Raw genomic sequence first — 56,113 nt, 5'->3', positions numbered from 1 at the left:
GAATGAAAACTCGGCTAATCACATGCTCACAACTCAGTAATAAATGTTTGTCGAAACCGTGATGCATGTAATGTGTTCGGAAGACAGAACGTCACGGTCAGTTAAGCTATGTAAATTACATGTCTATCAGGGAGAACTCGATAAAAGAGTATTTTCCTGCAAAATACGCCTCATTTCCGAAACTGGCCTTAGGAAAACTGTGAAATAAGCGTAAATGTTTCTAGGTTTTCATATACATTGTATGGTGGATGCAAGTTCGGTAATCCAAATCCTCTCAGCTCAGCAACGAATGTAGTCAAATCCGTGATGCGTGAAACGTGTTCAGAACATGGAATGTCATGTGGATTGATTCTATGTAAATTAAATGTCTAATGAGTCGAAATTACTCTAAGAGATTTTTTTCTGCGAAATCTACCACATTTTTGGATGTGGCATTAGGAAAAATCTGCGAAAAAAGAGTCTGTGCTTCTAGGTGTAAATATGCCTTCTCTCGTGGATGAAATGTCGGTAATAAACATGCTGAGTACTCAGTAATTAATATTTGTCGAATCCGTTATTCATGAAGCGTGTTTGGAACACAGAATATCACGGTGAGGAAACTCTGTAAATTACGTTTATTGGGTAGAATAAGCTCCACGAGGATATTTCTGTGAAAACTGCCTGATTTCTGAAGCTGGCATTAGGAAAATACAGCAAAATCAGAGTCACTATTTCTAAGAGCAAATATGCTTTGTATAGTGGATTAAAGTCTGTAATCCACATGCTCACATCGCAGTAATGAAATTTTTCGAATCTTTGATTCATGTAACGTGTTCGTAACACGGAATATCATGGTCAGTAAACTATGTAAATTACATGTCTAGTGGGTACAACACGCTCAAAGTGTATTTTACTGCGCATTGTGCCTCATTTTTAAACTGGCGTTAGAAAAAAGCTGAAAAATCAGAGTAAACTCTGAAGGTGAACATATGCCTTTAATGGTGAATGAAATTTCGGTATTCCACATGCTCACAACTCAGTAATAAAAGTTTTTCGAATCCGTGATGCATTTAACATGTTTGGAAGACAGAATGACACGGTCAGGTAAGCTATGCAAATTTCAGATCTATCGTGTAGAGCTCGCTTTAAGACCATTTTTCTGTGAAATATGCCTCATTTCCAAAACTGGCATTTTGGAAAGCTGCGAAGTCTCAGTAAATCCTTCTAGGTGACAATATGCCTTTTATGGTGAATGAAAGCTCTCTTATCCACATGCTCACAACTCATTAAGGAATGTTGGTTGAATCCGTCATGCATGTAGCGTGTTCGGAACCCAGAATATCATAGTGAGGGAAACTATGTAAATTAAAATTCTATTTGGTAGAACTCACACCAAGAGAATTTCTGTGCAAAAACTTCATGATTTTCGAAACTGGCGTCCCAAAAAACCTGCAAAAACTGAGTAAATAATTCTAGGTATAAATATGCCATGCATGGAAGATGAAGGTTTGTAATACAGATGCTCACATCTCAGCAATGAATTTTTGTCGAATCCGTGATGCAAGTAGTGTGTTCGGGTCATGGAATGTTACGGTCAGGGAAACTATGTAAATTACATGTCTAGTTGGTAGAACTCACTCAAAGAGGTTTTTTCTGCACAATCTTTCTCATTTTCAAAACTGGCATCAGGAAAATGCTGCAAATTCAAAGTAAATATTTCTCTGTGTAAGGATGCCTTGTATGGTGGATGAAAGTTCAGTAATCAACATGCTCACAGCTCAGTAACGAATGTTTGTCAAGTCCATAATGGATGTAGCATGTTTGGAACACAGAATGTCACGTTGAGGGAATCAATGTATATTATATGTCTATTGGGTAGAAATCTCTCCAAGACTATTTGTCAATGAAAACTGCCTGATTTTGGAATCTAGTGAGAGGGAAAATCTGCGCACGCAGACTAAATGTTTCTAGGTGTAAAATGCCTTGTATGGTGGATGAAAGTTCTCTAATCCACATTCTCACATCTCAGTAATGATTCTTTGTCGAACCCATGATACATAAATCCTGTTCGGAAAACGGAAAGTCATGGTGAGGGAAACTATATAATTTACATGTCAATTGGGTAGAAATCACTCCAAGAGTATTTTTCAGTGAAATCTACCTCATTTTTGGATGTGGCATTAGGAAAACCTGCGAAATCAGAATAAGTGATTTTATGGCTAAATATGCCCTCTATGGTGGATGAAAGTTCGGTAATCCACACGTTCACAACTCAGAAATAAATGTTTGATGAATCCGTCATGCAGGTAGCGTGTTCAGAACACGGTAAGTCACGGTGAGGGCAACTATGTAAATTCCATGTCTATTGTGTATACCTTGCACCACTAGGATATTTCGGTGAAAACTGCATGATATTTGATACTGGCGTTAGAAAAAAGTTGCGAACTCAGACTAAATATTTCTAGGTGTATATATGCCTTGAATGGTGATTGAAAGTTCGGTTATCTACATGCTCACAACTCAGTAATGAATGTTTTTCCAATTAGTGTTGTATTCAACGTGTTTGGAAGACGGAATGACACGATCATTTAAGCTATGTAATTTACATATCAATCGGGTAGAACTCGCTATAAGAGTATTTTTCTGCAAAATATTCCTCATTTCAAAAACTGGCGTTAGGAAAAGCTGCGAAATCTGAGTTAATACTTCTAGGTGACAATATGCCTTTTATGGTGGATGAAAGATCATTAATCCACATGCTCACAACTCATGAGGTAATCATTTTCGAATCCTTCATGCATGAATCGTGTTCGGATCACGGAATATCTTGATGAGGGAAACTATGTAAATTAGAATACTATTTGGTAGAACTCGCCCCAAGAGAATTTTTCTGCGAAAAATTCCTGATTTTTGAAACTGGCTTTAGAAAAAAACGGTGAAATCTGCTAAAAATTTCTAGGTATAAATATGCCTTCCAGGGTGGATGAAAGATCGTAATACACATGCTCATATCTCTGTAATGATTGTTTCTCGAATCCTTGGTGCTTGTAGAGTGTTCAGAACATGGAGTGTCACGGTGAGGGAAATTATGTAAATTACATTTCTATTGGCTAGAACTCGCTCCAAGGGCATTTTTCTGTGAAATCGCCCGCATTTTCAAAACTGTCATTAGGAAAAACCTGTGAAATCAGAGTAAATATTTCTTGGTGTAATTATGCCCTGTATTGTGTTGATAGTTTGGTAATCCACACGTTCTCACCTAAGTAATGAATGTTTTTCGTATCCGTGATGCATGTTATGTGTTTGGAACACGGAATTTCAAGCTGAGGAAACTATGTAAATTACATGTCGATTGGGTAGAACTCGCTCCAAGAGAATTTTTCTGTGAAATATACCTCATTTTCGAAACTGGTGTTAGGAAAAAGCTGGGAAATCAGAGTAAAATTTTTTAGCTGTAAATATGCCTTGTATGGTGATGAAAGATCAGTAATCCACATGCTCACAACTCAGTAATGAATGTTTTTAAATCCATGTTGCAGGCAGCGTGTTCGTAACATTGAATGTCACGGTGAAGGAAGAAGTGTAAATTACATGTCTATTGGGTAGAACTAGCTCCAAGAGGATTCTTTTGAGGAAACTGCCTGATTTTGTAATCTGGCATTATGAAAATCTGGCGAAATGAGAATAAATATATCTAGGTGTATATATGCCTTTTATGGTGGATGAAAGTTCGGTAATCCACATGCCCACAACTCATTAAAGAATGTTGGTCCAGTCTGTGATGCATGTAGCGTGTTCAGAACACGGAATGTCACCGTGAGTGAAACAATTTAAATAAAATGTCTAGTGGGTTCAACTCACTCATAGAGGATTTTTCTGTGCACTATGCCTCACTTTCTATACTGGAGTTATGAAACACATGCGAAATAAGAGTAAATGCTTCTAGGTGTAAATATGCCTTGTTTGGTGGATGAAAGTTCGGTAATCCAAAACCTCACAGCTCAGCAACGAATGTAGTCGAATCAGTGATGCGTGAATCGTGTTCAGAACACGGAATGTCATGGAATTGAAACTATGTAAATTACATGTCTATTGAGTCAAAATCACTCCAGGAGGATTTTTCTGCGTAATCTACCACATTTTCGGATGTGGCATTAGGAAAAAGCTGCGAAAAAAGAGTCAGTGCTTCTAGGTGTAAATATACCTTCTATCGTGGATGAAATGTCGGTAATACACATGCTGAGTGCTCGGTAATTAATGTTTGTCGAATCCATTATGCATGAAGCGTGTTTGGGACATGGAATGTCGCGGTGAGGAAACTGTGCAAATTACAAGTCTATAGGGTAGAACAAGCTCCACGAGGATATTTCTGTGAAAACTGCCTGATTTCTGAAACTTGCTTTAGGAAACTGCAGCAAAATCAGAGTAAATATTTCTAGGAAAATATATGCTTTTTATAGTGGATTAAAGTTTGTAATCCACATGCTCACATCTCAGTAATGAAATTTTTCGAATCTGTGATTTTTGTAATGTGTTCGGGACACGGAATATCGTGGTGAGGAAACTATGTAAATTACATGTCTAGTGGGTAAAACACGCTCAAAGAGTATTTTACTGAGCAATCTGCCTCATTTTTAAACTGGCATTAGAAAAACCTGCAAAATCAGAATAAATGGCGTAGGTGTACGAATGCCTTTAATGGTGAATGAAATTTCGTTAATCCACATGCTCACAACTCAGTAATGAATTTTTTTGAATCCGTGATGCATTTAACATGTTTGTAATACTGAATGACACAGTCAGTTAAACTATGTAAATTACATATCTGTCAGGTAGAACTCACTATAAGAATATTTTCCAGTGAAATATGCCTCATTTCAGAAACTGGCATTAGGAAAAGCTGTGAAATCTCAGTAAATGCTGCTACATGACTATTTGCCATTTATGGAGGAAGAAAGTTCGGTAATCCACATGCTCACAGCTCATTAAAGAATGTTTGTTGAATCTGTCATGCATGTAGCGTGTTCGGAACACAGAATATCATGGTGAGGTAAACTATGTAAATTAAATTTCTTTCTGGTAGAACTAGCACCAAAAGAATTTCTCTGCGAAAACTTCATGATATTCCAAACTGGCGTTCAGAAATCCTGCAAAATCAGAGTAAATATTTCTAGGTATAAATATACAAAGCGTGGTGGGTGAAAGTTCATAATACACATGCTCACATCTCACTAATGATTTTTGTCGAATCCATGATGCATATAGTCTGTTCGGAACACGGAATATCACGGTCAGTGAAACTATCTAAATTACATGTCTAGTGGGTAGAACTCGCTCAAAGAGGTTTTTTCTGCATAATCTTTCCCATTTTCTAAACTGGCATTAGGAAAAATCTGCAAAATCAATGTGAATATATCTGAGTGTAAGAATGCCTTGTATGGTGTATGAAAGTTCGGTAATCCATATGCTGTCAGCTCAGTAACGAATGTTTGTCGAATCCGTATTGCATGTAGCGTGTTCAGAACACGGAAAGTCACGTTGAGGGAATCAATGTATATTACATGTCTATTGGGTAGAAATCTCTCCAGAGTATTTGTCTATGAAAACTGCCTGATTTTGGAATCTGATGAGAGGGAAAATCTGCGCACACAGACTAAATGTTTCTAGGTGTGAAATGCCTTGTATGGTGGATGAATGTTATCTAATCCACATTTTTACAACTCAGTACTGACTATTTGTTGAATCCATGATACATAAATCCTGTTCGGAAAATGGAACATCATGCTGAGGGAAACTATGTAAACTTGATATCTATTGGGTAGAAATTGCTCCAAGAGTAATTTTTTGTGAAATTTCCTCATTATCGGATGTGGCGATAAGAAAAAGCTGCGAATTCAGAGTAAGTGATTTGATGGGAAATATGCCTTCCATGGTGGATGAAAGTTCAGTAATCCACACGTTCACATCTCAGAAATAAATGTTTGATGAATCCGTCATGCAGGTAGTGTGTTCAGAAGGCAGAAATTCACGGTGAGGACAACTATGTAAATTACATGTCTATTGTGTATACCTTGCACCACAAGGATATTTCTGTGAAAACTGCCTGATATTTGATACTGGCGTTAGAAAAAAGTTGCGAACTCAGACTAAATATTTCTAGGTGTATATATGCCTTGAATGGTGATTGAAAGTTCGGTTATCTACATGCTCACAACTCAGTAATGAATGTTTTTCCAATTAGTGTTGTATTCAACGTGTTTGGAAGACGGAATGACACGATCAGGTAAGCTATGTAAATTAGATACCTTTCAGGAAGTTCTCGCTATAAGAGTATTTTCCTGTGAAATATACCTCATTTCCTAAACTGGCGTTAGGAAAAGCTGCGAAATCTGAGTAAATGCTTCTAGGTGACAATATGCCTTTTATGGTGGATGAAGGATCGGTAATCCACATGTTCACAACACATTAAGTAATGTTTGTCGAATCCGTCATGCATATAGCGTGTTCGCAAAACTGAATATCATGGTGAGGGAAACTATGTAAATTAAAACACTATTTGGTAGAACTCGCCCCAAGAGTATTTTTCTGTGAAAACTTCATGATTTTCGAACCTGGCGTTAGGAAAAACCTGTGAAACCTGGTAAAAATTTATAGGTATAAATATGCCTTGCATGGTGGATGAAAGATCGTAATACACATGCTCATATCTCAGTACTGAATGTTTCTCGAATCCTTCGTGCTTGTAGAGTGTTTGGAAGACGGAATGTCACTGTGAGGGAAATTATGTAAATTACAATTCTATTGGCTAGAACTCACTCAAAGGGCAATTTTCTGTGACATTTCCCTCATTTTCCAAACTGTCCTTAGGAAAAATCTGTGAAATCAGAGTAAATGTTCCTTGGTGAAAATATGCCCTGCATGGTGTTGAAAGTTTGGTAATCCACATGTTCTCACCTAAGTAATGAATGTTTGCCTTATCCGTGATGCATGTAACATATACGGAACACGGAATATCACGCTGAGGAAACTATGTAAATTACAGGTCTATTGGGTAGAACTCGCTCCAAGAGAATTTTTCTGTGAAATCTAACTCATTTTCGAAACTGGTGTAGGGAAAAGCTGGGAAATCAGAGTAAAACTTTCTAGGTGTATATATGACCTGTATGGGGATGAAAGTACAGGAAGCCACATGCTCACATCTCAGTAATGAATGTTTTTTAGAATCTGTGTTGCATGTAGTGTGTTCGTACCACGGAATGTCACGGTGAAAGAAGAAGTGTAAATTACATGTCTATTGTGTAGAACTCGTTCCAAGAGGATTTTTTTGTTAAAACTGCCTGATTTAGGAATCTGGCATTATGAAAAACTTGCGAACTGAGAAAAAATATATCTAGGTGTATATATGCCTTGTATGGTGTATGGAAGTTCGGTAATCCACATGCCAACAACTCATTAAAGAAAGTTTGTCGAATCCGTGATGCACGTAGCGTGTTCGGAACATGGAATGACACGGTGAGGGAATCTATGTAAATTATATTTCTATTGGATAGAACTTGATGTAAGAGGAATTTCTGTGAAAACTGCCTGTTTTTTGAAACTGGCGTTAGAAAAAGCTGGGAATTCAGAGTAAAGAATTCAAAGTCTTATTATGCCTTGAATGGCGAATGAAAGTTCGGTAATCCACATGCTCACAACTCAGTAATAAATGTTTGTCGAAACCGTGATGCATGTAATGTGTTCGGAAGACAGAACGTCACGGTCAGTTAAGCTATGTAAATTACATGTCTATCAGGGAGAACTCGATAAAAGAGTATTTTCCTGCAAAATACGCCTCATTTCCGAAACTGGCCTTAGGAAAACTGTGAAATAAGCGTAAATGTTTCTAGGTTTTCATATACATTGTATGGTGGATGCAAGTTCGGTAATCCAAATCCTCTCAGCTCAGCAACGAATGTAGTCAAATCCGTGATGCGTGAAACGTGTTCAGAACATGGAATGTCATGTGGATTGATTCTATGTAAATTAAATGTCTAATGAGTCGAAATTACTCTAAGAGATTTTTTTCTGCGAAATCTACCACATTTTTGGATGTGGCATTAGGAAAAATCTGCGAAAAAAGAGTCTGTGCTTCTAGGTGTAAATATGCCTTCTCTCGTGGATGAAATGTCGGTAATAAACATGCTGAGTACTCAGTAATTAATATTTGTCGAATCCGTTATTCATGAAGCGTGTTTGGAACACAGAATATCACGGTGAGGAAACTCTGTAAATTACGTTTATTGGGTAGAATAAGCTCCACGAGGATATTTCTGTGAAAACTGCCTGATTTCTGAAGCTGGCATTAGGAAAATACAGCAAAATCAGAGTCACTATTTCTAAGAGCAAATATGCTTTGTATAGTGGATTAAAGTCTGTAATCCACATGCTCACATCGCAGTAATGAAATTTTTCGAATCTTTGATTCATGTAACGTGTTCGTAACACGGAATATCATGGTCAGTAAACTATGTAAATTACATGTCTAGTGGGTACAACACGCTCAAAGTGTATTTTACTGCGCATTGTGCCTCATTTTTAAACTGGCGTTAGAAAAAAGCTGAAAAATCAGAGTAAACTCTGAAGGTGAACATATGCCTTTAATGGTGAATGAAATTTCGGTATTCCACATGCTCACAACTCAGTAATAAAAGTTTTTCGAATCCGTGATGCATTTAACATGTTTGGAAGACAGAATGACACGGTCAGGTAAGCTATGCAAATTTCAGATCTATCGTGTAGAGCTCGCTTTAAGACCATTTTTCTGTGAAATATGCCTCATTTCCAAAACTGGCATTTTGGAAAGCTGCGAAGTCTCAGTAAATCCTTCTAGGTGACAATATGCCTTTTATGGTGAATGAAAGCTCTCTTATCCACATGCTCACAACTCATTAAGGAATGTTGGTTGAATCCGTCATGCATGTAGCGTGTTCGGAACCCAGAATATCATAGTGAGGGAAAATATGTAAATTAAATTCTATTTGGTAGAACTCACACCAAGAGAATTTCTGTGCAAAAACTTCATGATTTTCGAAACTGGCATCCCAAAAAACCTGCAAAAACTGAGTAAATATTTCTAGGTATAAATATGCCATGCATGGAAGATGAAGGTTTGTAATACAGATGCTCACATCTCAGCAATGAATTTTGTCGAATCCGTGATGCATGTAGTGTGTTCAAGTCATGGAATGTTACGGTCAGGGAAACTATGTAAATTACATATCTAGTTGGTAGAACTCACTCAAAGAGTTTTTTTCTGCACAATCTTTCTCATTTTCAAAACTGGCATCAGGAAAATGCTGCAAATTCAAAGTAAATATTTCTCTGTGTAAGGATGCCTTGTATGGTGGATGAAAGTTCAGTAATCAACATGCTCACGTCTCAGTAACGAATGTTTGTCAAGTCCATAATGGATGTAGCGTGTTTGGAACATGGAATGTCATGGTGAGGGAAACAATGTATAGTTCATGTCTATTGGGAAGAACTCTCTCCTAGAGTATTTTTCTAAGAAAACTGCCTGATTTCCAATCTGATGTAAGGCAAAATCTGCTGACACAGACATAATGTTTCTAGGTGTAAAATGCCTTGTGTGTTGGATGAAAGTTCTCTAATCCACATTCTCACAACTCAGTAATGATTCTTTGTCGAACCCATGATACATAAATCCTGTTCGGTAAACGGAATATCATGGTGAGGGAAACTATATAATTTACAAGTCTATTGGGTAGAAATCGCTCCAAGAGAATTTTTCAGTGAAATCTACCTCATTTTTGATGTGGCATTAGGAAAAGCTGCGAAATAGAGTTAGTGATTTTATGTGTAAATATGCCTCCTATGTAGGATGAAAGTTCGGTAATCCACATGTTCACATCTCAGAAAGTAGTGTTTGATGAATCCGTCATGCATGTATCGTGTTCAGAACATGGAAAGTCACGGTGAGGGCAAGTATGTAAATTCCATATCTATTGTGTATAACTTGCTCCACTTGGATATTTCTGTGAAAACTGCCTGATTTTTGATACTGGCATTAGAAAAAAGATGCGAACTCTGAGTAACTATTTCTAAGTGTATATATGCCTTGAATGGTGATTGAATGTTTTGTTATCCACATGCTCACATCTCAGTAATGAATGATTTTCCAATCCAAGTTGTATTTAACGTGTTCTGAAGACGGAATTACACGATCAGTTAAGCTATGTAAATTAGATATCTATCGGGTAGAACTCGCTATAAGAGAATTTTCCTGCGACATATGCCTCATTTCCGAAACTGGCTTTAGGAAAAATCTGCGAAATCTGGGAAAAATTTCTCGGTAAAATATGCCTTGCATTGTGGATGAAAAATCATGATACACATGCTCACATCTCAGTAATGAATGTTTGTCGAATCTGTGATTCATGTAACGTGTTCGAAACACGGAATATCATGAAGAGGAAACTATGTAAATTACATGTCTAGTGGGTACAACACGCTCAAAGAATATTTTAATGCACAATCTGCCTCATTTTTAAACTGGCATTAGAAAAAGCTGCAAAATCAGAGTAAATGCTGTAGGTGTACAAATGCCTTTAATGGTGAATGAAATTTCGGTATTCCACATGCTCTCAACTCAGTAATGAAAGTTTTTCAAATCCGTGATGCATTTAACGTTTTTGGAAGACGGAATGACACGGTCAGGTAAGCTATGTAAATTAAATATCTGTCGGATAGAACTCGCTATAAGACCATTTTTCTGTGAAATATGCCTCATTACCGAAACTGGCGTTAGGAAAAGCTGCGAAATCTCAGTAAATGCTTCTAGGTGACAGTATGCTTTTTATGGTGGATGAAATTTCGGTATTCCACATGCTCACTACTCATTAAAAAATGTTTTTTGAATCTGTCATACATGTAGCATGTTTGGAACACAGAATATCATGGTGAGGGAAACTATGTAAATTAAAGTTCTATTTGGTAGAATTTGCACCAAGAGAATTTCTCTGTGAAAACTTCACGATTTTTGAAACTGGCATTAGGAAAAATCTGCAAAATCTTTTAAATATTTCTAGGTATAAATATGCCTTGCATGGGGGATGAAAGATCGTAATACACATGCTCACATGTCAGTGATGAATGTTTGTCGAATCCTTGGTGCTTGTAGAGTGTTCGGAACACGGAATGGCACGGTGTGGGAAATTATGTAAATTATATTTCTATTGGGTAGAACTCGCTCCAAGAGTATTTTTCTGTGAAATCTCCCTCATTTACGAAGCTGTCATTAGGAAAAAACTGTGAAATCAGAGTAAATGTTTCTTGGTGTAAATATGCCCTGTATGGTGTTGAAAGTTTGGTAATCCACATGTACTCTCCTCAGGAATGAATGTTTTTCTTATCCGTGATGCATGTAATGTGTTCGGAACATGGAATATCATTGTGAGTGAAAGTATGTAAATTACATGTCTGGTGGTTAGAACTCGCTCAAAGAGGATTTTTCTGTGTAATCTGTCACATTTTTTAAACTGGCATTAGAAAAAGCTGCAAAATCACTGTAAATATCTCTCTGTGTAATTATGCCTTGTATGGTGGATGAAAGTCCTGTAATCCACATGCTCACAGCTCAGTAACGAATGTTTGTCGAATACATGATGTGTGTAGTGTGTTTGGAACACGGAATGTCACAGTGAGAGCAATAATATATATTACATGTTTATTGGGTAGAAATCGCTCCAAGAGTATTTTTCTATGAAAACTGCCTGATTTTTGAATCTGATGTTAGGAAAAATCTGCGCAATCAGTCTAAATGTTTCTAGGTGTAAAATGCCTTGTATTGTGGATGAAAGTTCTCTAATCCACATTCTCACAACTCAGTAATGATTGTTTGTTGAATCCGAGAAACATAAAGCCTGTTCGGTACACGGAATTTCGTGGTGAAGGAAAGTATGTAAATTATATGTCTAGTAGGTAGAAAGCATTCCAAGAGTATGTTTGTGCAATATCTACCTCATTTTCAGTTGTGGCGTTAAGAAAAATCTTCGAAATCAGAGTATGTTTTTCTAGGTGTAAATATGCCTTCTATGGTGTATGAAAGTTCAGTAATCTACATGCTCACAACTCAGTAATTAATGTTTTTCGAATCCATATGCATGTAGCATGTTAGGAACACAGAATGTCATGGTGAGGGAAAGTATGTAAATTACATGTCTATTGGGTAGGACTCACTCAAAGGGTATTTTTCTGTGCAATCTTTCTCATTTTCTAAACTAGCATTAGGAAAAATCTGCAAAATGAAAGTAAATATTTTTCGGTGTAAGTATGCTTTTTATGGTGGATGAAAGTTCGGCAATCCATAAGCTCACAGCTCAGTAACGAATTTTTTTCGATTCCATAATGCATGTTGCGTGTTTAGAAAATTGAATGTCACGGGGAGGGAAACCATGCATATTACATATTTATTGGTATATCTCGCTCCAAGAGAATTTTTCTCATGCCTTCTATACCAACAGGAACCAAGAAATACATATAACATACATGAAATAACCCCCAACTTAGGTTTCCATTGTGCATCTGGTGCCCTATGCTGCCAATGACACATATTGGCCAATGTTGGCATTTTAAGGGGAAACATTTCTCTCTAGGAAAACACAAGGAAACCCTAACAAAATATTTACACATAGGCTTGTTTCCAAAAGTACCTAGATGCATTATAGCTATGAGAAAACTGCTGCAGCTTTGAAAGGCTATTGAGAACCAGGTGATCTTCTATCAGCGATGAGAACGCTTAATCGTCCGATCATGTTGGTAAAGCAATTTAACCCTACCACGTCTGCCTCTCCATGATATACTGCACCCGTCGCTTAACTGAAGGGAAATTACGGTTCACAAAACATGTGTCTGTATAACTCTATGGCAAATTTAACAGTTTAGTTTTCTAACTGACATATAATAGTTACCTATACTGTCTTGAAAAACTGAGCCCTAATACATATTCAAGTTCAGTCAAAGATTCCCCTCACTTACCACACTCCCTTCACCCCAAAGAAAATATAACCCTGGCATTTGCTGAATCTAGGGGAAGTTCATCGTTTCTTCATCTGAGCTAATTATTCAATCCATATATACTTTCATTGAGACTATTTGACCTTCAAGGTTTTCACTGTTGTGCACAGAGTGTGAAGGAGGAGGAACTCTGATATTAGGAGGGGCTTGCTCTCCTCCTAATGGCTTCATTGCATCTCAGGTGCTGATTCTTTGGAATGGATGGCTGAGTGGAGTGTAGGGAAGAGGAAGTACTTGATAGCTAGGTCCAACCCTGGGAAAAAGGCTTACGAGGGCTTGCTGCATTGTGGTCTAAATGCTTTGTAAATGCCCCTTGGGACGTGTGGATTCTCATTTCTTCTTCCAAGAACATGAGCCCACTTATCACCTCTGCCTTCTCTTCTGTTTTAGATGTAAGGAATCTTGGGCCTGTTCTTGGAGCAGAGAATTGAGTACCTTACTCAAGTTCACGTTGACCCTCCACAGGTTTCTGCCAGTATAAGCGAGGCACAATATGTCTCATGAAAATCTTTTCAACCTAGTATTCTCTACAGAATTCTCCATGCCAGTATTCTCCATTGTTGTAGAACAACTATCATCAATCTGTTCGCATCTCTCCTCAATCTGTGCAGCCATCTTTTCTGCCAGCTTCTCTTCGTGTCTTAGATAAAGTCGACTTCTACAGGACTTGGCAAGGCTGAAAGTACCTCAGAGCCTCACCAGTAAGCTGATGACCGGCAGATCTCCCACTATCTGACCTTTCAGGTTCTGGGAACTGACCCATGAACTCAGGCTATTGGGGAGCTGCAGTATCTCAAACTTACACCGCATCCCGAACAAGAGACCTAAGCCAAGCTCCTCAGAGGATGGCAGCCCCTCCATGACACTGATCCACCCACAGAGCTCTGCCCAGTTACCTTGGATCCACCAGCCACAACAAGCCTCACGGAACACACCAACATTCCACCTGGAATCCAACCGGTAAATGCCATCCCCAATGGTTGCTGCATCTTGTCAGTGTTGGGGGAGGGACTGCATCACACGAGAGGTTCCTAGGGTAAATGTGAGTCTCTCCATTAGCATCCCATAGTCCTTCTTTTCTTCCCTCTTTCCTTTAGTACTGATCTCTATACAAAGTACAGAGGGATGTGTGTCCATGTTAATTTTATGGTTTCACATGACATTAACCTTTTTAACAGTTAAGAGTACACAAAGACACACTTTAGGATTCTTATGTTTGTGTAATAACCATTCACCCAGAATACATATCCTTCTGTTGATTTTCTGCTGAAACACCCACACTCTCAGAACATGGATCCATTTTTTTCCATGAGGGCTGAAATTCCTAGAAATGAAACCAATCTCAGTGTACACTTTACTACCTGTCTCTTTTGCTCTCAGTACAGTTTTTAAGACATAATTGTATTTGTCATAGGCGTATGCCATTATTCTCTACATAGATTTCAATATGCCATTCATTCATTCTGTTGGAAGACATGCAAGACTATATCAAGGACTATGAATCAGTTTTATTCAAAATAGGCATTCGGGTTAGGTCACGATGTGCTCTTATGAATCAAAATTTATGAATGTTAATGCACACATCTGTTTTCTGAATACAAGTGCGTTGAGTACATGCAAGCAGCGATACTGGGTTGATGCGTGCTGAATGTTCCTTGACATCAGTTGGAGTATTTTCTTTTGCATTATCATGGTTCCTTTCGATATATGTCAGCCAACCGTACTCCATTGGTGTTTGTTTGTTTGTTTGATTGTCTGTTTGCTTGTTCTTTGTTTTGCAAACACATTATGCCATGCATCTCTCCGTTTACTTCAGAGAGTCTTATAAGCTGATTCACTTATTATAGTGCTGAAAATCACCTATGGTTTCCTGCTTCCCTCTCCGATCTTTAGAGTTTCAATGTCCTCCTTGCCTACTTCTTGTTTATTCTTTGCAACTCATTGCTCTTCTTGATTTTCCAATAACTGTTTTCTTGTTTCCATTTCGTCTAGCTACTTTTCTATTCAGGGTAGAATTCTCATCTTTCTTTTTGGATAAGTTCCAAACTGCTGAATTCTTTTAAGTTTGGCCAGTCTGTGAAATTCTCTAGCTCTGCCGTTATTAGAAACGGTGGTCTTTTGGCATAGGCTTCCATAGATTGCAACTTTTTCTCATTCAGGATTTGGTCTATCTCCTGGCACTCCTTTCTGTCCTGTAATATATCTGTCGAGATATCAGCTGAAACTCCTCTGGAGGTTCTGTTGTGTCTAAGTTGCTTTCCCCTAGGTGCATTAAAAATCACTGAGTTGATCAGGAACTTTAATGATTTGAATGATAATACAGCTGCTTGTAGGTCTATTGGTATTCCAACTCCTTTGGACACTGTGTGCTTCCTAGTTTCGTATAGATGATTGTTTCTTGGCTTTCAGCAAAATTCAGTCTGATTTTTCTCCAAATAACTTTACAGACTTTTTTTTTTTAATATCTTGCTTTTCCATCAGCGACTCTTATGAAACCTAGATTTTCATGAGTGATCTTACACCAGGGTTCAACAGCAATGTTTGCAGTGATTTCCACTCGCTTTTCTATGTCATCTTCTGATCGAGAGATTTCTGTTCTCCTGTCTTCACAGTCATTCACAAGTTCATCTACATTATCTAGTCGGCTTATGTCTGACTTTTGCCCTTCTATTATCTCATCCATTGAGTTTTATTATTTTACTTTTCTCGAGTTTAGAATTTCTCTTCCCCTTTTCTGATATTCTGCATATTGTGATTCTGAGACACTGTTGTTCTTCAGTGTTTCTCTCACCTGGGTTTTCAATACTTGCTCTGGTAGTGTTTCGCAGTCTAGTTGTATGAAACCATTTTTTTAGGCCTTCAATCTCTTTGGAACTGAAAATGCTACTTCCTTTTTCGTTTATATATTCTTTATCTCTACTGGTCAATTAATATTGGGTATTTAATGTAGACTTGTGGGGCTTTGTTAAGTGAAAGTTTTAGCCTGTTGTGTTTATGCAAATCCGTGATATTACTGTGAGGACAATTTTTCCTAGACACTGATGCCATGTCATTTTCTTGTGTGTGTTGTCTGGTATATTTCAAATTGCTGGTGTTGAATTTGCCGTGATAAACACAACATAATCTTCTCTTTAGTTTAACCTCATATTTATTATGCTTATCTCACAGTTCTGAAAGTGGGCAGGACACTTCTTCTTGTGGAAATGGAGCTTCTAAAGGTTTTCAGCCCTGCAGGCTGCTGTATGTCATTTTGGAGTGTTTCGAAGACAGCATCAAGATTGTGCACTTGAACTTTCTTTTCCCATGAGAATGTCCCAACGTTACCAGTTCTCCCCAGAGCTTCTCTGTCTACAGAAACACCAGAGTAAACTTATCTAAGGATATCATGCATCAGGGCCTTCTACAATGATCCTGCATTCCCTCCTAGGTGTCCTCTGTGCCGTAAAATATCCGTGCCATCCAAAATGTAGCATCTGCATTTGGGAGATAATATTGTAGGAAATGCTTCATCTTCTCACGCTGTGGACCTAGACCACTGTTCTTTGTTCTCTCATTTTATGGCATGGGACCACGACTGCATCCACAGAGATTTCCCACATCCTCTACCTCAAACCAAACCCTAATTCCAGTCCAGGCTATGAATGTATCAGATCTTAAGTCTTTGGCTACTGATTTCAAACGCAAGGCCACCTGGATTCCTCAGACCAGATGCATGATGTCTCTGATTGAGCCCCACACATGCTCTATTGGCAAAATGCCAAATTAGTCCCTGGGCCTGCAGATGCAGTGGATGTGGCCATGGGACATTTCGATAAAGTCAACCTTGCACACCAGAGTGTGTGCTTTCTCATTGGTGTCCCAGGAGTGTCTGCTCTCTTGATAGGACAAGCCAGAATCCATAAACACCTCCAGATTCCTAAGCTCAGTGTGTGACATCATCCATAGCAGTATCCCACATTTTCCGCAGCCTCTGCTAGCTCAAATTTGGCAGCTCAGCTTTTGGTCTCATAATCAATTGTGGGGATATTTTGTGCTGATTTCTTTGAGTTCTGTCAGCCAAGCATCTGCTGTGCAGTCTTCTAACACTCAGCACATCACTTTCAGTCCCATGTGTCCTGTCCACTTGAGAGTGTGTGTCCAATTAAGCAGAGATTCACCTTGGCTGCTCCATCACTGGAGGTCAATTCCAGCAATGATTTCCATTCTCTACTTTGCCTTCTCCTCCTTCCAGGTTTTCTGAGGCCTCATTCTGTCTCTGGAAGTAAGAGACCACTCATCGATAAGTGTCCTGAGCCAAGAGCTGGGTGAGTGGTTGTTTATCTAGCTGTGTATATGGGAGAGAGTAAGCATAAGTGGCACTGGTACTCTGCCAACTGGGCATCGATATATCAACACATTCCAGATATAACTCACAGAAATGTGATTCTTCTTTAGCTCATTTTTCTATACAGCCATGGTTGGAGGGTTTGTCCGAAGACACCAGTTTTGACATTGTGTAGGTACCTCAGGTGCAGTCTTTCAAATTTTAATAGAATTGATAGACATATTTTGGGATTTATATGAAAATTAAGTTAGTTTTTGAAACATACTCAATCTACCTTCAAGCCTGACTTGTCAAATTCTGCTACCATATTGTCAGCTCTTAGGAAAAAATAGACAGTTAGAATGTAAAATAGCAGTCAAAAATGATGAAGGGGACAGGTCAAGTCTTTACTGTTAATGCCCCCAACACCAACAGGAACCATGAAATAACTTTTGGTGACATGAATTAACCCCTACCCTGGGTTTCACTTGTGCATGTAGGTGTCCTTTCCACCTAATGACACATACTGTCCAATGTTGGCATTTCAAGGGATACATTTCTGTCTTGGAAAACACAAGGAAACCCAAACAAAATATTTACATGTAGGCTTGGTTCCAAAAGCAACTAGAGGCATTAAAACTATGAGAAAACTGCTGCAACTTTGTAAGTCTATTGAGAAGTATGTTTTCTTATATCAATGATGAGAATTCTTAATAGTCTGATCATGTTAGGTAAAGAAATTTAACACAACAACGTCTGCACCCTCTGATATACTGAACACGGGACTTGCCAGAATGGAAAACATGGTACACAAATCATGTGTATGTATGACTATGGCTATTTTACAGTTTAGTTCTCTAACTGACTTATAATAGTTACCACTACTGCCTTGAAAAACTGAAGCCTTATACATATTCAAGTGCAGTCAAAGATTCCCCTCACTTACCACACTCCCTTCTCCCCAAAAATGATGTAACACTAGCATTTGCTGAATCTAGGGGAAGATCATCATTTCTTTGTGTTAGCTAAGTATTCAATACCTATCTACTTTCATCAAGACGATTTGACCATTGAGGATTTCACTGTTGTGCACAGAGTGTGAAGGTGGAGGAACTCTGATTCTAGGAGGGGCTTGCTCTCCTCCTACTGGCTTCATTGCAGCTCAGGTGCTCATCTTTTGGAATGAATGTTTGAGTAGAGAGGAGGGAAGAGCAAGTGCTTGATTGCTAGGCCCAACCCTGGGTAAATGCTAACCAGGGATGGGTGCATAGTGGTCTGAATGCTTTGTAAATGCCCCTTGGGAGGTTTGGATTCTCACGACCTCTTCAAAGAACTTGAGCCATTTTATCATCTCTGCCTTCTCTTCTGTTTTAGACGTCAGGAATCTTGGACCCATTCTAGTAGCAGTTAATTCAGTACTATCCTCAAGTGCACATTGAAACTCCCCAGGTTTCTGCCAGTATCAGCGAGGCTCAATATGTCTCATGAAAGTATTTTGAGCCTGGTATTCCAGTATAGAAGCCTCCATGCCAGTATTCTCCTTTGTAGCAGAACAACTGTCATCAATGTGTTCGCATCTCTCCTCAATCCGTGCAGCCAGCCTTTCTGTCAGCTTCTCTTCGTGTCTCCCATAAATTCGACTTCTACAGGACTTGGCAAGCCTGAAAGTACCTCGGAGCCTCACCAGTAAGCTGATGACCAGCATATCACCCACTGTCTGCCCTTTCAGGTTCTGGGAACTGACCCTTGAACTCAGGCCATTGGACAGTGGCAGTATTTCTAACTTACACAGTTTCCCAAACAAGACACCTAAACCATGCTCCACAGAGGGAGGCAGCCGCACCATAACACTGATCCACCCACAGAGCTCAGCCCAGTTATCTGGGATCCACCAGCCACAACAAGCCTCATGGAACACACCAACATTCCACCTGGAATCCAATTGGTAACTGACATTTCCAATGTTTGCTGCATCTTGTCAGTGTTGGAGGAAGGGCTGCATCACACGAGAGGTTCCTAAGGTTAATGTGATTCTCCCCATTAGCGTCCCATGGTCCTTTTTTTCCTTCCCTCTTTCCTTTAGCACTGATCTCTATACAAAGTATAAATGGAGGGATGTGTGTCCGAGTTAATTTTATGGTTTCACACGACTTAAAACTTTCTAAAAGTTAACAGTACACAAAGACCCACTATAGGAGTCTTACTTTTGTGTAATATCCGTTCACCCAGAATACATATCTGTCTGTTGATTTTCTGCTGAAACTCCCACACTCTCAGAACATGCATCCATTTGTTTCATGGGGGCTGAAATTCCTAGAAGTGAAACCAAACCCAGTGTACAATTTACTGCCTATCTCTTTTGCTCTTAGAACTGTTTTGTAGACATATTTGTCTTTGTCATAGGCGTATGCCATATATTCTCTACATAGATTTCATTATTCCTTTCATTCATCCTGTTGGAAGTCTTGCAAGACTATATCATGCAATATGAATCTGTTTTATTCAAAATAGGCATTCGGGTTAGGTCACGATGTGCTCTTATGAATCAATATTTGTGAATGTTAATGCATGCAACTGTTTTCTGAATACAAGTGTTTTGATTACATGCAAGCAGCGATATTGTGTTGATGCGTGTTTAATGTTCCTTGACATCAGTTGGAGTATTTTATTTTACATTATCATGGTTCCTTTGGATATATGTGAGCCAAGCGTACTCTTTGGTGTTTGTTTGTTTGTTTGATTGTCTGTTTGCTTGTTCTTTGTTTTGCAAACATATTATGCCATGCATCTCTCCATTTACTTCAAACAGAGAGTCATATTAGCTGATTCACTTTGTATAGTGCTGAAAATCACCTATGGTTTCCTGCTTCCCTCTCACATCTTTAGGGTTTCAATGTCCTCCTTCCCTATTTCTTGTTTATTCTTTCCAACTCATTGCTCTTCGTGCATTTCCAATAACTGTTTTCTTGTTTCCATTTCGTCTAGCTACTTTTCTATTCAGGGTAGAATTCTCAATCTTTCTTTAAGGATAAGTTTCAAACTGCTGAATTCTTTTAAGTTTTGCCAGTCTGTGAAATTCCCTAACTCTGCCATTATTAAATATGGCTGTCTTGTGGCATAGGCTACCCTAGATTGCACCATTTTCTCATTCAGGATTTTGTCTATGTTTTGGCACTCCTTCCTGTGCTGCAATATAAGTGTCGAGATATAAGCTGAAACCCCTATGGAGGTTCTGTTGTGTCTTAGTTGCTTTCTTCTAGGTGCATTAAAAATCACTGGGATGATCATGAATTTTGATGATTAGAATGATTATACAGCTGCTTGTATGTCTATTGGAATTCCACCTCCTTTGGACGCTGTGTGCTTCCTGGTTTCGTATAGGTGATTGTTTCTTGTATTTCAGAAAGTTTCAGTCTGATTTTTCTCCGAATAACTGTTCAGACTTTTTTTTTAATCTTGCTTTTCCATCTGTGACTCTTATGAATCTTAGATTTTCCTGCGTGATATTACCCCAGGGTTCAACAGCAATGTTTACATTGATTTCCACTATGTAATCTTCACACCGAGGGATTTCTGTTCCCCTGTCATCACAGTCATTCATGAGACCCTCGGCATAATCTAGTCTGCTTACATCTGACATTTGCCCTTCTGTTATCTCATCCATTGAGTTTTATGATTTTATTTTTCTCATCTTTAGAGTTTCTCTTCCCTTTTTCTGGTATTCTGCCTTTTGAGATTCTTAGACACTGTTGTTCTACAGTCATTCTCTCACCTGGGTTTTCAATACTTGCTCTAGTAGTGTTTCACAGCCTAGTTGTTTGAAATCTTTTTTTTTTTTTTTGGCCTTCAATGAATTTGGAATTGAAAATGTTACTTCCTGTTTCTTTTATATACTTCTTTATCTCTACTGGTCTATTACTATCGGGTATTTAATATAGAATTGTAGGGATTTGTTATGTGAAAGTTTTAGCCTGTTGGATTTATACAATTCCATGATATTATTGTGAGGATAATTTTTCCTAGACATTGATGCCATGTCATTTTCTTGTTTGTGTTATCTGGTATATCTCGAATTGCTGGTGTTGAATTTGTTGAGACAAACACACCATACTTTTCTCTTTTATTATAACCTCATATTTATTATGCTTATGTCACAGTTCTGAAAGTGCACAGGACCCTTCCTCTAGTTGAAATGAAGCTTCTAAAAGTTTTCAGCTCTGCAGGCTGCTGTATGTCATTTTGGAGAGTTTCCAAGACAGCATCGTGACAGTGCGCTTGTCCTTTCTATTCCCATGAGAATGTACCAATTTTTCCAGTTCTACCCAGAGCTTTTGTGTCTACAGAAATACTAGAGGAAACTTATCTATGGATATCATGCATCAGAGCCTGCTGTGATGATCCCGCAACCCAACCAAATGTCCTCATTGTTGTACTATGTCTGTGCCATCCAAAATGTAGCATATTCCTTTGGGAGATAATGCTGTAGGAAATGTTTCATCTTCTCACGCTGTGGAAATATACCACTGTTCTTTCTTCTCTAATTTTGTGGCATAGGACCACGACTGCAACCACAGAGCTGTCCTGAATCCTCTACATCAAACCAAAATCTGTTCCCAGTCCAGGCTATGAATGCAGCAGATCCTAAGGCTTTGGATACTGATTTAAACCCCAAGGCCACCTGGATCCCTCAGACCAGATGCATGATACCTCTGAGCAGCACACGTGCTCTATTGGCAAAATGCAAAATTGGTCCCTGGGCCTGCAGATGCATTGGATGGGGACATGGGATATTTCCATAAACTAAACCTCACACGCTGCAGTGTTTGCTTTCTCATTTGTGTCCCAGGATGATCTGCTCTCTTGATGGGACCAACCACAATCCATAACAACCTCTAGATTCCTGAGACTCAGCGTGTGCCATCATCCATAGCCTTATCCCTCATTTTCCACAGACTCTGTTAGGTCAAACTTGGCAGCTCGTCTTTTGGTCTCATAATCAATTGTGGGGATATTTTGTGCTGATTTCTTTGAGTTCTGTCAGCCAAGCATCTGCTGTGCACTCTTCTAACACTCAGCGCATCACTTTCAATCCCATGTGTCCTGTCTGCTTGAGAGTGTACATCCAGTTAAAACAGAGTTTCCCTTTGCTGCTCCATCACTGGAGGACACTTCCAGCACTGATTTCCATTCTCTACTTTGTTTCTCCTTCCAGGAGTTCTGAGGCCTCATTCTGTCTTTGGAAGTAAGAGACCACTCATCGGCAAGTGTCTTGAGCCAAGGGCTGGGTGAGTGGATGTTCATCTAGCTTTGTACATGGCAGCGAGTGAGCGTAGGTTGCACTGCTACTCTGCCAACTGGGCATCGCCATATCAACACTTTCCAGATATAACTCACAGAAATGTGATTCTTGTTTAGCTCATTTTTCTATACATCATTTATTGGATGTTTTGTCGGAAGACACCAGTTTTGACATTGTGTTGATACCTCAGGTGCAGTCTTTCAAATTTTAATAGAATTGATCTACATATTTTGGGATTTATATGAAAATGAAGTTAGTTTTTGAAACATACTCAATCTACATTCAAGTTAGGCTTGTCAAATTCTAGTACCATTTTGTCAGCTCTTAGGGAAAAATAGACAGTTAGAATGTAAAATAGCAGTCGAAAATGATGAAGGGGACAGGTCAAGTCTTTACTGTTGATGCCTCCAACACCAACAGGAACCATGAAATAACTATTGGAGACATGAATTAACCCCCACCCTGGGTTTCCCTTGTGCACGTGGTGCCCTTTCCTCCCAATGTCACATACTGAACAATGTTGGCTTTTCAAGGGAAACATTTCTCTCTAGGAAAACACAAGGAAACCCAAACAATATATTTACATGTAGGCTTGGTTCAAAAAGCACGTACAGGCATTATAGCTATGAGAAAACTGCTGCAGCTTTGTAAGACTATTGAGAACCAGGTTCTCTTCTATCAACGATGAGAACGCTTAATAGTCCGATCATGTTAGGTAAAGCAATTTAACCCAATGAAGTCTGCACCCCCATGATATACTGAATCCAGGGCTTGCCAGAATGGAAAATACGGTCCACAAGTCATGTGTCCATATATGTCTATGGCAACTTTTACAGTTTATTTCTCTAAATGACTGATAATGTTTACCTATACTGCCTTGAAAATTGGAAGTCTTATACATATTCAAGTTCAGTCAAAGATTCCCCTCACTTACCACACTCCCTTCACCCCAAGAAAGACGTAACCACAACATTTGCTGAATCTAGGGGAAGGTCATCATTTCTTCATATGAGCTAAGTATTCAATCCCTATCTACTTTTGTTGAGACTATTTGAGCATTAAGGATTTCACTGTTGTTCACAGTGTCTGAAAGTGGAGGAACTCTGATTCTAGGAGGGGCTTGCTCTCCTCCTACTGGCTTCATTGCAGCTCAGGTGCTGATCTTTTGGAATGGATCACTGAGTTGGGGGGAGGGTGGAGCAAGTGCTTGATAGCAAGGCCCAAACCTGGGAAAAGGCTTACCAGGGCTTGGTGCATTGTGGTCTGAATGCTTTGTAAATTCCCCTTGGGACATGTGGAGTCTCACGACCTCTTCCAGGAACATGAGCCCTTTTATCACCTCTGCCTTCTGTTCTGTTTTAAAAGTCAGGAATCTTGGAACCATTCTTGGAACAGGGAATTGAGTGCCTTCCTCAAGTTCACGTTCAGTCTCCACAGGTTTCTGCCAGTATCAGCGAGGCTAAATATGTCTCATGAGTCTTTTGAGCCTGGTATTCCGTATAGAAACCTCCATGTCAGTATTCTCCATTGTAGCAGAACAACTCTCATCAATGTGTTTGCATCTCTCCTCAATCTGTGCAGGCAGCTTTCTGCCAGCTTCTCTTCGTGTCTCCCATAAATTCGACTTCTACAGGACTTGGCAAGCCTGAAAGTACCTCGGAGCCTCACCAGTAAGCTGATGACCGGCAGATCTCCCACTGTCTGCCCTTTCAGGTTCTGGGAACTGACCCGTGAACTCAGGATATTGGGCAGCAGCAGTATCTTAAACTTACACAGCGTCCCGAACAAGAGACCTAAGCCAAGCTCCTCAGAGGATGGCAGCCCCTCCATGAAACTGAACCACCAACATAGCTCTGCCCAGTTACCTTGGATCCACCAGGTACAACAACTTCAAGGAAGACACCAACATTCCACCTGGAATCCAACCAGTAACTGCCATCCTCAATGTTTGCTGCATCTTGTCAGTGTTTGGGGAGGGGCTGCATCAGACGAGAGGTTACTAAGTTAAATATGATTCTCTCCATTAGCGACCCATGGTCCATTATTTCCTAACCTCTTTCCTTTAGTTCAGATTTCTAAAACAATTCAAATGGAGGGAACTGTGTACATGTTAAGTTTATGTTTCCACCCGTTTTTAACCTAACAGTTAACAGTATTAAAAGACCCACTATAGAAATCATATATTTGTGTAATATCCTTTGACAGAGACTACATATCCGTCTGTTGATTTTCTGCTGAAAGACCCACAATCTCAGAACATGGATCCATTTGTTTCATGGGGGCTGTTATTCCTAGAAATGAAGCCAATCCCAAAGTACACTTTACTGTCTGTCTTTCTTACTCTTAGTACAGTTTTGTAGAGCTACTTTTCTTTGTTATAGGCGTATGCCACTTAATCTCTACGTAGGGTTGAATATGCCATTCATTCTTTCTGTTGGAAGACTTGTAAGCCTATATCATGGACTATGAATCTATTTTATTCAAAATAGGCTTTTGGGTTAGGTCATGATATGCTCTTTTGAATCAAAATATATGAATATTTATGCACACATCTGTTTTCTGATTACACTGGTGTTGAATACATGCAAGCAGAGTTATTGTGTCGATGCATGCTGAATGATCCTTGACATCACTTTGAGTGTTTTCTTTTGAATTATCATGGTTCCTTTGGATATATGTCAGCCAACCATACTACTTTGGTGTTTGTTTGTTTGATTCTTTGTTTGTTTGCTTGTTCTTAGTTTTGCAAGCACATTAGACCATGTTTCTCTCCGTTTGCTTCAGAGAGTCATGTAAGCTGATTTACTTAGTATAGTGCTGAAAATCACCTATGATTTCCTGCTCCCCTCTCCCATCTTTAGGGTTTTGATTTCCTCATTGCCTTCTTGTTTATTCTTTGCAACTCATTGCTCTTCTTGCATTTCCAATGATGGTTTTCTTATTTCCATTTCGTCTTGCTTCTTTTCTATTCAGGGTAGAATTCTCAATCTTTCTTTAAGGATAAGTTTCTAACTGCTGAATTCTTTTAAGTTTTGCCGGTCTGTGAAATTATCTAGCTCTGCCTTTAATAGAAATGGCAGTCTTGTGGCATAGGCTACCCTAGATTGCAGCTTTTTCTCATTCAGGATTTGGTCTAAGTCCTGGCACTCCTTCCTATCCTGCTTTATTTCTGTCGAGATATCAGCTGAATCCTCTCTGGAGGTTCTGTTGTGACTTAGTAGCTTTCCTCTAGTTGCATGTTTTAACTTTTTTAATTGTTTTATTATCATTTTACAGTGTTGTGTCAAATTCCAGTGTTCAGCACAATGTTTCAGTCTTTCATGGATTTATACACACTCATTGTCTCATTATTTTCTCTGTGAGTTATGATAACATTTTGTGTATATTTCCCTATGCTATACGGTGTAATCTTGTTTATCTATTCTACAGTTTTGAAATCCCAGTCTATCCCTTCCCACCCTCCACCTCCCAGCAACCACAAGTTTTTATTCTCTGTCTTTGAGTCTATTTCTCTCCTGTATTTATGCTTTGTTGTTTTTTGTTTGTTTGTTTTACAAAGCTTCATTGTTTTACACGCTGCTGTCCAGTTTTCCCAATACCATTTGCTGAAGAGTCTGTCTTTATTCCATTGTATATTCTTGCCTCCTTCATTAAAGATTAGTTGACCAAAAGTTTGTGGGTTCATTTCTGGGCTCTCTTTTCTATTCCATTGGTCTATATGTCTGTTTCTGTACCAATACCATGCTGTCTTAATGACTGTAGCTCTATAGTATTATCTGAAGTCTGGGAGAGTTATTCCTCCAGCCTCTTTCTTTCCCTTCAGTAATGCTTTGGCAATTCTAGGTCTTTGATGGTTCCATATAAATTTTATTATGATATTTTCTAGTTCTGTGAAATATGTCCTGGGTAGTTTGTTAGGGATTGCATTAAATCTGTAGATTGCCTTGGGCAGTGTGACCATTTTAACAATATTGATTCTTCCAAACCAAGAGCATGGAATATCTTTCAATTTTTTAAAGTTTTCTTTAATTTCCTTCATCAACGGTTTGTAGTTTTCTGTGTATAATTCTTTCACCTCCTTGGTTAGATTTATTCCCAGATATTTTATTACTTTGGGTGCTATTTTAAAGGGGATTGTTTCTTTACTTTCTTTTTCTGTTGATTCATCATTAGTGTAAAGAAATGCAACTGATTTTTGAACGTTAATTTTGTAACCTGCTTACTTGCTGAATTCTTCAATCAGCTCTAGTAGCTTCTGTGTGGACCTTTTAGGGTTTTCTATATATAGTAACGTTGTCAGCATATAGTGACACTTTTACCTCTTCTTTTCCAATTTGGATCCCTTTTATTCTTTCTCTTGCCTGGCTGCTGTGGCTAGGAATTCCAGGACTATGTTGAATAGGAGTGGTGATACTGGGCAGCCTTGTTTTGTCCCAGATTTTAGTGGGAAGCTTTTGAGTTTTTCACCATTGAGTACTATGCTGGCTGTAGGTTTGTCATATATAGCTTTTACTATGTTGAGTTATGTTCCCTCTATACCCACTTTGGCGAGAGTTTTTATCATAAATGGGTGTTGAATTTTATCAAATGCTTTTTCTGCATCGATTGAGATGATCATGTGGTTTTTGTCCTTTCTCTTGTTGATGTGATGTATTACACTGATTGATTTGCGTATGTTGAACCAGCCTTGTGTCCCTGGGATGAACCCCACTTGGTCATGATGTATAATCTTTTTTATGTGTTGTTGGATTCTATTTGCTAAAATTTTGGTGAGGATTTTGGCGTCTATGTTCATCAGTGATATTGGCCTATAATTCTCTTTTTTTGTAGTGTCTTTGCCTGGTTTTGGTATCAGGGTGACTGTGGCTTCATAGAATGTGTTTGGGAGTATTCCCTCCTTTTCAATCGTCTGGAAGAGTTTGAGAAGGATTGGTATGAATTCTTCTTTGTATGTTTGGTAGAATTTCCTGGTGAAGCTGTCCTGTCCTGGACTTTTATTTGTAGGGAGGTTTTTAATTGCTATTTCTATTTCTTTTCAAGTGATCGGATTGTTCAAGTGTTCAGATTCTTCTTGATTCAGTCTTGGTGGACAGTATGTTTCCAGAAACTTGTCCATTTCCTCTAGGTTATCCAGTTTGTTTCCATATAGTTTTTCATAATATTCTCATATGATATACTGTATTTCTATTTTGTTTGTTGTAATTTATCCATTTTCCTTTCTTATTTTGCTAATTTGTTCTCTCTCTTTTTTATTCTTTGTGAGTTTGGCCAGTGGTTTGTTGATTTTATTTACTTTTTCAAAAAACCAGTTTTTGGTTTGGTTGATTTTTTCTATGGTCTTGTTAATCTCTATTGTATTTAATTCCTCTCTGATCTTTATTATTTCCTTCCTTCTGCTGCTTTTTGGGGATTTTTGTTCTTCTTTTTCTAATTCATTCAGGCGGTGGGTTAAATTGTTTATTTGAGATTGTTCTTGTTTTTTGAGGAAGGCCTGTATCGCTATAAACTTCCCTCTTAGCACTGCCTTTGCTGTGTCCCATAGGTTTTGAGTGGTTGTGCTTTAATTATCATTTGTCTTAAGGTATTTTTTAATTTCAGCTTTGATTTCCTCATTGACCCATTGTTTTTTCAATAACATATTGTTTAATCTCCATGCTTTCCTTTTTTTCTTCTTTGTTTCTCTGTTGTTGATTTCCAGTTTCATGGCATTTGGTCAGTAAAGATGCTTGAGATAATTTCTATCTTCTTAAAATTGTTGAGGTTTCTTTTGTGCCCAAGTACATGTTTGATCCTGGAAAATGTTCCATGTGCACTTGAAAAGAATGTATATCCTATTTTTGGGGGGTGTAATGCTCTGAAAATATCCACCAAATCTAGTTTTTCTATTGTATTATTTAATTTCTCTGTTGCCTTGTTTATTTTCTGTCTGGAAGATCTGTCTAGTGATGTTAATGCAGTGTTAAAATCTCCAACTATGATTGTATTCCCATCAATATCCCCCTTTATCTATGTTAGTAATTCTTGTATGAACTTAGGTGCTCCTATATTGGGTGCATATATATTAACAAGTGTAATATCCTCATCTTGTATCACTCCTTTAATCATTATAAAATGCCCTTCTTTATCTTTCTTTATGGCCTTTGTTTTAAGTCTATTTTGTTTGAAATCAGTACTGCAACACCTGCTTTTTTGGCTTTTCCATTTGCATGGAATATCCTTTTCCATCCTTTCACTCTCAATCAATATGTGTCCTTCTCCCTAAAGTGGGTCTCTTGTAAGCTGCATATTGAAGGTTCTTGCTTTATTATCCAGTCTGCCACTCTATGTCTTTTGACTGGAATATTTAGTCCATTAACATTTACACTGATTAACGATAGATGTGTGTTTATTGCCATTTTGGACTTAACTTTGCAGTTGAATTGTTATATCCTCTTTGTTCCTTTCTTCTTCCTTTTGTGGTTTGGTAATTTTCCTTTGTATTATCATGGATTTCATTTAATTTTTGTGACTCCCTTGTAAGTTTTTGGCTTGTGGTTACCTTTTTTGTAAATCTATTAGCCCATTACTATAACTGTTTTTATTAAACTGATATTAACATGATCTCAAACCCATCCTACTGTTAAAAAAATTTTAAAAAGAAAGAAAAAAATATATTCTATATTTCCCTGCCTCCCTCTCCACTCTCAGTAATTTGTATGTCTTCTTTTATAATTTCGTGTTTACTTTATTTGTAATTCATGAGTTATCACCTTTCCAGTTGTGAATTTCTCATTTCTGTAGCATCCTGCTGCTTTTCTATTTAGAATAGACCTTTCAATATTTCTTTTAGCATGGGTTTAGTGTTGCTAAACTCCTGCAGCTTTTTGTTTGTTTGTTTGTTTGTGAAACTCTTTATTTCTCCTTCAATCCTAAAGGATAGCCTTCCTGGATAAAGTATCCTAGGCTGCATCTTTTTAATTCAGGGCTTTGAACCACTACCTTCTGGCCTGTAGTGTTTGTGTAGAGAAATCAGCTGAGAGCCTTATGGGGGTTCCCTTGTAACTTACTCTTTGATTTTCTCTTGCTGCCTTTAGAATCATTTCTTTATCCTTGACTCTGGCCATCTTGATTATGATATATCTTGGTGTGGGTCTATTTGGGTTCTTCCTGTTTGGGACCCTGTGAGTTTTGTGTACTTGGATATCTGTTTCCTTCTTTAAGTTTGGGAAGTTTTCAGTCATGATTTCTTCAAAAACCTTTTCAATCCCCTTTGATCTTTCTTCCCCTTCTGGGACCCCTATTATGTGAAGATTGGGACACTTTATATTATTCCATAGGTCCCTTATGCTATTTTCATTATTTTTTATTTGCTTATCCTGTAGCTCTTCTGAATGGTTGCTTTCTATTGTCCTGTCTTCTAGATCACTAATTCATTCTTCTGCATTATCTAGTTGGCTTTGCACAGCTATTAGATCATTCCTCATCTCTGTCAATGAGTTTACCCATTCTACTTGGCTCTTCTTTATAGCTTCAATTTCATTTTTGACATATTTTATATCTCTAAACACTATCTCTTTTAATTCCTTCAGCAATTCGATCACTCCTTTTTTGAAATCTTGATCTAGTAGGCTATCGATGTCTATTTCGTTGATCTTTCTTTCGGGGGATTTCTCCTGTTCTTTTAATTGGGAAAGGTTTTTCTGCTTCTTCATCTTGCTCATACCTCTTTGGCACTGTGGTTTATGGAGTATCAGTTGTTTATTTTGGTCCTTAAGGATTTTATCTATCTGATGCCTATTTAGGAATAGAACTTAGGAAAAAAAGAAAAAAAAATAAGAGAAAGAGAGAAAGAATTTTAAAGGAAGGGAGAAAGAAGATTTGAAAACAGTGTATAATGAATAATAGAAGAGCAAGTTGAAGCAGAGTATTAATCGGGTTGAGACGTCCTTTTAAAATCTTTAAAAAAAAAAGGTGGGGGGAAAATGAATAGATGTATTTGAAACCTTTGTCTAATCAATAACAGGACATCAAGACCCACGAGAAATAGAAATGAATTAAGAAGTAAAAATTAAGAGGGTAATAGAAAATAGAACAGGTAAAAACAAATTTAAAAAAGGGGGGGTTTTCGGTGTTCTCCTTGAGTCCGTGTGCTTTTAATGTGAAGCCTTTCTGTCTTCGTCCTGTTTTTGAAGCTCAGCTTGCTGTTTTTAGAGGCCCTCCATTGGCGCCCTCTTCTCTGCTACTCCCAGTACCTGTCAGCAAGCAGATCGTGCCTCCTCCTAACACTGGGTCAGGTGCAGCTCTTCTCTGCTGTGGGCGGGCAGGTCACTACCCCTCCCGATGCCGCAGTCAGGTGTTGCAGACTGTACAGGTAGGAGAGCGTGTTGTGCCCCCTACCAGCACCTCGGTCAGAGGCTGTGTTCCCGCCCGAAAGGCAGGGAGGACTCTCTCCCTCTCCCTGTGCCTCTGGTAGCTCCCCTGCTCTGTGCTGCTGGTCAGTGCTCCACAGGTGGGCTTGGGGAAGACTGAGGAACAGCCTTGTCCCTGCTCCCAGCCAAAACCCAACTCCTTGTCTGTCTTTGTGGAGCAAGTGCTCTGAGGGACCAGGATGGAAGGATCCTATCTGCCATGGGCTGTAGGCAATCCTCAGTCTGGCCTTTGAGGCTGCTTAGCCCTTGGATGCAGATGCAGGTTTTGCCCCTGCCCCTGCCTGGGTGCTAAGCACCGGAGGATATGGCGGGTGTGCCTGAGCCCCACCTGTCTTCCCCTGAAAGCTTTCTGCAGGTTTACAGAGATGGGGTATGAACACTACCCCCCAGAGCATATCAACTTTGTTGTTTTATGGAGGGCCCAGATTGTTCTGCCCTGTACACCCACAGCCACAGCACGCAGCCCCTTGTAGTCCCCCGGGGCTGCCTCAGTGCAGCCACCCCCATCCTCTGCCCAGCTTGGGCAGACTGGCCCTGCCCACTGCTGCCAGCCCACATCTCAGGCTGGGTGTCGGGGGGACCCTCTGTGCCCTTTTAATGTATTTCTGTCAGTCAAGGGCTGCTCCATATAGATCCGAGTCTCGGAGGCTCCCCTACCATCCCGCTAGCCTCTCAGTTGGAGAGGGGAGACCCAGCAAATGAGTGCCAGTCCTCATTTGCTGCTCCCTCCCCACGGGACCTGTCCCGCTCTGTTTGCCCTTTGTTATTTCTTCTTTCCTTTTCTCCTACCAGATTTTTGGCATCTTTATCTTTTGAAGAGGGTGATGTTCTGTCGGAGTACCGTAGGTGTTCTGGTTGGCTGAGTGGGTCTGTGGATTTGGCCCTTGGTGGATTTGTGGGAGAGGGTGAGCTGTGGGTGCCCTTCTACTCTGCCATTTTCTGCTATAGGGTGAGCTGTGGGTGCCCTTCTACTCTGCCATATTCTGCTATTCTTCCTACTCTAAGTGCATTTAAAATCACTGGGTTGATCATGAATTTTGATGATTTGAATGATAATACAGCTGCTTGTAGGTCTATTGGGATTCCACCTCTTTGGACCCTGTGTACTTCCTGAAATCGTATAGATGATTCTTTCTTGGATTTCAGAAAGTTTCACTCTGATTTTTCTAAAAATAATTTTTCAGACTTTTTTTTTTTTATCTCTTGCATTCCCATCTGGGACTCTTTTGAACCATAAACTTTCATGCTTTGTCTTACCCCGGGATTCAACAGCAATGTTTGCATTGGTTTACACTTGCTTTTCTATGTCTTCCTCTGATCGGGGGATTTCAGTTCCCCTGTTTACACAATCATTCAAGAGTCCCTCTGCATTATCTAGTCTGCTTAGGACTGACTTTAGCCCTGTTATTATCACATCCATTGAGTTTACTGATAGTATTTGGCTTGTCTTTAGAGTTTCTCTTCACCTTTTCTGGCATTCTGTCTTATGTGATTCTGAGACACTGTTGTTACTCAGTGTTTCCTCACCTCCGCTTTCAATACTTGCTCTGGTAGCATTTTGCATTCTAGTTGTTTGGAAGCTTATTTTTTGGGCCTTCAATCACTTTGGAACTGAAAATGGTACTTCCTGTTTCTTTTCCTATGCTTCTTTATCTCTACTTTTCAAGTACTATCAGGTATCTATTTTAGACTTATAGGGCTTTGTTAAGTGAATATTATAGACTCTTGTGTGTACACAATTCCATGATATTTCTGTGAGGACAATTTTTCCTAGACATTGATGCCAAGTCCTGTTCCTGTGTGTGTTGTCTGGTATATCTCTAATTGCTGGTGTTTCCTTTGTTGTGATGAACACACTATAATATTTCGATTATTATATCCTCAGTTTTATTACGCTTATCTCAGAATTCTGGTAGTGCACAGGATACTTCCTCTTGTGGAAATGAAGCTTCTAAAGATTTTCAGCTCTGCATTTTGCTGTATGTCATTTTGGAGTGTTTCCAAAACAGGAAACTGACAGTGAGCTTGTGCTTTCTATTGCCATGGGAATGTCCCAATATTACCAGTTCTTCCCAGATCTTCTCTGTCTACAGAAACAACAGTGGAAACATATCTATGGATGTCATACAACATGGCCTGCTGAAATGATCCCACAGACTGACGTATGTGTTCTCGGTGCAGTAACATTTCAGTGCCATCGAAAATGTAGCATCTGCATTTGGGAAAATGCTCAATGAAATTCTTCATCTTCTCACCCTGTGGACTTTGACCACTCTTCCTTGTTCTCTCATCTTTGTGTCATGTGTGCACGAAGGGAAGAACTGAGCTGTTCTGCATCCTCTGCCTCAAACCAAACCGTAATCCCACTCCAGGTTATGAATGTAGCAGATCCTAATGCTTTTAATTCTGATTTCAAACACGAGGCCCCCTGGATCCCTCTGGCCTGATGCACAGTATCTCTGATTGAGCCCCACATGTGCTCTCTTGGCAAATTCCAAATTGGTCCCTCGTCCTGCAGATGCAGTGGATGTCGCCATGGGACATATCGATAAACTCAAACTCGCACGCTAGTGTGGTTGCTTTCTCACTGGGGTCACAGGTCAGTTTGCTCTCTTGATAGGACCCACCACAACCCACAACGCAATCCAGATCCCTGAGACTCAGCGTGTGACATCATCCGTAGCCTTATCCCTCATTTTCTGCTGCCTCTGCTAGCTCAAATTTGGCAGCTCGGGTCTTGGTCTCAGAATCAATTGTGGGATATTTTGTGCTGATTTCTTTGAGTCCTGTCAGCCAAGCATCTGCTGTGCACTCTTCTAACACTCCACGCATCACCCTCAATCCCATGTGTGCTGTCTGCTAGAGAGTGTGCATCCAAGTAAAGCAGAGTTTCACCTTTGCTGCTCCTTTACCGGAGGTCAGATCCTGTAGTGGTTTCCATTCTCTACACTGCCTTCTCCTCCTTCCAGGTTTCTGAGGCCTCATCCTGTCTTTGGAATTAACAGACCACTCTTCTGCAAGTGTCCTTTGCCAAGGGTTTGTTGAGTGGATGTTTACATTGCTGTGTACATAGGAGCGAGTGAGCACATGTTACACTTGTTCTCTGCCAACTGGGCAGTGATAGATCAACACTTTCCAGATATAATTCACAGAAATATGATATTTACTTAGCTCTATTTTCTATACAGCCATGGTGGAAGGGTTTGTCCAAATACACCAGTTTTGACATTGTGTTGATAACTCAGTTGCAGTCTTTAAAAAGGTTAGAAGAATTGATTTACATGTTTGGAATTTATATGAATATGAAGTTAGTTTTCAAAACATACTAAATCTGCCTAGAAACCAGACTTGTCAATTTTTGTTACATTTTGTCAGCTCTAAGGAAAAAATAGACAGATAGAATGTAAAATAGCAGTCCAAAATATTGAAGGGGCATGTCATCCCTTTAATGTTGAATCCTCCAACACTGACAGAAATAATGAAATAACTATTGAACCAAGAAATAACCCCCAACCTGGGATTCCTTTGTGCATGTGGTGCCCTTTCTTCCCAATGGCACATACTGGGCAATGTTTTCATTTCAAGGGGTATCATTCTTCTAGAGGAAAACACAAGAAAAACCAAACAAAATATGTACATTTGGGCTTCATTTCAAAAGCACCTAGAGGCATTATATCTATGAGATTCCTGCTGTAGCTATGCCAGGCTATTGAGAACCAGTTGTTCTTCTATCAGTGATGACAAAGATTAATCGTCTGATCATGTTGGGTAATGCAATTTAACATAACATTGTCTGCATCCCATGATATAGTGCACCCGAAGCTTGGCTGAAGGGAAAAGACGGTACACATAAATTTTGTCCTTTAATGTCCTTGGCGACTTTTACAGTTCAGTTCACTAACTGACATAATATTTACCTATACTGTCTGGAAAAACTGAGGCATAATACCTATTCAAGTTCAGTCAAAGATTCCCCTCACTTACCACACTCCCTTCACCCCAAAAAGACATAACCAGAGCATTTGCTGAATCTAGGGGAAGGTCATCATTTCTTTGAGTTAGCTAAATATTCAAATCCTAGCTATTTTAGACGAGAGTAGTTGACCTTTGAGAATTTCACTGTTGTTCACAGAGTGTGAAGTTGTAGGAACTCTGATTCTAGGAGGGGCTTGCTCTTCTCATACGGGTTCATTTCAGCTCAGGTGCTGATCCTTTAAAATGGATTACTGAGTGGAGGGGAGGGTAGAGCAACTGCTTGATAACTAGGCCCATACCTGGGAAAATTCTTACCTGGGCTTGGTGCATTTTGGTCTGAATGGTTTGTAAATGCCCCTTGGGACATGGGGATTCTCACAAATTATTCCACCAACATGAGCGATTTTATCATCTCTGCCATCTCTTCTCTTTAGACGTCAGGAATCTTTTATCCATTCCTGGAGCAGAGAACTAAGTAACTTCCTCAAGTGCATGTTGATCCTCCATAAGTTCTGCCAGTATCAACGAGGCTCAGTATGTCTCATGAATGTCTTTTGAGCCTGGTATTCTCTACAGAAGTATCCATGCCTGTGTCCTTCATTGTAGCAGAACAACTCTCATCAATGTGTTCACATCTCTCCTCAATCCGTGCAGCCAGCTTTTCTGCATGCTTCTCTTGGTGTCTCCCATAAAGTCGAATTCTACAGGACTGGGCATGTCTGAAAGTTCCTTGGAACCTAACCAGTATGCTGATGACTGGCAGATGTTCCACTGTCAGCCCTTTCAGTTTCTGGAAACTGACCCGTGAACTCAGGCCTTTGGGCAGCAGCAGTATCTCGAACTTACCCAGCTTCCCGAACTAAAGACCTAAGACAACCTCCACAGAGGGCGGCAGCCCCTACATCACTCTGATCCACCCACAGAATTCTGCCCAGTTACCTTGGGCCCACCAGCCACAACAAGCTGCACGGTACACACCAACATTCCACCTGGATTCGAACAGGTACCTGCCATCCCCAATGGTTGCTGCAACTTGTCAGTGTTTGGGAGGGGCTGCATCAGACGAGAGGTTCCTAAGGTAAATGTGAATCTCTCCAGTAGCATCCCATGGTCCTTTTTTCTTCCTTCGTTCCTTTTGTTGTCATCCCTATACACAGTACAAATGGATGGAAGTGTGTCCATTTGTAGTTTATGGTTTCACACGTCTTTAAACTTTCTAACTGTTAACAGTACAAAAAGACCCACTAAAGGAATCTTATGTTTTTGTAATATCCATTCACCCAGAATACATATTCATCTGTTGCTTTTCTGCTGAAACTCCCACACTCTCAGAACATGTATCCATTTTTTTCATGGGGGCTGAAATTCCTAGCAATGAAACAATCCCAATGTGCACTTTACTGTCTGACTCTTTTGCTCTTAGTACAGTTCTGCAGAGCTATTTTCCTTTGTTTTATGCTTATGCCATTTCTTCTGTATGTAGGGTAGTATATGCCATTCATTCATCATGTTGAAAGACTTCTAAATCTATACCACGGACTAGGAATCCATTTTAATCAAAATAGAGATTTGGGTTAGGTCACAATGTGCTATTATGAATCAAAATTTATGAATATTAATGCACGCATCTGTTTTCTGAATACAAGTCTTTTGAGTACATTCATGCCACAACACTTGTTCGATGCGTACTGAATGATCCTTGACATTACTTTGAGTATTTTGATTTGATTTATCATGGTTCCTTTGGATAAATGTCTGCCAACCGTACTCTTTTGATGTTTGTTTCCTTGTTTGATTGTTTGTTTGCTTGTTCTTTGTTTTGCAAACTCATTAGGCCATGCATTTCTCCGTTTGCTTCAAATAGAGTCATATATGCTGATTAACTTAGTATAGTGCTGAAAATCACCTATGTTTTCCTGCTTCTCTCTCCCATCTTTAGGATTTTGATGTCCTCCTTGCCTTCTTCTTGTTTATTCTTTGAAATTCATTGCTCTAATTGCATTTCCAATAATGATATTCTTATATCCAATTCATCTTGCTACTTTTCTCTTCTGTTTAGAATTCTCATTCCTTATTTTAATATAAGTTTTGAACTGCTGTAGTCTTTTAAGTTTTGCTGGTCTGTGAAATTCTCTAGCTCTGCAGTTATTAGAAATGGTAGTCTTGTGCCATAGGCTACCCTAGATTGCAGTTTTTACTCATTCAGGATTTGGTCTAAGTCCTGGCACTCCTTCCTGTCCTGCAATATTTCTGTCCAGATATCAGCTGAAACCCATCTGGAATTTCTGTTGTGATTAAGTTGCTTTCCTCTAGGTGCATTTTAAATCAGTGGGTTGATCATGAACTTTGTTGATTTGAATTATACAGCTGCTTGTAGGTGTATTGGGATTCCACCTCCTTTGGATGCTTTTTAAAACGTGAATCTTATAGATGATTGTTTCTTGGCTTTCAGCAAGGTTCTGTCTAATTTTTCTACAAATAAGTTTTGAGACTTTTTTTTTTTAACACTTGTTTTTACATCTGGGACTCTCATGAATCCTACTCTTTCATGTTTGGCTTACCACGGGATTCACCAGCAATGTTTGCATTTGTTTTCACTTGCATCTCTTTGTCATTCTCTGATTGAGGGATTTCAGTTTCCCTGTCTTCACAGTCATTCAGGAGTCCCTATGCAGTATCTAGTCTGTTTAGGACTGAGTTTAGCCCTGGTTCTATATCATCAATTGAGTTTTCTGATATTATTTGGCTAGTTTTGAGAGTTTCTCTTCCCCTTTTCTGGTATTTTGCCTTTTGTGATTCTGAGACACTGTTTTTCTTCAGTGTTTTCCTCACCTCAGTTTCCAACACCTACTCTGGTGGCGTTTTGCAGTCTAGTTCTCTGAAAGCTTATTTTTTGGGCCTTCAATCTCTTTGAAACTGAAAATTGTACTTCCTGTTTCTTTTACTCTACTTCTTTATCTCTATTGGACAGGTACTCTCAGGTATCAAATGTAGACTTATTGGGCTTTATTAAGTGAAATGTTTAGACACTTCTCTGTACACAAAACCATGATAATTCTGTGAAGAACAATTTTTTATAGACTTTGATGCCATGTCCTTTTGCTGTGTGTGTTGTCTGGTATATCTCTAATTGCTGGTGTTGCCTTTGATGTTTTGAACACCACTTATTTTTTCCATCAGTATAACCTCAGTTTTATTACGCTTAAATCACAGTTCTGAAAGTATACGGGTCACTTCCTCTTGTGGAAACGAGGCTTCTAAAGGTTTTCAGCTTTGCAGGCTGCTCTATGTCATTTTGGAGTGTTTCCAAAACAGCATAACGACAGTGCGCTTATGCTTTATATTGCCATGGGAATGTCCCAATATTACTAGTTCTTCCCAGAGCTTCTCTGTCTACAGAAACACATTGGAAAGATATCTAAGGATGTCATGCATCAGGGTCTGCTGTAATGATCCCACAGCCCCACCTATGTGTCCTCAGTGCCGTACCATGTCAGTGACTTCTAAAATGTAGCATCTGCATTTGGGAGATAATTAGGAAGGAAATGCTTCATCTTCTCATGCTGTAGGCTTTGATCAGTCTTCTTTGTTCTCTCATCCTTGTGGCAAGGGACCATGAAGGCAACGTCAGGGCTGTTTCACCTCCTCTGCCTCAAACCAAACAATAATCCCAGTGCAGGCTATGAATGTAGCAGATCTTAAAGCTTTTGATACTTATTTCAAACCCCAGACCCCCTGGATCACTCAGACCAGATGCATGATATCTCTGATTGAGCCCTACACGTGCTCTATTGGCAATATGCCAAATTGGTCCCTGGTACTGCAGCTGCAGTGGATGTGGCCATGGGACATTTTGATAAACTAAACCTCGTGCGCCAGTCTGGTTGCATTCTCATTGGTGTCACAGGTCGGTTTGCTCTCTTGATAGGACCCAACAAAATCCACAACGCACTCCAGATCCCTGAGACTCAGCGTGTGCCATCATCCATAGCCCTATCCCTCATTTTCTGCAGCCTCTGCCAGCTCAAATTTGGCAGCTCAGGTCTTGGTCTCAGAATCAATTCTGGGAATATTTTGTGCTGATTTATTTGAGTTCTGTCAGCTAAGCATCTGCTGTGCACTCTTCTAACACTCAGCACATCACTTTCCATCCCATGTATCCTGTCCACTTGAGAGTGTGCATCCAAGGAAAACAGAATTTCACCTTTGCTGCTCCATTACCAGAGGTCAGGTCCTGCACTGATTTCCATTCTCTACTTTGCCTTCTCCTCCTTCCAGGTTTTCTGAGGCCTCAATCTGTCTTTGGAAGTAAGAGACCAAGCTTAGGCTTGTGTCCTGAGCCAAGGGCTTTGTGAGTGGATGTTTACCTTGCTGTGTACATGGGAGCGAACGAGCGTAGTTTGCACTGGTACCCTGCCAACTGGGCATCGATAAATCAAAATTTTCCAGAGATAACTCACATAAATGTGATCCTTGTTTAGCTCTTTTTTCTATGCAGACATGGTGGGAGGGTATGTCTGAAGACTCCAATTTTGACATTGTGTTGATAACTCAGTGGCAGTCTTTCAAAGGTTAATAGAATTGATTTACATATTTTGGGATTTATGTGAAAATGAAGTTAGTTTTTGAAACATACAAAATCTACCTTGAAGCCAGACTTGTGAAATTCTTGTAACATTTTGTCATCCCTAAGGAAAAAATATACAGATAGAATGTAAAATAGCAGTCCAAAATGATTAAGGGGACATGTCAACTCTTTACTGTTGATACCTCCAACACTAGGAGGAAACATGAAATAACTATTGAAAAAATGATATAACCCCAAACCTGGGTTTCCCTGTTGCATGTGGTGCCCTTTCCTCCCAATGACACATACTGCCCAAAGTTGGCATTTCAAGGGGTAACATTCCTCTCTAGTAAAACACAAGACAAACCAAACAAAATATATACATGCATGCTTGGTTCCAAAAGAACCTAGAGGCATTATAGCTATGAGAAAACTGTTGCAGCTTTGCTAGGCTATTGGGAACTAGGTGTTCTTCTATCAGTGGTGAGAATGCTTAATTGTCCGATCATGTTGGGTAAAGCAATTATCAAAACCAAGTCTGCACCCCCATGATATAGTGCTTGACTGATGGGAAAAAACCGTTCACATAACGTGTGTCCTTTAATGTCTATGGCGAATTTTACAGTTCAGTTCACTAAATGACTTATAATATTTACCTATACGGTCTTGAAAATCTGAGGCCTAATACATTTCAAGTTCAGTCAAAGATTCCCCTCACTTACCACACTCCATCACCCCAAAGAAGACATAACCCAAGCATTTGCTGAATGTAGGGGAAGGTCATCATTCCTTCCTGTGAGCTAATTATTCAATTCCTACCTATTTTATTCGAGAGTATTTGACCTTTGAGGAGTTCACTGTTGTGCACAGAGTGTGAATGTGGAGGAACTCTGATTCTGGGAGGGGCTTGCTCTTCTCCTACTGGCTTCATTGCAGCTCATGTGGTGATCCTTTGAAATGGATGCCTGAGTGGAGGGGAGGGAAGAGAAAGTGCTTCATAGCTAGGCCCAACCCTGGGAAAAGGCTTACCTGGGCTTGGTGCATTGTGGTCTGAATGGTTTGTAAATTCCCCTTCGGACATGTGGATTCTCACGACTTATTCCACCAACATGAGCGATTTTACCATCTCTGCCTTCTCTTCTCTTTTAGACGTCAGGAATCTTGGACCCGTTCTTGGAGCAGAGAATTGAGTACCTTCCTCAAGTGCACGTAGGTGTTCCACAGGTTTCTGCCATTATCAGCGAGGCTCAATATATCTCGTGATTGTCTTTCTTGCCTTGGATTCTCTGCAGAAGTCTCCATGCCAGTATTCTCCATTGTAGGAGAACAACCATCATCAATGTGTTCGCATCTCTCTTCAATCCGTGCAGCCAAATTTTCTGCCAGCTTCTCTTCGTGTCTCCCATAAAGTCGACTTCTACAGGACTGGGCATGTCTAAAAGTACCTCAGAGCCTCACCAGTAAGCTGATGACAGGCAGATCTTCCACTGTCTGACTTTTCAATTTCTAGAAACTGACCCATGATCTCAGGCCACTGGGCAGCAACAGTATCTCGAACTTACAATGCTTCCTAAACAATAGACTTAAGCCAAGCTCCACAGAGGGCTGCAGCCCCTCAATGAGACTGATCCACCCACAGAGCTCTGCCCAGTTACCTTGGAACCACCAGCCACAACAAGCCTCACAGGTCACACCAACATTCCCCCTGGAATCCAACCAGTAACTGCCATCCCCAGTGGTTGCTGCATCTTGTCAGTGTTGGGGGACGGGCTGCATCACACGAGAGGTCCCTAAGGTAAATGTGATTCTCTCCATTAGCGTCCCATGGTCCTTTTTTCCTACCCTCTTTCCTTTAGTTCTGAACTCTAAACAAAGTACAAACGGAGGGATGTTTGTCAATTTTAAGTTTATGTTTTCACCCGTCTTTAACCTTTCTAACTGTTAACACTACAAAAGGAACCTCTATAGGAATCATATGTTTGTGTAATATCCATTCACCCAGAATACATATACATCTGTTGATTTTCTGCTGAAAGTCCCACAATCTCAGAACATGGATCCATTTTTTTTCATGGGGGCTGAAATTCCTAGAAACGAAACCAACCCCAAAGTACACTTTACTGTCTGTCTCTCTTACTCTTAGTACAGTTTTTTACAACTACTTTTCTTTGTTATAGGCATATGCCATTTATTCTCTACGTAGGAATATATATGCCATTCATTCATACTGATGGAAGACTTGTAAGGCTATATCACGGACTATGAATTCTTTTTATTCAAAATCGGAATTTGGGTTAGGTCACAAAGTGCTCTTATGAATCAATATTTATGAATATTAATGCACAGATCTTTTTTTTGAAAAACAGTGTGTTGAGTACATGCAAGCAGCGATACTCGTTCGATTCGTGCTGAATGTTCCTTGACAACTCTTCGAGTATTTTCTTTTGAATTTTCATGGTTCCTTTTATATATATGTCAGCCAACTGTACTCTTTTGTTGTTTCTTTGTTTGTCTGATTGTTTTTTGTTTGCTTGTTCTTTGTTTTGCAAACGCATTAAGCCATGCATCTCTCCATTTGCTTCAGAGAGTCATATAAGATGATTCACTTAGTATAGTGCTGAAAATCACCTATGTTTTCCTGCTTCCCTCTCCCATCTTTAGGGTTTTGATGTCCTCCTTGCCTTCTTCTTGTTTATTCTCTGCAACTCATTGCTCTTCTTGCATTTCCAATGATGGTTTTCTTATTTCCATTTCGTCTTGCTTCTTCACTATTCAGGGTAGAATTCTCAATCTTTCTTTTAGTATAAGTTTCAAACTGCTGAATTCTTTTATGTTTTGCTGGTATGTGAAAGTCTCTAGCTCTGCCGTTATTAGAAATGACGGTCTTGTGGCATTAGCTCCCCTAGTTTGCAGCTTTTTTTCTTTCAGGATTTGGGCTAAGTCCTGGCACTCCTTCCTGTCCTGCAATATTTCTGTCGAGATATCAGCTGGAACCCCTGTGGAGGTTCTGTTGTGACTTAGTTGCTTTCCTCTAGGTGCATTGAAAATCACTGGGTTGATCATGAACTTTGGTGATTTGAATGATATTACAGCTCCTTGTAGGTCTTTTGAGATTCCACATAATTTGGACGATGTTTGCTTCCTGGTTTTGTATAGATGATTGATTCTTGGCTTTCAGCAAAATTCAGTCTGATTTTTCTCCAAAAACATTTTCAGACTTTTCTTTTTTATATCTTGCTTTTCCCTCTGGAACTCTTATGAATCCTATTCTTTCATGCTTTGTCTTAACCCAGAATTCAACAGCAATATTTGCATTGGTTTTCTCTTGCTTTTCTATGTCATCTTCTGAATGAGGGATTTCTATTCTCCTGTGTTCACAGTCATTCACGAATCCCTCTGTATTATGTAGTCTGCTTAGGACTGACTTTAGCCATGCTATTATCTCATCCATTGAGTTTTCTGATTTTATTTTGCTCGTCTTTAGAGGTGCTCTTCCCCTTTTCTGGTATTCTGCCTTTTGTCATTCTGACACACTGTGGTTTTTCAGTGTTTCTCTCACCTCAATTTTCAATACTTGCTCTGATATTGTTTCATAATCTAGTTGTTTGAAAGCTTTTCTTTGTGCCTTCAATCTCTTTTGAACTGAAAATGGTACTTCCTGTTTCTTTTACTATGCTTCTTTATATCTACTGTTCAAGTACTATCAGGTATCTAATGTAGACTTGTAGGGCTTTTTAAGGGAAAGTTTTAATCTCTTGTGTGTGTGCAATTCCATGATATTTCTGTGAGGACAATTTTTCCTACACATTGATGCCATATCGTTTTCCTGTGTGTGTTGTCTTGTATATTTCTAATTGCTGGTGATGCCTTTGTTGTGATGAACACACCATACACTTGTCGTTTAGTATAACCTCATACTTACTACTCTTATGTCACTCTTATGAAAGTGCACAAAACCCTTCCTCTTGTGGAAACGAAGCATGTAAACTTTTCAGTTCTGTAGGCTTTTGATTGTCATTTTGGAGTGTTTCCAAAACAACATCATGACAGTGAGCTTGTCCTTTCTATTTCCATGGGAATATACCAATGTTACGAGTTCTTTCCAGAGCTTCTCTGTCTACAGAAAAATCTGTGGAAACATATCTAAGGATGCATTGAATTAGGGCCTGCTGCCATTATCATGCAGCCCCAGCTAGGTGTCCTCTGTGCTGCACCCTGTCAGTGCCATTCAAAATATAGCATCTGCATTTGGGAGATAATGGTGAATTTAATGCTTCATCTTCTCATGCTGTTGACCTAAACTAATGTTCTTTGTTCTCTCATCCTTGTTGCTTGGGACCATGAAGGCAACCACAGAGCTGTCCCGCATCCTGTGCCTCATACCAAACTGGTACTCCCATTCCAGGTTGTGAATGTAGCAGATCCTAAGGCTTTGGAAACTGATTTCAACCCCAAGGCCCTCTGGATCCCTCAGATCAGATGCATGATGTCTCTGAGCCTCACACGTGCTCTATTTGTAAAATGCCATGTTGGTCCCTGGGCCTGCAGATGCAGTGGATGTTGCCATGGAACATTTCAATAAACTCAACCTCACGGGACAGTGTGGTTGCTTTCTCATTGGGGACCCAGGTGAGTTTCCTCTCTGGATAGGGCCAACCACAATCCACAACACTCTCCGGTTACCTGAGGCTCAGTGTGTGCCATCATCCATAGCCATATCCCCCATTTTTCACAGCCACAGAGAGCCCACTTTTGGCAGCACCTATCTTGGTCTCATAATTTATTGTGGGGATAATTTCTGCTGATTGCTTTGAGTTCTGTCAGCCAAGCATCTGCTGTGTACTCTTCTAACACTCAGCATATCACTTTCAATCCCATGCGTCCTGTCCACTTGACAATGTGCGTCCAAATAAAACAGAGTTTCACCTTTGCTGCTCCATTAGCAGAGGTCAGGTCCTGCACTGATTTCCATTATCTACTTTGCCTTCTCCTACTTCCAGGTTTTCTGAGGTCTCATTCTGTCTTTGGAAGTTAGAGACCACTCTACAGCAAGTGTCATGGACAACTGGCTGGGTGATTGCAGGTTTATCATGCTGTGTACATGGGAGCGAGTGAGCATAGGTTCCACTGGTACTCTGCCAACTGGGCAATGATAAATCAACACATTCCATGTATAACTCACAGAAATGTGATTCTTGTTTACCTCTTTTTTCTATACAGCCATGGTTGGAAGGTTTGTCGGAAGACTCCAGTTTGACATTGTGCTGAAACCTCAGTTGCGGGCTTTCAAAAATTTAATAGAATTGAATTAAATATTTGGGGATTTATATGAAAATGAAGTTAGTTTTTGAAACATACTAAATCTACCTACAAGCCAGACTTGTCAAATTCAGGTACCGTTTTGTCAGCTCTAAGGGAAAAATAGATAGAGTTTAAAAAAGCAGTACAATATGTTGTAGGGGACAGGACCACTGTTTAATGTTGATGCCTCCAACACAAACAGGAACAATAAACTAAATATTGGAACCCTGAAATAACCCCCACCCAGTTTTTATATTTTGCACTTGGTGACCTTTCTTCCCAGTGACTCATACTGACCAATGTTTTCATTTCAAGGGGTAACATTTCTCTGTAGTAAGACAAAGGTAACCCAATCAACATACTTAGATATTGGCTTGGTTCCAAAATAACCGAGAGGCATTATAGCTATGAGAAAACTGCTGCTGCTTTGGTAGGCTATTGAGAACCAGGTGCTGTTTTATCAATGATGAGAATGATTAATCATCTGATAATGTTGGGTAAAGCAATTAATCCCAACCAAATCTGAACCCTCATGATATATTGCACCAGAGGCTTGAATGAAAGGAAAAGACAGTCCAAATAACATGTGTCCATATGTGTCTATGGCGGTTTTTACAATTCGTTTCACTAACTGACTTATAAATTTACCTATACTGTCTTGAAAAACTGAAGAGAAATACATATTCATGTTCAGTCAAATATTCCCCTCACTTACCACACTCCCTTCACCCCAAAGAAGACCTAATCCCAGCAGTTGCTGAATCTAGGGGAAGGTCATCATTTCTTTGTGTGAGCTAAATATTCATTTCTTATCTATTTTAGATGAGATAATTTGACCATTGAGGAGTTCAGTGTTGTGCACAGAGGGTCAGGTTGGTGGAACACTGGTTCTAGGAAGGGCTTGCTAAACTCCTACTGGCTTAATTGCAGCTCAGGTGTTGATCCTTTGAAATGGATGCCTGAGTGGAGGGGAGGGAAGAGCAAGTGTTTGATAGCTAGGCCCAACCCTGGGAAAAGTCTTAACATGGCTTCGTGCTTTGCGGTCTGATTGATTTATAATTTCCTTTTGGGATGTGTGGATTCTCATGACCTCTTCCAAGAACATGAGTGGTTTTATCATTACTGCCATCTCTTCTCTTTTAGACGTCAGGATTCTTAGACCAGTTATTGGAGCAGAGAATTGAGTACCTTCCTCAAGTGCACGTTTACCCTCCACAGGTTTCTGACAGTATCAGCGAGGCTCAATATGTCTCATAAGTGTCTTTCAAGGCTGGTATTCTCTACAGAAGACTCCATGCCAGTATTCTCCATTGTAGCAGAACAACCCTCATCAATGTGTTCACATCTCTCCTCAATCCATGCAGCCAGCCTTTCTGTCAGCTTCTCTTCATGTCTCCCATAAAATCGACTTCTACAGGACTTGGCAAGTCTGAAAGTACCTCAGAACCTCACCAGTAAGCTGATGACAGGGAGATCTTCCACTGTCTGCTGTTTCAGTTTCTAGAAACTGACCCGTGATCTCAAGCCATTGGGCAGCAACAGTATCTCGAACTTCCACAGCTTCCTGAACAATAGTCCTAAGCCAAGCTCCACAGAGGGCAGCAGCCCCTCCATGACACTGATCCAACCATGGAGCTCTGCCAAGTGAGATTGGATCCACAAGCCACAGCAAGAATCGTGGAACACACCAACATTACCCCTGGAATCCGAACGGTAACTGTCATCCCCAGTTGTTGCTGCATCTTGTCATTTATGGGGGAGGGGCTGCATCAGATGAGAGGTTCCTAAGGTAAATGTGATTCTCTCCATTAGTGTCCCATGGTCCTTTTTTTTTAACCCTGTTTCCTGAAGCTCAGTTCTGTAAACACAGTACAAACGGAGGGAAGTATGTCCATTTTAAGTTTATGGTTTCACCCATCTTTAAACTTTCTAACTGTTAGCAGTATCAAAAGTACCTCAATAGGAATCATATGTTTGTGTAATATCCATTCACCCAGAACACATATCCGTCTGTTGATTTTCTGCTGAAAGACACACAATCTCAGAACATGGATCCATTTTTTACATGGGGGCTGAAATTCTTAGAAAGGAAACCAACCCCAAAGTACACTTTACTGTCTGCCTCTCACACACTTGTTAAAGTTTTGTAGAGCTACTTTTCTTTTTTATAAAGCGTATTCCATTTATTCTCCACATAGGGTTGAATATGCCATTTATTCATCCTGTTGGAAGACTTGTAATCCTATATCACGGACTATGAATCCATTTTATTCAAAATAGGAATTTGATTTAGGTAATGATATGCTCTTAAGAATCAATATTTATGAATATTAATGCACGCATCTGTTTTCTTAATACAAGTGTGTTGAGTACATGCAAGAGGCGATACTGCGCTGTTGCGTGCTGAATGATCCTTGACATAAATTTGAGTATTTTCTTTTGAATTCTCACGGTTGCTTTGCATATATGTCAGCAAAACATACATTTTTGGTGTTTGTTTGTTTGTTTGATTGTTGGTTTGTTTGCTTGTTCTTTGTTTTCCAAACACATTAGGCCATGCATCTCTCCGATTGCTTCAAAGAGTCATATAAGGTGATTCACTTAGTATAATGCTGAAAATCACCAATGTATTCCTGTTTCCCTCTCCCATCTTCAGGGTTTTGATGTCCTGTTTGCCTTCTTCTTGTTTATTCTCTGCAACTCATTGTTCTTCTTGCATTTCCAATGATGATTTTCTTATTTTCATTTCTTTTTGCTTCTTCACTATTCAGGGTAGAATTCTCAATCTTTCTATTAGGATAAGTTTCAAACTTCTGAATTCTTTTAAGTTTTGCTGGTATGTGAAATTCTCTAGTTCTGCCATTATTAGAAATGGCGGTCTTGTGGCATAGACTACCCTAGATTGCAGCTTTTACTAATTCAGGATTTGGTCTAAGTCCTGACACTTCTTCCTGTCCTGCAATATTTCTGTCGAGATATCAGCTGAAACCCCTCTGGAGGTTCTGTTGTGACTTAGTTGCTTTCCTCTAGGTGCATTGAAAATCACTGGGTTGATCATGAACTTTGATGATTTGAATGATAATACAGCTGCTTGTATGTCTATTGAGATTCCACATAATTTGGACGCTGTTTGCTTCCTGGTTTTGTATAGATGATTGTTTCTTGGCTTTCAGCAAGTTTCAGTCTGATTTTTCTCCAAATACCTTTTCAGACTTTTTTTTTTTTATCTTGCTTTTCCCTCTGGTACTCTTATGAATCCTATTCTTTCATGCTTTGTCTTACCCCAGGATTCAACAGCAATATTTGCATTGGTTTTCACTTGCTTTTCTATGTCATCTTCTGATCGATGGATTTCAGTTCCCCTGTGTTCACAGTCATTCACGAGTCCCTCTGCATTATCTAGTCTGCTTAGGACTGACTTTAGCCATGCTATTATCTCATCCATTGAGTTTTCTGATTTTATTTTTCTTGTCTTTAGAGGTTCTCTTCCCCTTTTCTGGTATTCTCCCTTTTGTGAATCTGAGACTTTTTTTTTCTTTAGTGTTTCCCACAACTTTTTCAATACTTGCTCTGATAGTGTTTTACAATCTAGTTGTTTGTAAGCTTTTATTTGGGCCTTCAACCTCTTTGGAACTGAAAATGGTACTTCCTGTTTCTTTTAGTATACTTCTTTATATATACTGGTCAAGTAATATCAGGTATCTTATATAGGCTTGCAGGGCTTTTTAAGTGAAAGTTTTAGTCATTTATGTGTATACAATTCCATGATATTTCTTTGAGGACAGTTTTTCCTACCCATTGATGCCATGTCGTTTTCCTGTGTATGTTGTCTTGTATATCTCTAATTGCTGGTGATCCCTGTGTTGTGATGAACACACCATATTCTTGTCATTTTGTAAAACCTCAATTTTACTACGCTTATATCACTGTTCTGAAAGTGCACAGGACCCTTCCTCTTGTGGAAACGAAGCATATAAGCTTTTTAGCTCTGCTGGCTGTTGAATATCATTTTGGAGTGTTTCCAAATCTGCATCAGTGACAGTCAGCTTGTCCTTTCTATTTCCATGGGAATGTCCCAATGTTATGAGTTCTTTCCAGAGCTTCTCTGTCTACAAAAAACCTGTGGAAACATATCTAGGGATGTCATGCATCAGGGCCTGGTGCCATTATCGTACATCCCCAGCTAGGTTTCCTCGGTGCTGTACCCTGTCAGTGCCATTCAAAATGTAGCATCTGCATTTGGGAGATAATGGTGAAGGAAATGCTTCATCTTCTCACGCTGTGGACCTTGACCACTGTTCTTTGTTCTCTCATTTTGTGGCATGGGACCACGAAGGCAACCACTGAGCTGTCCCACATCCTCTGCTTCATATCAAACCGTAATCCCAGTCCAGGCTATGAATGTAGCAGATCCTAAGTCTTTGGAAGCAGATATCAACCCCAAGGCCCCCTGGATCACTCAGACCAGGTGCATGATGTCTGTGATTGAGCCTCACACGTGCTCTATAGGGTAAATGCCAAATTGGGCCCTGTGCATGCAGATGCAGTGGATGTGGCAATGGGACATTTCAATAAACTCAACCTCTCGCACCAGTGTTGTTGCTTTCTCATTGGGGTCCCAGGTCAGTTTCCTCTCTGGATAGGGCCAACCACAATCCCCAACACACTCTAGATCCCTGAGACCCAGCGTGTGCCATCATACATAGCCATATCCCACATTTTTCACAGACACAGCGAGCCCAAATTTTGTATCACAAATATTGGTTTCAGAATCAATTGTGGGTATATTTTGTGCTGATTTCTTTGAGTTCTGTCAGCCAAGCATCTGCTGTGCACTCTTGTGACACTCAGCATTTCTCTCTCAATCCCATGCATCCTGTCCGCTTGAGTGTGCATCCAAGTAAAACAGAGTTTCACCATTGATGCTCCATCAGCATAGGTCAGGTCCTGCACTGATTTCCATTCTCTACTTTTCCTTCTCCTCCTTACAGGTTTTCTCAGGCCTCATTCTGTCTTTGGAAGTAGGAGACCACTCTTCTGCAAGTGTCCTGGAAAACGGCCTGGGTGAGTGGATGTTTATCTTGCTGTGTATATGGGAATGAGTGAGAGTAGGTTGTTCTGGTACTCTGCCAACTGGGCATGGATAAACCAACACTTTCCATATATAACTCACAGAAATGTTATTCTTTTTTATCTCTTTTTTCTATACAGCCTTTGTGGGAGGGTTTTTCCAAAGATTCCAGTTTTAACATTGTGTTAATACCTCAGTTACTTTCTTTCAATAATTTAATAGAATTGATTTACATATTTGGGGATTTATATGAAAATGAAGTTAGTATTTGAAACATACTAAATCTACCTACAACCCACAATTGTCAAACTCAGGTACCATTTTGTCATGTCTAATGGAAAAATAATCAGATAGAATGTAAAATTGCAGTCCAAAATGATGAAGGGGAAAGGTCAACTGTTTGCTGTTGATGCCTCCAACACAAATAGGAACCATGAAATAAATATTGGAACCATGAAATAACCCCAACCCAGTGTTTCCCTTTTGCATGTGTTGCCCTTTCCTCCCAGTGACTCATACTGGCCAATTTTGGCATTTCAAGGGGTAACATTTCTCTCTAGGAAAACACAAGGAAACCCAAACAACATATTTACATGGAGGCTTGGTTCTAAAAGCACCTAGAGGCATTATAGCTAAGAGAAAACTGCTGTACCTTTGATAGACTATTGAGAACCAGTTGTTCTTCTATCAATGATGAGAATGCATAATCGTCCGATCATGTTGGGTAAAGCAAAGTAACCCAACCAAGTCTGCACCCCCATGATATACTGCACCCGGGGCTTGACTGAACAGAATAGACGGTCCAAAAAACTTCTGTCCTTATAAGTCTATGGCGACTTTTACAGTTTAGTTCTCTAACTGACTTATAATAGTTACCTATACTGACTTGAAAAACAGAGGCCTAATACATATTTAACTTCAGTCAAAGATTCTCCTCATTTACCACACTCCCTTAACCCAAAAGGAAACATAACCAAAGCATTTGCTGAATCTAGGGGAAGGTCATCATTTCTTTGTGTGAGATAGGTATTCATTCCCTATATACTTTCATCGAGACTATTTGACCATTGAGGTGTTCACTGTTGTGCACAGGGTGTGAAGGTGGAGGAACTCTGATTCTACAAGGGGCTTGCTCTCCTCCTACTGGCTTCATTGCAGCTCAGGTTCTGATCCTTTGGAATGGATGGCTGAGATGGGGGAGGGAATTGTAAGTGCTTGATAGCTAGGCCCAACCCTGGGAAAACGCTTACCAGGACTTGGTGTACTGTGCTCTGAATGTTTTTTAAATTACCCTTGGGACGTGTGGATTCTCACGACCTCTTCCAAGAACATGAGTGCCTTAATCACCTCTGCCATCTCTTCTGTTTTAGACATCAGGAATCTTGGACCCGTTCTTGGAGCAGAGGATTCACTACCTTCCTTAAGTGCACTTTGCCCTTCTGCAGGTATCTGCCAGTATCAGTGAGGCTCAATATGTCTCATGAAAGTCTTTTGAGCCTGGTATTCTCTACAGAAGTCTCCATGCCAGTATTCTCCATTGTAGCAGAACAACTGTCATCAATGTGTTCGCATCTCTCCTCAACCCGTGCAGCCAGCCTTTCTGTCAGCTTCTCTTCATGTCTCCCATAATGTCGACTTCTACAGGACTTGACAAGCCTGAAAGTACCTCGGAGCCTCACCAATAAGCTGATGAATGGCAGATCTCCCACTGTCTGCCCTTTAAGGTTCTGGGAAATGACCCGTGAACTAAGGCTATTGGACAGCAGCATTATCTCGAACTTACACAGCTTTCCAAACAAGAGACGTAAGCCAAGCTCCACAGAGGACGGCAGCCCCTCCATGACACTGATCCTCCCACAGAGCTCTGCCCCGTTACCTTGGATTCACCAGCCACAAGAAGCCTCACAGAACACACCAATATTCCACCTGGAATCCAACCGGTAACTGACATTCCCAATGGTTGCTTCATCTTGTCAGTTTTGGGGGAGGGGCTGCATCACACGAGAGGTTCCTAAGGTAAATGTGATTCTCTCCTTTAGTGTCCTATGGTCCATTTTTTCCTTCCCTCTTTCCTTTAGTACAGATCTCTATACAAAGTACAAACGGAGGGATGTGTGTCAACGTTAATTTTAAGGTTTCACACGACTTTAACCTTTCTAACAGTTAACAGTACACAAAGACCCACTATAGGAATCTTATGTTTGTGTAATATCCATTCACCAAGAATACATATCCGTCTGTTGATTTTCTGCTGAAACACACACACTCTCAGTACATGGATCCATTTTTTTCATGGGGTCAGAAATTCCTAGAAATGAAACCAATCCCATTGTACACTTTACTGCCTGTCTCTTTTGCTCTTAGTACAGTATTGTAGAGATACTTTTCTTTGTTATAGTCGTATGCCATTTTTTCTCTTCGTAGATTTGTATATGCAATTTATTCATCCTTTTCGAAGTCTTGTAAGGCTATATCACGGACTATGAATCCATTTTATTCAAAATAGGCATTTGGGTTAAATCACGATGTGCTCTTATGATCAATATTTATGAATTTTAATGCACACATCTGTTTTCTGAGTACAAGAGTGTTGAGTACATGCAAAGGCGATACTGCGTTGTTGCGTGCTGAATGATCCTTGACATCAATTTGAGTATTTTCTTTCAAATTACCATGGTTCCTTTGGATATATGTCAGCCAACCGTACTCTTTTGGTGTTTGTTTGTTTGCTTGATTGTCTGTTTGTTTGTTCTTTGATTTGCAAACACATTAGGCCATGCATCTCTCTGTTTACTTCAAACAGAGAGTCATATAAGCTGATTCACTTAGTATAGTGCTGAAAATTTCCTATGCTTTCCTGCTTCCCTCTCCCATCTTTAGGTATTTGATGCCCTCCTTGCCTACTTCTTGTGTATTCTTTGCAAATCATTGCTCTTCTTGCATTTCCATTAATGGTTTTCTTGTTTCAAATTCCTCTTGTTATTTTTCTATTCAGGGTAGAATTCTCAATCTTTCTTTAGGATAAGTTTCAAACTGCTGATTTGTTTTAAGTTTTGCCAGTCTGTGAAATTCTCTAGCTCTTCCATTATTAAAATGGTGGTCTTGTGGCATAGGCTACCCTAGATTGCAGCTTTTTCTCATTCAGGATTTTGTCTATATCCTGACACTCCTTTCTGTATTGCAATATTTCAGTCGAGATAGTAGCTGAAACCCCTCTGGAGGTTCTGTTGTGACTTAGTTGCTTTCCTCTAGGTGCATTTAAAATCACTGGGTTGATCATGAACTTTGATGATTTGAATGATAATACAGCTGCTTTTAGGTCTATTGGGATTCCACCTCCTTTAGACACTGTGTGCTTCCTGGTTTCCTATAGATGAATGTTTCTTGGCTTTCAACAAGTTTCAGTCTGATTTTTCTCCAAATAACTTTTCATACTTTTTATTTTTATGTCTTGCTTTTCCATCTGGGACTCTTAGGAATCCTAATCTTTCATTCTTTATCTTACCCAAGGATTCAACAGCAATGTTCGCTTTGATTTTCACTCGCTTTTCTATGTCATTTTCAGATCAAGGGATTTCTGTTCCCCTGTCTTCACAGTCATTCACGAGTCCCTCTGCATTATCTAGTCTGCTTAGGACTGACTTTAGCCCTGCTATTATCTCATCCATTGAGTTTTCTGATTTTATTTTGCTCGTCTTTAGAGGTTCTCTTCCCCTTTTCTGGTATTCTGCCTTTTGTGATTCTGAGACACTGTTGTTCTTCAGTGTTTCTCTCACCTCCATTTTGAATACTTGCTCTGGTAGTGTTTTGCAGTGTAGTTGTTTGAAACCTTTCTTTTTGCACCTTCAATCTCTTTGGAACTCAAAATGGTAGTTCCTGTTTCTTTTATATACCACTTTATCTCTACTGGTCAAGTACTATCAAGTATCTAATGTAGGCTTGTAGGGCTTTGTTAAGTGAAAATTTTAGTCTCTTCGGTGTATGCAATTCAATGATATTACTGTGAGGACAATTTTCCTTGACATTGACGCCATGTCCTTTTCCTGTGTGTGTTGTCTGGTATATCTCTAATTTCTGGTGTTGCATTTGTTGTGATGAACACACCATAATCTTGTCGTTTAGTATACTCTCATTTTTATTATGTTTATGTCACAGTTCTGAAAGTGCACAGGATCCTTCCTCTTGTTTAAATGAAGCTTCTAAAAGCTTTCAGCTCTGCAGGCTGCTGTATGTCATTTTCGAGTGTTTCTAATACAGCATCGTGACAGTGCACTTGTCCTTTCTTTTCCCATGAGAATATCCCAATGTTACCACTTCTTCCCATAGCTTCTCTGTCTACAGAAACACCAGTGGAAACTTATCTAAGGATATCATGCATCAAGGCCTGCTGCAATGATCCTGGAGCCCCACCTAGTTGTCCTCGGTGCTGTATCGTGTCAGTGCCATCCAAAATATAGCATCTGCATTTGGGAGATACTGCTGAAGGAAATGCTTCATCTTCTCATGCTGTGGACCTTGACCACTGTTCTTTGTTCTCTCATTTTGTGGCATGGGACCACGAAGGCAACCACTGAGCTGTCCCACATCCTCTGCCTCACACCAAACTCTAATCCCAGTCCAGGCTCTGAATGTAGCAGATCCTAAGTCTTTGGATATTGATTTCAATCCCAAGGCCTCCATGTGTTCTGTGACTGAATAGGAGGTTTTTTATCTCACAGGATGCTTCACATCCAATTCTAAAGGCCTATAGGCTGCAGGTGTAATTCAATTCTTACATGTCTGTAGGGCAGACATGAACATTATTTGGTAATATGACCGTAAGTTCATACATTGCATTTAATCTGCCGGCTCTGTATCTAATAAATTTTTAAATTCCAAACACTTGAAGAAAATTTGCAGAACATGTCTTTTTGCCTGTAACTAGTTGCAAAAACTGAAGGCACAACTCTACCACAAACCCCAGTGTTTCCGGTGGAGAAAGCCCTTTAATTTTACAACCTCTATGTAATGCAGTGGTTCTTTGGGTGAGATGAGGGATACCAGAGTATTTTGTTGGGAAACTAGCGTGTCATGACAAGTATTCTGGGACTTGTTACAGTTGAATCTCTACTTTCTATAGCCTGGACTCATTGCAGAGGCAATATTTGTGTGGTAACAAGCTTCTGAATGCAAGTGTATCTAGGAAGACAACAGAGAAAATATAAGTGATACAATGTAATGGAGGGACTTCAGAGCAGTGAAAATGGTGACTTTGACACCACCAGCTGCTGACGTGAAATTCGCAGGAATTTGTGAGAAGTGATGGGTGACTCATTGCAAGCAGGGGAGTCCTGAAGTTTTGCAGTGGACAGGCAAAGGGGAGACCAGAGATGGTGTCCACCTGGGGGCTGAGTATTTGTGTTCTGAATGTGAAAATGTCTGGTCCCCTGTTCAATTTTGCAGCCACAACTTCACATGACTCAGGGCATTATTTGCACCAGAAAACCATAAAAACGTAACCTCTGTTTCCTAAATTGTTTGTTCTCGATCTGAGATTATTGTCCTGTGGTGGGAAGGTAAGTGGGTGATGGGGCCTATTACATCACCCCCTTTCACTAAAATTCTACCTAGCTGTTTTTCACCCTACTTCTAGAGGTGCTGTCATTCTGTTTTACCTAGAGCTGTAAGACGGGCTTGCCTGAATCCTCACATGAAGAGGGATGATTTTGTGTAGTTTTAAAAAAATTGCTTGGGTCATGTGGTCCTTTGTTCCCTCCATTGGAAATCACTATTCCAGAGCAAATATTATGCATCTAAAGAAACTGTGTTATTTCTAAGATGTCTTCAGAAGTTTTGCAGTAGGTTTAAATCTTTGCTTGGTGATGGCATCTTGACTGAAAGAGGCAGCTCTCATTAGGGGCTTTATTTGCTTCCTGTCTGAGGGTTCCATTACTAGCTGTAGGGTGTTCATAGGCAGAGTTAGAAAGTTACGTGGTCTGAGAATCCTACCTTGCCTGAAGCTGGGAATTGGCAGAAGAATCAGTTATGGAAGGAAGGCTTTAGGATTATCTGGTAGCAGAGTTCTGGAATCCAAGCCCTGGGAAACCTCAGCTCTTGTAGGGTATGTTCTGTAACAATAGGCTATTTGATAATTTTAATA

General features: G+C 39.8%; 1 long non-coding RNA gene across 2 annotated transcripts; it reads left to right on the top strand.

The window, feature by feature from the left end:
• Positions 1 to 13,982: 13,982 nt before the first annotated feature.
• Positions 13,983 to 41,206, top strand: LOC106730944. Of its 2 annotated transcripts, XR_004318430.1 has the most exons (4): positions 13,983 to 14,010; positions 22,566 to 22,638; positions 35,470 to 36,113; positions 40,752 to 41,206. It is a non-coding gene; the product is annotated as an uncharacterized LOC106730944 (long non-coding RNA). The 2 variants fall into 2 exon arrangements; XR_004318431.1 differs by lacking the exon at positions 35,470 to 36,113.
• The last annotated feature ends 14,907 nt before the right edge of the window (positions 41,207 to 56,113 follow it).

The sequence above is a fragment of the Camelus ferus genome, unplaced genomic scaffold (assembly GCF_009834535.1).
Source record: "Camelus ferus isolate YT-003-E unplaced genomic scaffold, BCGSAC_Cfer_1.0 contig1193, whole genome shotgun sequence".
Classification (NCBI taxonomy): Eukaryota; Metazoa; Chordata; class Mammalia; order Artiodactyla; family Camelidae; genus Camelus; species Camelus ferus.
The sequence above is the reverse complement of the archived record's forward strand: the minus strand, read 5'-3'. Positions and strand labels throughout refer to the sequence as shown.